This window comes from Bubalus kerabau, chromosome 9 (assembly GCF_029407905.1).
Source record: "Bubalus kerabau isolate K-KA32 ecotype Philippines breed swamp buffalo chromosome 9, PCC_UOA_SB_1v2, whole genome shotgun sequence".
Taxonomy (NCBI): Eukaryota; Metazoa; Chordata; class Mammalia; order Artiodactyla; family Bovidae; genus Bubalus; species Bubalus kerabau.
Window position 1 is genome coordinate 21,807,665 of NC_073632.1, and position 72,089 is coordinate 21,879,753.

General features: G+C 38.2%; 1 pseudogene; it reads left to right on the plus strand.

Moving 5' to 3' along the window:
* The first annotated feature begins 41,139 nt into the window (after nucleotides 1-41,139).
* LOC129619547 (SREBP regulating gene protein-like) lies at nucleotides 41,140-55,721 on the plus strand (annotated as a pseudogene).
* Nucleotides 55,722-72,089: the final 16,368 nt, after the last annotated feature.

Sequence of the window (72,089 nt, forward strand, 5' to 3'; positions counted from 1 at the left end):
AAAGTTTTTTTCTTGAGTTGGGGCTATATCGCTATAATCTTCCTTTTTAGTAACCCTTTTGCTGAATCACACAGATTTTGGTATGTCCTATTTTCATTTGTCTTCAGGTAAGTTTTGATTCCTCTTTTGATTTCCTCACTTTACTAATAGTTGTTCATTAGCATATTGTTCGGTCTCTATGAATTTGTGATTTAGCAGCTTTCTTCAAGTAGCTTTATTTCTAGTTGCACACCATTGCGATAAGAAAAGATGCTTGATATGATTTAAATCTTCTAAAATTTATTGGAACTTGTTTTTTTTCCCCTCCCAGCAGATGAGATGGTCTATCCTTGAGAAAGTTCCATGCGCACTTGAGAAGAATTAGTATTCTGTTGCATTTGAATGGAATATTCTGTACAAATCTATCAAATTGTCCTGTTAAAATATTTTATTTAAGGCTACTGTTTCCTTGTTGACTTTCTGTCTGAATGATCTCTCTGTAAATGAGATATTAAATTCCCCTACTATTATTATGTTGTTTCAAATTTCTCCTATTGGGCCTGCCAATAATTTTTTACATATTTTGGTTTTCCAATATTTAGTTCAGTCATTCAGTCATGTCCTACTCTTTGTGACCCCATGGACGGAAGCATGCCAGGCTTCCCTGTCCATCACCAGCTCCTGGAGCCTATTTTTTTTTGCCTTTTCTTATCGTTCCTGGGGTTCTCAAGGCAAGAATAGTAAAGCAGTTTGCCATTCCCTTCTCCAGTGGACCACATTTTGTCAGAACTCTCCACCATGACCCGCCTGTCTTGGGTGGCCCTACAGGGCATGGCTCATAGTTGCATTGAGTTGGACAAGGCTGTGATCCATGTGATCAATTTGGTTAGTTTTCTGTGATTGAGGTTTTCATTCTATCTTCCCTCTGATGGGTAAGGATAAGAGGCTTGTGGAAGCTTCCTGATGGGAGAGACTGACTGTGGGGGAATCTGGATCTTGTTCTGATGTATATTAATAAGAACTGCTTTGAAGAGATTTCCCCTTTATCATCATATACTGTCTATCTTTGTCTCTTATTACCTTTTTGGCTTGAAATCTATTTTGTCCGACATAAGCATGTGTTTGTGTTGTTGCTTAGTCACTAAGTTTTCTCCGACTCTTCTGTGACCCCATGGACTATAGCCCACCAGGCTCCTCTGTCCATGGCACTTTCCAGGAAAGAACACTGGAGCGCCATTTTCTTCTAAAGGGGGTCTTCCCAACCCAGGTTTGAACCCAAATCTCCTGCATTGGCTACACACTTTATTTTAGCTGCTGTCTGCTTGGACTATCATCTTCCCTCCCTTCACTTTGAGCCTGTCTGTCTTTAGAGTGGAGTGAGTGTCCCGTAGTCTGCATACAGTCAGGTCTTGATTTTTAAACCATCCAGACACTTTGTGTCTTTTGATTAGTGAATCAAATTTATTTAAATTTAAGGTGATTATTGATAAATGAAGATGAGTATCGCTATTTTATCTTTTCTTTTCTGGTTGCTCTATATCTCCATTGCTTCTTTTTCCCTGTGTTTCTGTCTACCATTTGTCTTGGGGGGGGGGGGTTCTATGATGTTTTTCTCAGTTTCCTCTTTTTCTGTTTCATGTCTTTGCTTTAGATTTACGTTTTGTGATTACTATGAGGTTTGAAAAAATGTCTCATAGATAAAAGCATCCTTTTTCTGCTGATTGTACCTTATCTTTGTTGACCTATATGGATTCTGTCCTTTTTCACTTTCCTTTTTGTGTGTCTATTGTCTCAAATGATTCATTTTTTAATGTTTGAGGTCATTGCCACTTTAACTACCTTTTTCTGTTTTTTTCTTTAACCTTTATTTTATAATAGAATGTTTTAAAACCTATTCTAATATGGAGTTGCAATTTTCATAATCTATTTATTACCATAAAGTTTTGTGTACTTTTGCCTTTTTGTGTTTGGTAGAAGAGCACCTTTCAGCATTTTTTGTAAAGCAAGTCTAGTGGTAATGAATGCTCTCATGCTTTGATGGTATGGGAAAGTCTTTCTGTCTCTTTCATATCTGAATGACCTTATAACTTTGTTGGATAGAGTGTTCTTGAGTGATACCTTTTCTCTCAGTATTTTGAGAATATCTTCCCACTCTCTCTTGGTCTATAGAATTTCACCTGAGAAATCTGCTGACGGCTTAATGGGAGTGCTTTTGTAGGTTAACATCCTTTTTCTCTCTGGCTGCCTCTAAAATTCTTTGTCATTGACTTTTTAAAAAATTTATTTGTTCTTAATTTTTTTGTTCTTTATTTGAAGGATAATTGACTTTTTAAATTAAATGTAATTGTCTTTTTAAAGAGAATTTTTTCTTCTTTTCAATGAGTGTTTTACAATATTACTTCTTTTATATGTTTTGGTTTTTTTGGCCATGGTGTATGTGAGATCTTAGCGCTCAACCAGGGGTTGAACCCAAAGCCTGTGCATTAAGGCAAAGTCTTAACTGCTGGACTGCCAGGAAAGTCCTTGTCATTGACTTTTATATATAACTTTAATATAATCTGTCTTATACGGAAAAGGTCTTTTGACATGGAGGTAATTAGGTCTGTCCTTGGTTTCATGAGCTTGTATATCCAGTTCCTTCTTAAAGTATGGGAAGCTCTCAGCTATTATTAATTTAAATAAACTCTTTTGTCTCTTCTTCTCATTTCCTCTGGGATACCCATTACTCAAATGTTACCCTTCCTAAAAGAGTTGAATAGCTCTTATAAAATTTCTTCAATTTTTAATGTCTTAGTTCTCTTTCCTCTTCTTATTGTATTGTTTCTATTTTTGTGTCTTTGATCTTGCTAATTCTCCCTTTTACGAGTTCTACTCTCTTTCTAATGCTTTCTAATGCTGTATTTGTCTAATTTATTGAGTTCTTTGATGGCAAAGTTCTTGTTTAGTTGTTTTTTAGAGTTTCATACTCTTTGGTAAAGTATTCCTTCTGTGTCCTAATTTTAGTTATGAACTTATTGAACTACCTTTTTGACATTTCTTGTAGCTCATTGAGTTTCTTTAAGACAAATGGTTTGAATTCTCTATCAGTTAGATTTAAATATTCTGTGACTTTAAATTTGGTTTCTAGAGACATTTTCTTTTCATGATACGATGTTATAAGGTTCTTTATAGTTATTGATAAGTTATTTCACTGCTGGCACATTTGGTGTAGTGGACACCTTTCTACTGGATTCTAAAGAGTTAATGGATTAAAAATTAGAGATTTTGCCTTCATTTTCCCCTCAATTCAGTTCACTCAGTAGTGTCTGACTCTTTGCGACCCCATGAATCGCAGCACGCCAGGCCTCCCTGACCATCACCAACTCCCGGAGTTCACCCAAACTCATGTCCATCGAGTCGGTGATGCCATCCAGCCATCTCATCCTCTGTTGTCCCCTCCTCCTCCTGCCCCCAATCCCTCCCAGCATCAGAGTCTTTTCCAATGAGTCAACTCTTTGCATGAGGTGGCCAAAGTACTGGAGTTTCAGCTTTAGCATCAGTCCTTCCAATGAACACCCAGGACTGATCTCCTTTAGAATGGACCGGTTGGATCTCCTTGCAGTCCAAGGACTCTCAAGAGTCTTCTCCAACACCACAGTTCAAAAGCACCAATACTTCAGTGCTCAGCTTTCTTCACAGTCCAACTCTCATATCCATACATGACTACTGGAAAAGCCATAGATTGACTAGATGGACCTTTGTTGGCAAAGTAATGTCTCTGCTTTTGAATATGCTATCTAGGTTGGTCATAACCTTCCTTCCAAGGAGTAAGTGTCTTTTAATTTCATTGTTGCAATCACCATCTGTAGTGATTTTGGAGCCCCCCAAAATAAAATCTGACACTGTTTCCACTGTTTCTCCATCTATTTCCCATGAAGTGATGGGACCAGATGCCATGATCTTCGTTTTCTGAATGTTGAGCTTTAAGCCAACTTTTTCACTCTCCTCTTTCACTTTCATCAAGAGGCTTTTTAGTTCCTCTTCACTTTCTGCCATAAGGGTGGTGTCATCTGCATATCTGAGGTTATTGATATTTCTCCTGGCAATCTTGATTCCAGCTTGTGCTTCTTCCAGCCCAGCGTTTCTCATGATGTACTCTGCATATAAGTTAAATAAGCAGGGTGACAATATACAGCCTTGACGTACTCCTTTTCCTATTTGGAACCAGTCTGTTGTTCCATGTCCAGTTCCAACTGTTGCTTCCTGACTTGCATATAGGTTTCTCAAGAGGCAGGTCAGGTGGTCTGGTATTCTCATCTCTTTCAGAATTTTCCACAGTTTACTGTGATCCACACAGTCAAGGGCTTTGGCATAGTCAATAAAGCAGAAATCGATGTTTTTCTGGAACTCTCTTGCTTTTTCCATGATCCAGCAGATGTTGGCAATTTGATCTCTGGTTCCTCTACCTTTTCTAAAACCAAGCATTGAACATCTAGGAGTTCACGGTTCATGTATGGCTGAAGCCTGGCTTGGAGAATTTTGAGCATTACTTTACTAGCGTGTGAGACGAGTGCAATTATGCAGTATTTGAGCATTCTTTGGCAATGCCTTTCTTTGGGATTGGAATGAAAACTGACCTTTTCCAGTCCTGTGGCCACTGCTGAGTTTTCCAATTTGCTGACATATTGAGTGCAGCACTTTCACAGCATTATCTTTCAGGATTTGAAATAGTTCAACTGGAATTCCATCACTTCCACTAGCTTTAGTTTGTAGTGACGCTTTCTAAGGCCCACTTGACTTCACATTCCAGGAGGTCTGGCTCTAGGTGAGTGATCACACCATTGTGATTATCTGGGTCGTGAAGATCTTTTTTGTACAGTTCTTCTGTGTACTCTTGCCACCTTTTCTTAATATCTTCTACTTCTGTTAGGTCCATGCCATTTCTGTCCTTTATCGAGCCCATCTTTGCATGAAATGTTCTCTTGGCATCTTTAATTTTCTTGAAGAGATCTCTAGTCTTTCCCATTCTGTTGTTTTCCTCCATTTCTTTGCATTGATAGATGAGGAAGGCTTTCTTATCTCTCTTTGCTGCTCTTTGGAACTCTGCATTCAGATGCTTATATCTTTCCTTTTCTCCTTTGCTTTTCACCTCTCTTCTTTTCACAGCTATTTGTAAGGCCTCCCCAGACAGCCCTTTTGCTTTTTTACATTTCTTTTCCATGGGATGGTCTTGATCCCTGTCTCCTGTACAATGTCACAAACCTCTATCCATAGTTCATCAGGCACTCTATAAGATCTAGTCCCTTAAATCTATTTCTCACTTCCACTGTATAATCATAAGGGATTTGATTTAAGTCATACCTGAATGGTCTAGTGGTTTTCCCAACATTCTTCAACTTAAGTCTGAATTTGGCAATAAGGAGTTTATGATCTGAACCACAGTCAGCTCCTGGTCTTGTTTTTGCTGACTGTATAGAGCTTCTCCATCTTTGGCTGCAAAGAATATAATCAATCTGATTTCGAAGTTGACCATCTGGTGATGTCCATGTGTAGAGTCTTCTCTTGTGTTGTTGGAAGAGGGTGTTTGCTATGACCAGTGTGTTCTCTTTGCAAAACTCTATTAGCCTTTGTCCTGCTTCATTCTGTACTCCAAGGCCAAATTTGCCTGTTACTCCAGGTGTTTCTTGACTTCCTACTTTTGCATGCCAGTCCCCTATAATGAAAAGGACATCTTTTTTGCGTGTTAGTTCTAAAATGTCTTGTAGGTGTTCATAGAACCGTTCAGCTTCTTCAGCATTACTTGTTGGGGCATAGGCTTGCTTTACTGTTATATTGAAAGGTTTGCCTTGGAAATGAACAGAGATCATTCTGTCGTTTTTGAGATTGCATCCAAGTACTGCATTTCAGACTCTTTTGTTGACCATGATGGCCACTCCATTTCTTCTAAGGGATTCCTGCCCACAGGAGTAGATATAATGGTCATCTGAGTTAAATTCACCCATTCCAGTCCATTTTAGTTCTCTGATTATTAGAATGTCGACGTTCACTCTTGCCATCTCCTGTTTGACCACTTCCAATTTGCCTTGATTCATAGACCTGACATTCCAAATTCCTATGCAATATTGCTCTTTATAGCATCGGACCTTGCTTTTATCACCAGTCACATCCACAACTGGGTATTGTTTTTGCTTTGGCTCCATCCCTTCATTCTTTCTGGAGCTATTTCTCCACTGATCTCCAGTAGCATATTGGGCACCTACCGACCTGGGGAGTTCCTCTTTCAGTAACCTATCATTTTGCCTTTTCATCCTGTTCATGGGGTTCTCAAGGCAAGAATACTGAAGTGGTTTGCCATTCCCTTCTCCAGTGGACCACATTCTGTCATTTTCCCCTGCTGCTGCTGCTAAGTCGCTTCAGTCGTGTCCGACTCTGTGTGACCCCATAGACGGCAGCCCACCGGGCTCCCCCGTCCCTGGGATTCCCCAGGCAAGAACACTGGGTGGGTTGCCATTTCCTTCTCCAATGCATGAAAATGAAAAGTGAAAGTGAAGTCGCTCAGTCGTGTCTGACTCTTCGCGATCCCATGGACTGCAGCCTACCAGGCTCCTCCATCCTTGCGATTCTCCAGGCAACAATACCGGAGTGGGGTGCCATCGCCTTCTCCGTCATCTTCCCCTAGGTGGCGATATATCACAAGTTTTTGATTTCTCTTGCTGAAGCTGCTTTTTGCTGCTTAGTTGCTCAGTCGCGGCCGACTCTGAGACCCCATGGACTGTAGCCTGCCAGGCTCGTCTGTCCATGGGGATTCTTCAGGCCCGAATACTGGAGTGGGTTGCCATTTCCTTCTCCAGGAGATCTTCCTGACCCCTTACCTAAGCTGCTTCTGTTTTTATTTGAGAGTCTGCACTTCCCATTGTCCATGGCCTCTGTCAAAGCTCTTGCCCTGTGGTTTCTTGTGCCTCAGCGGTCACCAGTGCCTTACTACTGCCAGTGTTGCTTGATCACGACCTGGGGCTCTGGAATGGTGAGTTTTCCCTCTGCACACAGGATCCCCTGAATCTCAAGCTCCACCCCTGGAGGGAAGAAGTGGGTGACAGGGAAGCTGGAGTTGTCCCAGCTCCTCTACAGTGCCCTATGTTACAAGGTTTTCAAATTCCACCACTGAGAGCGGGGTAGGGGCAGGGATCCCAAAGCCATGGGGACCTCACTGGCTGAAAAGATGTGGTCTCAGCCCCAACTGCTGCTGCTGTTCAGTTACCATGGGTGGTGCTGTGGCTAGGAGGCTGCAGTCGTATGTGCTGATCCTCTGCAATTGTCAGGTTCTCTGGGGCTGTGGGCTCAGCTGCCATATCTGGAGGCCAGAATCAAAAGAACTTTCTCTACTATTCACCTGGTTCTACCTTCTTTAATGTCCACCCACCTCTACCTCTACAGATTTATGGAATTCTCTGACACCCTGGTATGTTGGGCAGAAGCACCGTTGATGTTTTGCTGGTTGTAGTTTAAAGGGGAGAGAGAAAGAAAGTACCTCACTTTGCCATGCTACTGACATCACTCTCTCAGAGACTTCTGTGTCTGCCTACCTTCTCTTGTTCTGTTTATCTTTCTGCTGCTGCTAAGTCGCTTTAGTCGTGTCCAACTCTGTGCGACCCCATAGACGGCAGCCCACCAGGCTCCTTCGTCCCTGGGATTCTTCAGGCAAGAACGCTGGAGTGGGTTGCCATTTCCTTCTCTAATGCATGAAAGTGAAAGTGAAGTCGCTCAGTCGTGCCCAACTCTTAGCGACCCCATGGACTGCAGCCTATCAGGCTCCTCCATCCATTTGATTTTCCAGGCAAAAGTACTGGAGTGGGGTGCCATTGCCTTCTCCATTTTATCTTTCTACTGTACCCTTATCTTGGTCTTTTTCTCTTTGTTGCACCAACAGTTCATTCTTCCCTTTTTCTTGTATGATTTACCTGTTTGATATTTCACCCAGCCCTCCCTGCTCTTAACTTATGTTGACTCTCTGATTTCTTTCTCTAAACCAAGCGGGAAACTAGAGTGCCAGTCTTGGTTTGGGAGTGTGAACTGGGAACTCCTAATAACTCCTTTTGGATTTCTGAGATGGTCATGCAGCCAGAGTCAGGAGATAAAGACAGGATGCTGCTAAAAAGCACAGAGTCCATGTAGACAGGCTGTGGGAAGTAGGAAGACAGTACTCTAAGGAACTTCCTGATCACACAGACCTACAGAGCAACTTTTTTGAGCATTGTTCCCTAAGACTGCTCTTAGGGTTTAAAAGAATACCTTTAGATTAAACACTACCAACCATCATTCAACTCTTCCCTAACCTCTCTAAATTTGCCTCTTCCGCCATCTTGCTCACAAATAGCTAACCCTTTGGAATGCAAATTGAAGAAGCAATTTTGCTGTAAGTAATAACACATAAACTACTTGCTTTTTTAGGGCTTCCCTGGTGACCCAGATAGTAAAGAATCTGCCTGCAATGCAGGAGACCTGGATTCAATTCCTAGGTTGGGAAGATCCCCTGGAGAAGGGAATGGCAATCCACTCCAGTATTCTTGCCTGGAGAATTCCATGGACAGAGGAGCCTGGTGAGCTACAGTCCATAGGGTCGTAAAGAGTTAAACATGACTGAACGACTAACACACACACACACACACACACACACACATACACACACACACACACTTGTCTTTTTAGGTTCATTTTCCCCCTAAAAAGGAACCTATTAGGTATGTTTTACTTGAAACTGGACTTCCCTGGTGGCTCAGACTGTAAAGCATCTGCCTACAATGCAGGAGACCTGGGTTCAGTCTCTGGGTCAGGAAGATCCCCTAGAGAAGGAAATGGCAACCCACTCCAGTATTTTTGCCTGGAGAATCCCATGGACGGAGGAACTTGGTAGGCTACAGTCCATGGGGTCCCAAAGAGTCGGACATGACCGAGCAACTTCATTTCACTTCACTTCACTTGAAACAGTACACCTATGAATATATAATTTTGTATCTAATTTGCAAGCAGACACATTGGGTTATATATTTCTTGTAAAGTTATACTAGATCGGTGAGCTTCTGGGTCATCAGTAGTTATATTTTGTTATTAGTTCTCAAAACTTTCCTTGGACTATGCCCTATCTAAATAAGGCAAATAATTCACCAGCTACCTATCTCACATGATTTTTATTTACTAGAAGAAAAGAACAAAGAATTAAGACAATAAAAATAAAACAAGAAAAATTATTAAAAAGAGAAATCTAACAGTAATTCTATGAATATTTAGTAGCAATTGATAATCACCAATAGAAGAAAACACTGAAAATTTACTGATAAGAAAAGGCTCATCCTCTGACATTATGGAAAATCCTAGTACCTGAGACTTTGGGTGCCAAGTATGAGTTGTATTCTTACATGATGCAGGGTGTCAGAATCCTTCATAGACTTCAAAGGTGATGCCCCAATAAGGTCATGCTTTAGTTTCTGTTTATAGATAGCCACTGAAAGTGAAGTGAAAGTTGTTCGGCCATGTTCAACTCTTTGCAACCCCATGGACCATAGCCTGCCAGGCTCCTCTGTCCATGGATTTCTCCAGGCAAGAATATTAGGTGGGTAGCTTTTCCCTTCTCCAAGAGATCTTCCCAACCGAGGTATAGAACCCAGGTCTCCCATATTGCAGGCAGATTCTTTACCAGTTGAGCCACCAGGGAAGCAATACAATTTATTTAGTTGGTTACTAATAAGTAGCCCTTAGGCCTTTAGTTCTTAGGATAGTAACCAGCACATTGTATGTAGCCAGTAAATAGTTCTGAAAGAAATAAAAGAGAATGTGAATACATTAAAATGAACAACTATGGAATTTTGAGTCTTTTCTGGTAAGAATCAGACAAAAGATTTGGGCTGTATGTGGATTTTATTTTCAGGCAAATTTTAACTAAATCAGGGGAAAATACTAAATTATGTTATTTAAAATATGCCCCAGATTAGGTTCTCTGGGAAGTGGGCTCAGAGATGGACTTTAGTATGCAGGATTTTATTAAGGAATAGCCGGGGGATCAACTTGTGATAGAAAGGGAAGAAAGTTAGGATTAGAAAGAAGGAGAAGTCAAGCTGTGAGACCAGTTGACTATTTGCATAGTGTTAAATACCATCTTATGCTGACAGCTTCCAAGATTTTAACTCACCAGCCTAGAACTCTCCTATATATAATCAGATCAGATCAGATCAGATCAGTCGCTCAGTCGTGTCCGACTCTTTGTGACCCCATGAATCACAGCACGCCAGGCCTCCCTGTCCATCACCAACTCCCGGAGTTCACTGAGACTCATGTCCATCGAGTCAGTGATGCCATCCAGCCATCTCATCCTCTGTCGTCCCCTTCTCCTCTTGCCCCCAATCCCTTCCAGCATCAGAGTCTTTTCCAATGAGTCAGCTCTTCGCATGAGGTGGCCAAAGTACTGGACTTTCAGCTTTAGCATCATTCCTTCCAAAGAAATCACAGGGCTGATCTCCTTCAGAATGGACAGGTTGGATCTCCTTGCAGTCCAAGGGACTCTCAAGAGTCTTCTCCAACACCACATTTCAAAAGCATCAATTCTTCAGCGCTCAGCCTTCTTCACAGTCCAACTCTCACATCCATACATGACCACAGGAAAAACCATAGCCTTGACTAGACGAACCTTTGTTGGCAAAGTAATGTCTCTGCTTTTTAATATGCTATCTATGTTGGTCATAACCTTCCTTCCAAGGAGTAAGCGTCTTTTAATTTCATGGCTGCAGTCACCATCCTCAGTGATTTTGGATCCCAGAAAAATAAAGTCTGACACTGTTTCCACTGTTTTCCCATCTATTTCCCATGAAGTGATGGGACCAGATGCCATGATCTTCGTTTTCTAAATGTTGAGCTTTAAGCCAACTTTTTCACTCTCCACTTTCACCTTCATCAAGAGACTTTTTAGTTCCTCTTCACTTTCTGCCATAAGGGTGGTGTCATCTGCATATCTGAGGTTATTGATATTTCTCTCGGCAATCTTGATTCCAGATTGTGTTTCTTCCAGCCCAGTGTTTCTCATGATGTACTCTGCATATAAGTTAAATAAGCAGGGTGACAATATACAGCCTTGACGTACTCCTTTTCCTATTTGAAACCAGTCTGTTGTTCCATGTCCAGTTCTAACTGTTGCTTCCTGACCTGCATACAAATTTCTCAAGAGGCAGATCAGGTGTTCTGGTATTCCCATCTCTTTCAGAATTTTCCACAGTTTATTGTGATCCACACAGTCAAGGGCTTTGGCATAGTCAATAAAGCGGAAATAGACATTTTTCTGGAACTCTCTTGCTTTCTCCATGATCCAGTGGATGTATCATACTGCCTATTTAATATATCTACTTGAATGCCCAATGATGTTCTCAAACTCATGATTTCCAAAACCAAATGGTATTCTTTTTACTCTCCCAACATACTTCACCAGAAACCTCTCTCGTTTCATTTCAATAATTTCATTTATTAGCATTACATCCTTCTAGTTCAGGTAAATACTGTGGAGTTGTATTTGAGTGTAGGGTAAGTACATTCAATATGCCAGGAAGTTTCCACTGAATTTTACACCAAGATATATCCAGAATTTGTTGACCTCCAAGGTGAGAACTACTATCATCTCCTGCCTGGATCACTGCAAAAACCTTTTTACCGTGTCTTCTTGATTTTACTATGGCCCCCTTAGAATCTATTCTCAATAAGGCAGCCAGAGTGATTGCTTAAAATACGGAATCTAGAAAAATGGTACTGAAGAATTTATTTACAGGGCAACAGTGTAGAAATAGACATAGAGAATAGACTTATGGACATGGGGAGAGGGGAGGAGAGGGTGAGATGTATGGAAAGAGTAACCTGGAAACTTACATTATCATGTATAAAATAGATAGCCAATGGAAATTTGCTGTATGGCTCAGGAAACTCAAAGGAGCTCTGTATCAACCTAGAGGGGTGGGAGGGGGAGGGAGATGGGAAGGAGTTTCAAGAGGGAGGGGATATATGTATACCAATGGCTGATTCATGTTGATGTTTGACAGAAAACAACAAAATTCTGTAAAGCAATTATCCTTCAATAAAATCAAATTAATTCAAAAAAAGAGAAAAAATATAACTTAATTTTTGCCATTTCTTCTATATAAAATTCTGCAAAACTTATCTTTTTTTTTTAACTAGAGATTATACTGATTTCTCTGTAGATTCTATAAGCTTACTTTACTTGAGAGTTTTTTTCCTCCCCTCATTGTAAAAGCTTTTACTTCGGGGTAAAAGAATCTTTTTTATTGTAAACTATAAGATATAGCAATATATTAAAAATAATATTATTAGAGATTTCTGAGTATAAGTCAGATGCAAAAAAATTAAATTAATATCATAGAGTCTAATGATTACACATAAAACCAAAGCAAGCTGTTCACCTATTCTTCAGCTTGTTTTCCCAACTGCTTCCCAACTGTGTGTGCTGCGTGCTCAGTTGTGTCCAACTCTCTGTGACCCCATGGACTGTAGCCTGCCGGTTTCCTCTGTCCATGGAATTTCCTGGCAAGAATACTGGAGCAGGTTGCCATTTCCTTTTCCAGGGATGTTCCTGACCTAGGGATCACACCTGTGTCTCTTGTGTCTCTGTATTAGCCGGCAGGTTCTTTACCACTGTGCCACCTGGGAAACCACCAGGCTTGAGTATCAGCCACCTAGAAATAGTGGTTCTGCTTCACAGTGAATAATGGTCTTAACCAGTAACTTCAGTGGATCGAGGGGCAGATGGATAGGAACAATCATATTGTTTTCTAGGATCAGACACTGGGTAGAATATCTTAAAGAAAGACCAAAGTCAAAACAGGGCATTTCACTTCCTTCCTCAGCTGACTTTACAGAGCAATATGACATTCCTGGGTAGAGAAGATCCCCTGGAGAAGGAAATGGCAACCCATTCCAATATGCTTGCTGGGATAATCCCAAGGACAGAGGAGCCTGGCAGGCTGCAGTCCATAGAGTTGGACGTGACATAGCGGTTGAACAACAACATCATGACTTATTCACATGACTGTATTACATTCTGAAATCTTTTAAAACCATAACAATAAACTCCCAAACTTACATGTCAAAAGCATAAAGAATAAATCTGGAAGTGAAAATTTAAAGGGTGTGACTTGTATGTTAAAATACAATAACAAAGCTCAACACCACTTCTTCTTGTAGAACCTTTTTCAAAGAGATTCCTGTTTAAAGGAAATGTCTTGCACATAAGGTTAGGGTTCATCAAGATTAGGGAATTTTTTTGCACATAAAAACTACTGTGAAGGGAACAACATAGTTTTGAGTGTCAGGAGATCTAGGCCCCATAACTAGCCAGCCCTGGCTTACTAATCAGGTGTGTGTCCTGGAGATACTCACATCCATCTCCGGGCCGACTTTGCTTAAGAATTTCCTTCTAAGTGTATTATTTTGGGGATTCTAAGTTATTTATAAAACAATTTTTCTAAACTGTATATAAGACTTATAAGCTATTAATAGAGAACTTCTTAAAGACTGATTTTTTTAAGTCTAAACACCAAAATATTTCTTTAAAATAAACATGTGTGTGCATGCTAAGTCGCTTCAGTCGTGTCCAACTCTGCGACCCTTTGGAACGCAGCCCACCAGGCTCCTCTGTCCATGGGATTCTCCAGGCAAGAATACTAAAGGGAGTTGCCATGCACTCCTCCAGGGGATCTTCCCAACGCAGGGATTGAACCCGTGTCTCTTAGGTCCCCTGCACTGGCAGGCAGGTACTTTACCACTAGTGCCACCTGGGAAGCCCAAAGTAACCACATGTGCATACAACAGAAAAAAAGTCACTTGATGTAAATATGTCAAATTAGCTTTCAGTACTAACCAATTGGAGGAAAGCATGGAAATTATTCTTGGGAAAGATGGAAAAAGTTAACTCATTTACTGGAACTGAGAAAAAGTACTTGATAATGTTTATTTTCAGATAAACAGTTGAATAGTTGGTTAAGAATTCATATGGTATTAGAAACTTCACAGGGTATTTGCCAAATTATTAACATTTTTCCAACTTTCAGTCTTTTATACTCCCATTTTCTGCTATAATTTCTAAATCTAGTGCTATGAAATTTTATTTTGTAGAAGACTAGGTAAAGCATAGTATACTATGATTCTGAGAACAGATGTAGTCCTGAATATATAGAGAACACTATCTGTTGCTACTAAGAGAATTACCAAAGTATAATATCCATTTGCCTTTGTTACATATTTTTATTTTTTAATTGTTATTTTCTTATGGAATCAATTAGTGATTGTTAACAAATGTTAACATCCTAAATATGTTTATGGTAGAAAGTAAGAACCCCATATATACTCAGCTTCTGGAGAAATCTAGGAAATTAGCAGTCTTCTGTACCTGCCACCTCGAATTTTGCTCTATGACTATATTAACTCACACAGTATGTTATGTGATCATTTTTGTTGGGCCATGGAAACAGGTGACAGATAATAATTGTTCTGGGTTGCTGAACAGTCTGAATAGTCCTTGAAATTGAGTGCATATGATAGAGACAAAAACCAGGTAATTAGAGTTTATGTTTAAAATACTTAAATGTTGCTGCTGCTGCTGCTGCTAAGTTGCTTCAGTCATGTCCGACTCTGTGTGACCCCATAGACGGCAGCCCGCCAGGCTCCGCCATCCCTGGGATTCTCCAGGCAAGAACACCAGAGTGGGTTGCCATTTCCTTCTCCAATGCTGGAAAGTGAAAAGTGAAGTCGCTCAGTCGTCTCCGACTCTAGCGACCCCATGGACTGCAGCCTACCAGGCTCCACCATCCATGGGATTTTCCAGGCAAGAGTACTGGAGTGGGGTGCCATTAAATAATAGCTAACATTTACTGAGCATTTACATTTTATTATGTGCAGATATTGTGCTAAGTACTGTATATAACTAATCTCTTTTAATCTTTACTACCTCTAGAAGGGAAAGGTGCTAATAATATATCCTCTTTTACTTTACAAAGCTGTCCTTTGCACACTATGCATTTCACTACTGAGGAGAAGGATATACCAGTTCATGTAGCCAGAAGACGGGGGCAGGAACTACCTGCCCTCCTGTCAGTCTCACACTCTAGAGTTCAGTGCTTCTTTGCTTCCAGCTCTAGTTCCCTTTGGCAATTCACAAAGTTCACCAGGCTTGCACATTTCATTTTCTGAGTAGACCTTAAATGTCCTTGGTTGAATCACCAAAGCCTAAGATCTCTCTCCAACCAAGTTTGCATGCCTAAAGCTCAGATGTTTCCCGCTATTCCAAACAAAACAAGTTGCTCAGTAATTTGATGCCATCCTTGGCCTCCAAGCCTTTCTGTACTCATGTTATCCTTTATCCCAGTCCTCCCCCTTCCTCCTATCTCCACCTACCACAAACCTATTGACTCTGCTAGGACAGCCTAATTACTAAGTCACTTACTAGGCATTCTTTAGCCATTTTGATGAAAATGAACTCTTTTTCCAATTCCTACGGCATTTGACTTTAATCCTCTTATGGTAGTTATTAAAAGCTTTAGGATAGTATTCTTATTTTACAATAATTTGTTCATTCCCTATTTATAGTACTTATGTTCATGCCCTATTTATAGTCTAGGTTCAAGTTTTTAGAGATAGCATCTCAAAAATCACCTGCTGGTCTACCAAGACTATCTTACTTGCAGGCTTTGATAAAAAAAAAACTTGTTGAATTTCACTTCCTGCCCATAGAAGACTTTAGGGTCAGTAAGTCTGAAGTAAAGAGGAATAATCTTGAATTAGATCTTATTTTGTGACACATGAAGAAAACTGAATGGAGGGGGAGATGAAGATTGAACTTCTGTAAGGAAATTATTCTTCTAGAGCTCTGTGTCTGTGAGCTAAACTATATTGGCCTGAGACAATCAATAAGGAGAAAATTTGAGAGATTTTGTATAGGCATTAGTAACATGAGTAAAAATAGGAACAAACATAAGATGGCATGATTCCCCCATGTTGTATTCATGGAAATAATACATGAATTATTATTAGTAGTATAATATTATAATTGATAATAATACATGAATTATTATTAGTGTCTGCCTACAGACAGACACTAGGGAAGGTTTGTGCAGAGAGGCCAGGAGTGATGCCCAACCATTCTGAGTTATAGGCATGAGTGACTATAAAGAGCAGGTGATCAAAAAACTGCTCTAGAAAAAAAGTGCCCTATATGGTGCAAGATGCCGTCTGAGTTGAAAGGTCTGGGATCGTCTTATATCAGTTCAGATCAAGAGTTTAAGTTGTTTCTAAATGCAGGATCTGAATGCTTTAAACCGTAGTATATTAGAATTGAAAGACATTTCAGCAGTCTTTTAAAGCCTAGGCCAACAGCTTTGATTCACTGACCAGGCCAGAGAGCAGCTTCAGCAGAGCTCAAGCCAGTTCAGTTGACAAATGAGAGTTCTATGACAACTGAAATTCTAGAAATTGAACATGTAAAGATGGTAAAAACTCTATCCTTTCACTTGGTATGAGACAGGCATGTTAACAGATGAGTTAAAAGAAAAATAGAGTTATGATGAAAGCAGGAAAAAAAAAATGCTTGTTGTGGGATTAAAGAATTAAACTCTGGCTCTAGCTTTGGGATAAAAGGAGCTGATGCTCAGGAAAGATCCCTTAGTGAGGCAAGAGGGAAGGGAGAGGGCTCAACCACTAAAAGATCGACACAGTTGTTAAGAAGAAGAGGACATGACAAAAGCTGGTTAGCACCTACTAGCTCAAAATGGCAGAATATTCGACTTCCAGTAGACCTTTAGCCTCAGCATACACTATAATACATTAGCATCTAAATGACACACTCACCAGGGCTATCACAGTTATGAAGTTGACTATAAATAGCCAAAAAGTGGGCAATGACCGAATTCCTGAAAACCTCTACTGCTTTTCCAAAAGTTAGAGTATTTTTCCACTGAGTCATGTCCAACCCTTTGCCCCGTTCCCCCTAACCCCCTGCCATGAACTACAGCATGCCAGTCTTCCTTGTCCTTGATCATCTGGTTAAAAATTACCCAGCCCATAAAAACTAACCACTCCCACATCTCCAGCCAGTCCCATTTTTCTAGAAGACCCCAGGGCCTGGGTCCTCTCAGTGTCTGAGAGAGCCCACGCTGTCTGTGGAGTGTGTATCTCTCTAAATAAATTTTCTTTCATTTTACTGTGGCTCATTCTTGAATTCCTTCCTGCAGGAAGCCAAGGACCTTCACTTGCCGGCTGATCCCAGGGACTCACGGGACACCTGGGACGTGACCATCCTCTCACACCTCATTTTTCCTACATTAGGAGATCTGGCACCTGTATTGGACCCTAAAGTATTAACAATAAGCACAGAAGCTGAGGAAGGAAGGACAGACAGGGGGATATTGTAGGCAATCTTGTGTAAGTGCAGTATGAAATGCAAAGTAAAGAGGGTGGACAGTGGGCCTGAGTAGCAGCAAGAGCTGTGGCTGGCCAATCTGCTATGCTGACATGCCTGGATGATGCTCTGTGGTGACAGGGAAGCCTTGAAGGGCTTTAATCTTGCAGATTTATATTTCAGGTATATTGCTTTGGGGGAAATAAATAGAAAGTACCCCATGCTTGAAGTTTTCCTTCAGTCTGGGGCAGTGTCCTCTGCAGCCGTTTCCTTTTTCTTTGGCTCTAGTCCATGAAAGGTGCCCAGCATGAAGGGGGTGTTGGATGCAATCTGACAGAGTGCTACTCACCGGCCTTGAAGTGGTGCAGTGTTTTTGTTAGTTGCTTTGATTTGTCTTTGTGCCAGTGGAAATTCTTTCATATCACCAAACTTTCTTTCTCTCTTCCCTCCTTTTTTCTTTCCTTTTTTTTTCCTGAGTTGCATTTATTTCTTACTGGCACAATGACACAGAGGCAGATAGATGAAGGAGTAAGTACTGTTTCTTAATCAACTATCTCTGGACAAGAGTGGAGCTATGACATCAGTGTTTGGAATGAAAAGTCTCCTTAATCAGGAAAACAGAGTGACCTTTTCTGTTTTTATGATGGTAATGTCTGAGAGGCATCATGTTTCTTTTGCAAAGCCCTAATTTCTAGCTTCTTTTTCAAAAGTGAAGTCTGCTTTTTTCTTTTTTGGTTTTGAAACTTAAAAAAATATCATCAGAACATTGTTAGTGTTTCATGAATGTGTGTGTGTGTTAGAGATAGGGGATTTCCTTTTAACAACACCAACATATTGTTGGGTTGAACATTGAGTACTATACATGTGGGAAGAAATTATGATATTAATGTGATTTCCTGAAAGTGACTAATACATATGACAGAAAGCAAACTTTAAAGTAACTATATCATTTTACATCTATCATCTTGAGATACTCATACATTCAGGATGTGGGTTATAAATTATAGTCTTCTTACAGGTAAACAAGTAGAATGAGGAAGTGGAATCTTTATCTCCATAATATGAGAAGAGAAATAAAATAAAAAAATAATGTGTTCAGTCTCTTCTGAAGAACTTATTCGTTTAAGAACACTGGACCTATTTTCTATCCAGTAGGGAGCACTGAAACCCCATGATGATGCTCTCATAAGATTGACACCTCTGAATTACCGGTACGTGACTGTTGATTACTGGACCATCTCATTTGGATCCCAGCTGAGTAAGGGCCATTTAGAACAGTGGCCTGATGTACTTTCCTAAATGTCACATCCTTCTCATACTTAATATTAAGTAAAACTTAATAACTTAATATTAATAAGTTCTTAATATTAAGTAAAACTTTTATGTATCAATGTATATGGATGTTTATTTGGACACAAATGAAGACATGTCAAACTCGTGGTCAATCACCATTCTTTAAAGATCTGTAGGTACATAAACCATTATGGCCGGAGAAGGCAATGGCACCCCACTCCAGTACTCTTGCCTGGAAAATCCCATGGATGGAGGAGCCTGGTAGACTGCTGTCCATGGGGTTGCTAAGAGTCGGACATGACTGAGCGACTTCTTTCACTTTTCACTTTCATGCGTTGGAGAAGGAAATGGCAACCCACTCCAGTGTTCTTGCCTGGAGAATCCCAGGGATTGGGGGAGCCTGGTGGGCTGCCGTTTATGGGGTCGCACAGAGTCAGACACGACTGAAGCGACTTAGCAGCAGCAGCAAACCATTATGGCATTGGAAGAAGTTGTAGATATGGGAAAACTCACAGTATGAAGGTAGGGTAAACTTAGGATTCCTGAAAGGATGCCCTAAGTGCCACTAGTCAGGCAGGCCTCATAATTACCAGTAGCTAATATGTGACATGCTGATGGCCATGTTAGTGAAATACAGGGATTTTCACTGGTAGGTAAACTAAGGAAAAATTAAGAATTACCAAGAGGAGGTGCTGTGAAGGGATATGTATGTGGGGTTCGCCAGACTCCATCTTTGTTACCTTTCGTTTGTTCTTTCAGTGTTTCCAGTGGGGATTAAGATATGGATGGATACTATCTAGCCAAAAAGAAAGAAAGTACATCTATGTGTTACCAACTTTTTTCTTAGTTATTTGTGGTTTTGATTGTTCTTGTAAAAAACCTTTGAGGGCAGACATTTTCTGCTTTTCAGACGTGTGTTCTCAGAAAAGAGTTCTGCAGGAGGCCTTTTGAAAATGCACACACTGTACTAGTCCCTGCTTAGCCTCATCAGCAGAAACCAATCTGCAACTGAGTAAGTGTGACTGGAAATAAAGAATTAGCTGTATTAGGAGAGTGTCAGAATAAAGACTTTCAGAAAAAAAGACTGTTTTCTGGACACTGAAAAATATGTTAATCCTTTCTTTTTATAAAAATAATGTACACCAAGAGTAGATTCAAAAAGTATGCTAAAATATTGTCTATGTTTATGCATCAATGACACCATTTATTCATATCAATAAGGCATAGAACTTAACATGTTTTTTTTCCAGTAGTGATGTTGTCACAAGGGGCTACGTTCTTTGACTTGGCTGTCCTTACAACCACAGTCATACACTTTAATTGGTAGACAAGAGTTAGGTATGTAATTTGTGGCCATGGAGCAAACTGGAACTAACTACCCAACATGTGGTGAGCTTGAATGTCAGCCTGATCAGCTCTGCACTTGCCAGCTGAGCTAGCGTATTACAGCAACCATTGTTAAAAAGGATTTAATCACCTCTAGGCAATGGCACCCCACTCCAGTACTTTTGCCTAGAAAATCCCATGGACGGAGGAGCCTGGTAGGCTGCAGTCCATGGGGTCGCACAGAGTCGGACACGACTGAGTGACTTCACTTTCACTTTTCACTTTCATGCATTGGAGAAGGAAATGGCAACCCACTCCAGTGTTCTTGCCTGGAGAATCCCAGGGACAGAGGAGTCTGGTGGGCTGCCGTCTATGGGGTCGCACAGAGTTGGACATGACTGAAGCGATACAGCAGCAGTAGCAGTAACAACTTCTTGTACCTTATTTCACAATGTACACATTTATTGAAGTTCAAGTTTTCATTACTAAGGAATTAACAATTTTGAATTAGGCTATAGTGTTTTCGTCAAAATATCAGTAGTCCTGAACAAATGAAATAAAAACTACTTTTTGAGTAAGCTTGCAGATATCTTTTTCCATCTATTATGAAATTTACTAAAAATTTCATTTGGATGATCAGCATGTCAGGAAGATCCCCTGATGTAGGAAATGTTAACCTACTCCAGTATTTTTGCCTGGAAAATTCCACAAAGAGAGAAGCTTGGCAGGCTGTAGTCCATGGGGCTGCAAAGAGTCGGACACGACTAAGCATGCATGCATACTAGATGTATTAATTAAAAATAATTACTTCTAAAATTATAATTCAGTCTTAGTCTAAGTTGATTAGTAAGCATATTAGTTTCATTTTAGAAACAATAAAATATATACACTGTCATGTCTGTTTGTATTTATACTCGAAAGAGAGCTTCAAATAGCAACAAGAACTAGGACTTTAAGTTAGGAGATCTGGTTCTAATCCTGTAATCTAAATCCTGTAATCTAATTCTGTGCTCTTAAACACTGTCCTTTCCTCTCCATGAATAAGAAATCATGGTCAGTATGCGTAGAAATAGGGCACATTGGATCTTAAGTATCGGTGGTGACAAGGGGTGGCTTTGGTGACCTTTAGCTCTTTGTCATCTGCATCATTTCCATCAGTCCTTCAACCTACTATTTGATTTAGGTAATGAATATTTTCCCCTGGCTTTGTTTAAAGTGCTATACACATGAAGCCTCAAAATAAGTCCCATAACCCCTCATTCCAATCAGATTACTCCACTAAGCCATTTATACAGAGTCATAAGTCTGAGGATAAAGCTGATATTAGAGTTCAAGAGGAAAGGCTATAAAAAAAAAAAAAAAAAAAAGAGGCAAGGCTATAGTCCAAACCTCAGATGGAGGTTAGAGTCAAGCTCCGGGGCCACCGTCCCATCTCAGAAGAAGAGGAATCATCAGTCTTGATGTGAAATGACATGGATCTAGGTCAGGTGGGGCTCTGGGACAGAGATAAGGACTAAAGCCAAAAGACATTTCAAGGAGAGAGACAGGGTGGCTCTGGTGCATATGAGAACATGTGGCACAGTAAGAGAAAAGCAGGAAGGTGATTGCATGTATTATAGTGTGTGAAGGGGGCTGTTTTTTGGAGGAGAAAAATGAATCCAGCCGTAGACATGTTGAGGCCTGGGTGGTCTCATTGTATCTTAGACAGAATGTTCTTTAGATATCTCCTGACATGGGTTGAAGTGCAGGTCAGAGATTAAGCTGGAGACATAGATTTAAGTGTAGATGAAATATAACACTTCTCATCTTATATTTTCTCTACTAGCATTCTTATAATTCTCTATGCTCCTTTAACAGAAATGGGGGTTGGGATTTTGCAATTACCTTCAGTTCAGTCTATTACAGTGTTTCACAGTTGACAATGTTTCCTGTAACATAGATCCCCTACACTTGAAAGTACATAAGCCCACAGATGATTCTAGGAAATGTGTTTCCATCACTTTAGAGCACGCTGTGCTATCCATTATGCCCTCAGAAGTTAGTGCAAAGGTTTATGGCATGTCTGGCTGGTACTGGAAATTTGATGGAAATAAAATCTTAAAAAAAAGCTAAGCAAATCTCTTTTACATGTTATATAGGCAGAGCAACCAGATTAAAAAAAAGGATTTTTAGAATTTTCCAACAGCAATTTTTGCCACCATCCAGATGTGATTATATTTAATCTTTTCTGGGAGTTTATGTTTTGCATTTAAATGGTTTGAACATCTTGTTTACTCTTTCCAGCAACTATATGAGGAGCTGTACTATGTTGCAAGCAGTGTTCTAGGAGCTAAGGATATAGTGGAGAATAGGACAGATAATACTCTGATTTCATACTAATGAGGTATACAGGCAAAATATATGTGAACGAATAAATGGAAGGTGACTTTAGATAGAGTTAAGGCTGTGAAGGGGGTTTCCCAGGTGGCTTAGTGGTATAGAGTCCACCTGCCAATTCAGGAGACACGGGTTCAATTCCTGGGTTGGGAAGATCCCCTGGAAAAGGAAATGACAACCCACTCCAGTATTCTTGCCTGGAAGATCCCATGGACAGAGGAGTCTGATGGGCTACAGTCCGTGGAGCCACAAAGAGTTGCTGCTGCTGTTAAGTCGCTTCAGTCGTGTCCGACTCTGTGTGACCCCATAGACGGCAGCCCACCAGGCTCCCCCGTCCCTGGGATTCTCCAGGCAAGAACACCAGAGTGGGTCACAAAGAGTTGGACATGACTTAACAACTAAGAAGCAGCAGCAGCAGAAGGCTATGATAAGTATGAGGTGGGATATTACAGTTGAGGATTAGAAGGATGTTGGGTTTCAGTTGGATAGGTAATCAATGAGAAGGTATTTTTTCAATCAGAGCTGAAAGATAACAATGTTAACAATATGAGGACATGGAGTCAACATTCCAAGGAGAGTGAAGAGCAAGTAAAAAGACTGTGAAGCATGGACAAAGTCTGCCATTCATGGGACTTAAGGAAGGACAATGTGGCTAAGTGACATGAGGAGAGAGGCAGGAGATATGCCTGGGGAGGTAGTTGGAGACAGGTCAAGTGGGGTCTTGTAGGCCACAGGAGATTATTTGGACTTATTCCTTGTGCAAGGGAGGATTTATACAAAAGAGTGAGATGGTCTAATTAATCATACACTTTGTAGTGATACTGCTGTTTTTATGCATGTGTACATCTATATTTCTATTTTAATAAAAAGTTAAGCAGTTTCTAGGTTCTAGAATTTTTCTGTTAGAGTATCCCGACAATAAAGTAGAATGTACATATTCTAGTGTGTTGAAAGTTATGCATGAAATGTGATGGATCCAAAGTCCTCATAGCCCGTATTCACTCATACTTGACTGTAGGGTTCATTGACCCAGCAAGGCTGCGTGGGAGACAGTACAACTTTTCCAGGCAGATTAGTATCATAAAGGCAGAGACAGGTCAAGGTAAACATGTTTTCATTGTATTGCATTGTTGACCAATCTCTCTCAAACATCCAAAGCCATAAAATGGGTGTTTTGAAAACTATAATCTGAACCTGAATATGAATTAAAATGTTTTGTAAAGCTGGCTCTTACAATGTGTAGCACTTAAATGTTGGGAAAACATTATTCAGTATTTTAAATTGATTTCTTTTCATTTAGATGAACTGTAATATGATTTTCACAAAAGGCCTGACAGTATCTTCCCCTTGAAAAACAACAAAAAACACACTATCCTTAGCAAAACATTTTTTTTTTTTCCTTTTGTACTGGGCTAGGGTTGACATCTTACAATTTGGGAAATTATGCTTTCTCTTTGAAAACAAAGTGCTGAGATTGTAATCTCTTTTTTAAAATAGTGAGAGGATTTTACATGTTCATGACCATGATGAGGATGAGTGGGTTGTATAAGGGTGTACAATGGGGCTCATGGATCTTAAAGAGTCTGCTTGGTGGCCTCCTTGAGAAGAAAGAGCCTTTGTTGGGGCTACTGTCTGACCTTTTTCAGAAACAAGATCCTGGGAGTTTTATTTATGGAGAGTTCTTTACTTAGATTCTCAAGAACCTAGAGGTGAAAGGATGAAGGGAAGAAAATGACTCTTCATTAAGCTATTTCCCATAATAAGCTTGGAACTGACCTTAATGGAATCCTAAAGGTAGTACAGTCAGAGTGGTCAGACGAGGTTTATACCACGAATAAAGTCTCCTAGATTTTGTATGCTCAGCTAATGGCTTTGCTTCATACATATATTTGTGTTGTTTATGTACATGTATACACATTTGATTCATTATTCCCCAGTGGTTATATACTCTGAAATTGCTGTGGACATGGAATTAGTGAATCTTGAACCATTGCTCCAAGGGAAAATATGGGATTAGGTTCACATGAACTTTTGGTTACTTTTTGTCAACTGACCAATACTTGACTTTTTTTAAGTGTGTTTTTTCTGTTTAGACACCTTTTAAAATATGTTATTGGTTCATTTACACTGAATGATATTACAACATATGCTTTGAATAAAGTTTGCTGACACGTATTTTTCTCAAAAGGTACATACATGGCAGTCTTTCTGTTCTGGCAGAAGGGTCAGGTGTATGGATTTTGCCATTACAAATAAATCTTAGAGAGGAGGAGATGAATTTGCAATATGGAATTCTTGAATAATAAGGATTATGTGTGTGTGTGTGTGTGTATATATATATATATATATAGCTTTTGCTATTGTTTTTTAATTTTCCATTAGTGCTGTGTAGGGAAAAGATTTTTTTTTGACACTTTCTCTGCAACATTTTCCAAGAGTAATACTGATAATGACTGTTTAAATATATTGTCTGAGGGAAACTTTTCATCTTGGAAACTGACATTTCCTTTTTTCCAATTGAAGTGAAAGTGTCAATTGATCATGGAAAGAAGCCAGAAAGTGTCAGTTTCTATCAGCAAACAGACAAAGCATGCTAGTGTCTTTTTTCTCATAACCCGAGAGAGAAGTTCAGAAGTGTCTTAGGTAGATTTTTCTAGCAGAAAATGTTTCTCAGTTGTTTAGTCGCTAAGTTGTGTCTGAGTCTGCGACCCCATGGGCTACAGCATGCCAGGCTCCCCTGTCTTTCACTATCTTATCAGAGTTGCTCAAAGTCATGTCCATTGAGTCAGTGATGCCATCCAATCACCTTATCAGTGTCTTTTCCAATGAGTCAGCACTTCACATCAGGTTGCCAAAGTATTGGAGCTTCAGTATCAGTCTTTCTGATGGAATACTCATTGTTTATTTCCTTTAGGATTGACTGGTTTGATCTTGCTGTCCATGGGACTCTCAAGAGTCTTCCCCAACACCACAGTTTGAAAGAATCAATTCTTCAGAATTTATGAAAATGGGAGCATATTAATTCCCACACATAACTATTGAGAATAGAAAGCAACTGGAGACAACCTGCTTTTTAGCTTGGTGGTTATTTTTTCCTCTTGAAATACAAATATGATTTCATCCTCTATAAATCAATAAAAGCTTGAGTTGGTCATATTTTCTAAGCTTTGTAAAAAAGAAATTGCATCATAATAACAGTCTTCAGATAAATAAGAACAGCACATTCGCTAATGTCAGCATTTAAACCACAAATTGAATGTCAAGAACTTAAATTGTTGCTTTCATTTCATTGTAAAGTTATGAAAAAAGTCAGAATGAGCCAAACCAAAAAAAAAAAAAAAAAAACCTTTGAAAACTATGTATTCAATTGTTTTTATCAGGATAGTACATGGAAAAATTCTTAGGAAGAAATAAGTTAATGGAAACATGTAATCTTGACTTATACATTTGCAAATTAAAACCAACAGAGAGCATAATAGCCAAACATTTCATTTTAGTTAGAAATGACCATCACTTTGTATGTCTATTTGAATACAAAGCTTGTACCCGAAGCCTACTTCCCTGGTGGCTCAGACGATAAAGCATCTGTCTACAATGTGGGAGACCCATGTTCGATCCCTGGGTTGGGAAGTTCCCTGGAGAAGGAAATGGCAATCCACTCCAGTACTCTTGCCTAGAAAATCCCACGGATGGAGGAGCCTGGTGTCCATGGGGTCGCAAAGAGTTAGACACGACTGAGCGACTTCACTTTCACCCGAAGCCTAGTGTGTGGGAAAGACCACTGAGTGACTTTCAGTTCAGTTCAGTCGCTCAGTTGTGCCTTGATTCTTTGCTACACCATGGACTGCAGCACACCAAGCCTCCCTGTCCATCACCAACTCCTGGAGCTTCCTCAAACTCATATCCATCAAGTCAGTGATGCCATCCAACTATCTCATCCTCTATCATCCTCTCCTCCTCCCACCTTCTATCTTTCCCAGCATCAGGGTCTTTTCCAATGAGTCAGTTCTTCACTTCAAGTGGCCAAAGTATTGGAGTTTCAGCTTCAGCATCAGTCCATCCAGTGAATATTCAGGACTGATTTCCTTTAGGATGGGTTGGATGGATCTCCTTGCAGTCCAAGGGACTCTCAAGAGTCTTCTCTAATACCACAGTTCAAAAGTATCAATTCTTTGGCGTTTAGCTTTCTTTATAGTCCAACTCTCGCATCCATAAGTGACCACTGGAAAAATCATAGCTTTGACTAGATGGACTTTTGTTGGCAAAGTAATGGATATGCTCTTTAATATGCTGTCTAGGTTGGTCACAGCTTTTCTTCCAAGGAGCAAGTGTCTTTGAATTTCATGGCTGCAGTCACCATTGGCAGTGATTTTGGAGCCCCAAAAATAAAGTCTCTCTGTTTCCATTGCTTCCCGATCTATTTGCCATGAGTGATGGGACCTGATGCCATGATCTTAGTTTTCTGAATGTTGAGTTTTAAGCCAACTTTTTGACTCTCCTGTTTCACTTTCATCAAGAGGCTCTTCAGTTCTTCTTCACTTTCTGCCATAAGGGTGGTGTCATCTGCATATCTGAGGTTATTGATATTTCTCCCAGCAATCTTGATTTCAGCTTGTCCTTCATCCAGCCCAGTGTTTCTCATGATACTCTGATTTCTCTTCAGACTGACTTTAGAAGAGGAGAATTCCCAGGCCCAACTCTGCTACTAATTAGAGGTATGCACTTGGATTGAATATTTAGCACCTCAGGTTTTGGTTCCTTAGCAGTAAAATGTGGAGTTTGGACTATAAAATCTCCATTATCTCTCTTGGTTCTAAAATTTGGGGGGAGCTCTAGTAAGAAACACCTATAGTAGACATTTATTTGAATTTCAGAATATTGCTTAAAAATTGAATGTGAATAAAATGTAGTAACATAGTAATTCTAAAAAACACTGTATCAATCATATAATTTATCATAAAGCCAGAGAATTTTGTAGAAAGATGCTACAATAATTTAAAATACATAAGCTTTTGAGATATTTATTAACAAAAAAAATTATTATAGTTGTGGTCTGATTAAAATAGTTCTTCTTAAAAAGTATTAAAAAACAAAATTATTTTTTAAAGTAATATTTTATACAATAAGCAGTATAAAATAATTATTCATATTGCTCATTTTAATTTTAAAGATTGCATAAGTAGTTAATCAGGAACTTTAATCAGGTTTTTAAAAAATCCATATCTATCTCAACACTATGTCACTGGGATTTTCCCAATGAATGTAATTTTTTTTACATCATAGGTTCATTATCTTTTATTCATGAAATTGCTCAAAGTTATATTTGTGGTTAATAAATATGAAAAGCTTTTTTACTTTAGATATTTCTCTGTATAATCTTAATTGAGAAAATATTTTCTCTACAAATACCAAGTTACCTGGAAAGTTCAGTGCATATCTTGCTAAATATAGGGACATTTTCATTTCCAATTTTATATTGAAGCATGTAAATATATCAATCAAAATACAGATATTGTTTTCATTTTAAACTTTTATTTAGTTATCTCAGCAATTGTTTTTATAAAAAAATTAAAGTAAATGTCAAAAATCAAAGTAAATGTCAGATGCTGCAAAATCATAAGCATTCACTTGTATCCAGTGAAATATGGGGACTATATAAAAAGATTTCTCCAAAGAGAAATTATAAAATTTCAAAATTAAATGTTGTGCACTTTTAAATTGTCATCATTTGATGGACTCAATTACTCTTGTGCTTTTATAGGAATAAATATTGATGTCTTCTCAGTTGCAAGCTCGATTTACAATAAAAGCAGTTCACTAAAATCATTAAACACTTTCTTGGTACTCTATTTGTTGAATAATTTAACTAGAAAATTCCGGATAATTTCTACAGAGTAGAAATATAAAGAACTCATTTATAAAATGTTTTTTTATGAATTGCAGGATATATTGCCACACAGAATAATCCTTTAAAATTCCAAACATTAAAAAAATCTGATGATAAGTAACAGAAAGTAAAAAGTGCTTTTTGGCATGCTAAAGAAACTTTTTTGTATTCAACAACTGTTTTGTAACAAAATTTTGAGGTATATTTGCTCTGTAAAAATATATAAAAATGTTAATTTTGACTACAGTTTCCATTTAAATTGACAGAATCATGTTCGAACAAAATTGTAAATTGTATATACACAGCAATCAACTCTAGGTATATTCTTGATGCTTGTGTTTTTTAGTAAAAAATAGCCTTCGTACCATTTTGCTCTGCTCCAAAAAAACTAATACTTGTATTATTACTGCAAAAAAGCATAATTTTATCTTCTTTGTAAACTTTTAAAATGAATGTATAAGAATATTTATAATAGTCAGATATTTTACCTTCAACAGAATGAATTTCCAAGCTCATTGATTTTTCTCTGTGATGATGATTTTTAAAAAATTTCTTTAAGATTTTTCTGTCTGTGAAGATTTTTCCTCTGCTAATGAAGCTGAGGTATTAAGAATAGTTGCTTAATTTTTCTTTCTTTTTTTTTTTTTAAAAATCACTTGAAATACAAAATGCACAAACTTATTTAGAATAATATTCCACTTGATCTGAATGAAAAAGTCATGCTTCTAGAGAAACACATAAACACATCTATACAACTATGCATATTAAATTATCTTTTGACAGAGTTATATTTAAAAGAATGATATTCAGAAAAAGATATCCATGCTTTATCAGTGTATTTGTATCTTTTATTTTGCTAGAGTAATATTTATATGACCTTCATGGTGAATAGACTGTCAACAAACTTTATGTATGTTACACATTTACCATAAAACTTCTTGATAAATAAGAACTCTATATTGAATCTATCATTTAATAGGCATTTTGTTTTGCTGACTTCGTTGTTGTTGAAAAGTTTATTAAAAATTAAAAAGTGTTGCAAACAAAAAAAAGTAATTGCTTCATCCAGTAAATGACAAACAGCACAAAGAAGCACAAATGACAAAGAAGCATTCAGGTTATCATATCTCTTGTGGTAGGGTGCTGCTGCTGCTGCTGCTAAGTCGCTTCAGTCGTGTCCGACTCTGTGCGACCCCATAGACGGCAGCCCACCAGGCCCTGCCGTCCCTGGGATTCTCCAGGCAAGAACACTGGAGTGGGTTGCCATTTCCTTCTCCAATGCATGAAAGTGAAAAGTGAAAGTGAAGTCGCTCAGTCGTGTCCGACTCTTCGCGACCCCATGGACTATAGCCTACCAGCCTGCTCCATCCATGGGATTTTCCAGGCAAGAGTACTGGAGTGGGGTGCCATGGCCTTCTCCGCTTGTGGTAGGACTTACTCTCTATTTCTTTTTTTTTTTTTTTAATTTATTTATTTTAATTGGAGGCTAATTACTTTATGATATTGTAGTGGGTTTTGCCATACATTGACATGAATCAGCCATGGGTGTACATGTGTTCCCCATCCTGAACTCCCCTCCCACCTCCCACCCCATCTCATCCCTCAGGGTCATCACAGTATACTGACTCTGAGCACCCTGTCTCATGCATCAGATTGGACTGATAATCTATTTCACATATGATAATATACATGTTTCCATGCTATTCTCTCAAATCACCCCATCCTCACCTTCTCCCACAGAGTCCAAAAGTCCCTTCTATACATCTGTGTCTCTTTTGCTGTCTCACATATAGAGTCATCATTACCATCTTTCTAAATTCCATATATGTGTGCTAATATACTATATTGGTGTTTTTCTTTCTGACTTACTTCACTCTGTATAATAGGCTCCAGTTTCATCCACCTCATTAGAACTGATTCAAATGTATTCTTTTTAATGGCTGAGTAATATTCCATTGTGTATATGTACCACCGCTTTCTTATCCATTCATTTGCCAATGGACATCTAGGTTGCTTCCATGTCCTGGCTATTGTAAACAGTGCTGTGATGAACATTAGGGTACACGTGTCTCTTTCAGTTCTGATTTCCTCAGTGTGTACGGCCAGCAGTGGGATTGCTGGGTCGTAGGGCAGTTCTATTTCCAGTTCCATATTGTTCTCTATACTGGCTGTACTAGTTTGCATTGCCACCAGCATTGTAAGAGGGTTCCCTTTTCTCTGCACCCTCTGTGGCATTTATTGATTGTAACCCTCTATGTCTTACGTATCTTTCATAAATGCATCCTCCAGTTACGCTATAGGTTTCCCACTGGCCTCACCTACTGGTGACTTGAGTAACTGATGCAGCTTGAAAGCTGTGGCACAATTCATGGCCCTCATGGCTGGAAGGCCAAGTTCAGTTTTCCTCCAGTCATTACCTAAGATGAGCGGTGAGTGGTCCCTAGCTCTAGCATTTAACCAGTTAAGCACCTGCAAGGTGTCCTGGCAATAAAGGTGTCAATTCCTCACATAAAGAAACAGTTGAGAAAAGAAAGATGTTAGATTCTGGTAGTCTGAAAAGTCCCTGCATACTTCATGTGCGTCTCACATACTAATCAGTAAGAGAGACTGTGGCAGAAGTTAGACCTACCAAATGGAGTAGAATCAAACCAATGAAAGCTTATTTTAATAATCAAATCTTGTTAAAATTTAAAATCTGGGGCAAATTTTTAATCAGATAGGAGTTGGAAGATAGCCATAAATCAGAAAAACTGGCATGTTTGGTTATCCTGAAAATTACTGAGCTTATAGGAACTTGACCTTATTGGAAATTTTGACAACTAGGACAATTCTTTTTTTTGAAGTTTTATCTTACATAAATATGTTTTATGTTTTTAAAACATTTTATTATACCTATTTATATATTTAAGTTTTATTTTATCTATAAATGTAGTGGATTTATAATATTGTTTTAGTTCAAGTGTACAGAAAGGTGATTCAATTATATGTATACATATGTCTGGCTTTCTAGATGGTGCTAGTGGTAAAAAATCCACTTGCCGATGCAGGAGGCTCAAGAGACGTGGGTTCAGTCCCTGGTTCTGGAAGATCCCTTGGAGTAGGTAAATGGCAACCCACTCCAGTATTCTTGCCTGGAAAATTCCATGAGCAGAGGAGCCTGGCGGGCCACAGTCCAAGGGCCACGGAGAGTCGGACACAGCTAAGTGACTAAGCAGCAGCACACACGTATCTATTCTTTTTCAGACTGTTTTCCCATTTAGGTTATTACAGAATATGAAGTAGACGTCCCTGCGCTAGGTCCTTCCCAATGCTAGTTCCTTGTCTATTGTATATACGGCAATTCTTAAAAGTAATTCTTTAACTTTTTTTTTTTTTTTTTAAGATTTAGTGACCTGTTCTGTAGCAAGCATTATGAGCTTGGACTTAGCAACCGTACTATCCTTGAGCATAGTCATAGGCAGAAAAAATAAAACAGATCACAGAGTTGTGTTCGTTTAAGACTGATGTAAGAATATATTTGTAGGAAATTAGTGGTTGCTTATGCCTATCAGGTTTTAAGTAAATATTATTTACTTTTAAAACTTTCTATCTTGCTGGTTAGTTTTCTTAAATTGCTAGCAATTGCTTTTTATCCATATCACTTTAGAGGGATATTTAGATATTTTAAATATATTTATATCTTACATGTAACACACTAGACTTAACACAACAGGAAAGACCAACATTAACCATGGACCTTACCTTCAAGAACCTTACATTTTGGAAGGAAAGTGAAAACATCTGTTTTATATCTATGCATGAGCACATACACACTGAAGAGCCAGCCTCATTCTCATTTTATCACTGCTTATGTCATCATTCTTGCCATCAGCTTTTTCCTTTATGGCCCACTTGACATTTTGTTCTCTCCACACTTCACTTCCTCATTCCAGTGGTGTTTTATATTCCTCACCTTAGCACCCTACTCCCATGACCTTTTCTGTATATCTGCATCAATAATGACTATATACACTCCAAACTCTGTGTCAGGATCTGCGTCCCTGCTATCCATCTGGCTTAGTTAAATAGTACTGTTAGTGAGTCCAAGCTCATACTGCTGCACAACAGACTGTTACATCTAAAAACAAGTTGTTGAGGCAAAAATAGTGACTTTATTTGAAAACCCAGCAGACTGAGAAAATGGTTAACTACTGTCTCAAATAACCATCTTACCTGAGTTAGAATTCAGACTCTTTTTATACTAAAACAAGGAGGAGCTGTGACTTGTTGTAAACTTCTTGTAGGAATCCCTTATTCTTGCAGCTGTCCACGTAGGTCTAGTCAAAATGGTCCCATTAACCTCCAAAAACACTACTGCTATTTCCTGTTTTGCAACTTTTTAATCTCTGTGTGAATGGAAAGGTATTTTACTTTTTAATGGTCAGAACCTTGAGAATGGGCTGTCATGTATATTTCAGGCTGTAGTCAACATTCTTTTAGGAAGGTGCAGGGCCAGCATGACTAAGGACAGGCAACAGAGCACCAGGGTTAGAGCTAGAGGAGTAGATCAGATACGGAATCAGATTTTTTTCTTTTCTGTTCCAGTACTCCTACACCCACAATTCTCCAACCCCTCTATGAACGTCACCTCTTCGAATCTCCAATGTACTTTACGCATCCTCTTTATAGTTCAATTTCCTCCTAACAGTAAAATCCTATAGTGGCTCTATGGTCCACTACTAGAATCACTTTCTTGTAAACAGTCTTTCTCCTGTCTCACTTTATTATATTAACCAGGAAAGAACGCAGCCTTGGATATAGCTCCCTAGGGAAAAAAAATAAAAAAACAACAAGCCTCTTCTTAATGTCCTCATATTAAATTGATGATCACAAATTCCAGATGGTCTCTAGCTTTGGCTAGGAGTTGTTCTGCATTCTTCTACTACGTCTGCATCCCTACATTCTAAGCTATTCCATACCTTCTCTTCTTCATGATACTCCCAACTATGACATATGACATCAGAACAGACAGCACTGATAAGCTGTAAGCTCGCTGACATGACCCTCTTCACCTTACCACCACATCTGCAGACAGTCTTCATTTGTTCCAAGATTCTTTGCTTCACCTCTTATTAAGAAGAGTCTGTGATCTTACCAAGGACAAACACCCTACTCTTGTCCACGAAAGAACTTTTACTCCTATAATAATTGTGTCTTGCTCTTTTTATCAACTTCAGTTTCCTCTACATTGGATAAGGTTTCTCATGGTATATGAAAAAGCCTTAATATCTTTTTTTTTAAAGAAAAAACACACATTTAAAATACTTCTCTTATACCATATCTCTATATTTCATAGAAAAGCTTCTCAAAAAGATTGACTACTGTTTTATTTTTCATTTCTTCCCTCTCCATTCTTTCCTTATTCTATTTCAATCAAGCTTTCTTCACCAATCCACAAAATAACCCCTTTCAAGGTAACTAATAGCTTCAACCTATCCTGGCAAGTCCACTGGTATTGCTGTGTCCTTCCCTCACTTGATTGTTCAGTGACCTTTGACCAGAATGGAACCATCTCTCCTTCTTGAAACAGTCCTTTCTTGACTTGACAACATCAGAGTCTCCTGGGTTCCTTTCTACTCCACCAATGACCCCTCTTTTCTAAGGCAAACCATTCAATATCACAGTAATCCAAGTCTATGCCCCAACCAGTAATCCTGAGGAAGCTGAAGTTGAATGGTTCTATGAAGACCTACAAGACCTTTTAGAACTAACACCCAAAAAAGATGTCCTTTTCATTATAGGGGACCGGAATGCAAAAGTAGGAAGTCAAGAAACACCTGGAGTAACAGGCAAATTTGGCCTTGGAATACAGAATGAAGCAGGGCAAAGACTACTAGAGTTTTGCCAAGAAAATGCACTGGTCATAACAAACACCCTCTTCCAACAACACAAGAGAAGACTCTATACATGGACATCACCAGATGGTCAACACCGAAATCAGATTGATTATATTCTTTGCAGCCAAAGATGGAGAAGCTCAATACAGTCAGCAAAAACAAGACCAGGAGCTGACTGTGGCTCAGATCATGAACTCTTTATTGCCAAATTCAGACTTCAGTTGAAGAAAGTAGGGAAAACCACTAGACCATTCAGGTATGACCTAAATCAAATCCCTTATGATTATACAGTGGAAGTGAGAAATAGATTTAAGGGCCTAGATCTGATAGACAGAGTGCCTGATGAACTATGGAATGAGGTTCATTACATTGTACAGGAGACAGGGATCAAAACCATCCCCATGGAAAAGAAATGCAAAAAAGGCAAAATGTCTGTCTGGGGAGACCTTACAAATACCTGTGAAAAGAAGAGAAGCAAAAAGCAAAGGAGAAAAGGAAAGATATAAGTATCTGAATGCAGAGTTCCAAAGAATAGCAAGAAGAGATAAGAAAGCCTTCTTCAGCGATCAATGCAAAGAAATAGAGGAAAACAACAAAATGGGAAAGACTAGAGATCTCTTCAAGAAAATTAGAGATACCAAGGGAATATTTCATGCAAAGATGGGCTCAATAAAGGACAGAAATGGTATGGACTTAACAGAAGCAGAAGATATTAAGAAGAGATAGCAAGAATACACAGAAGAACTGTACAAAAAAGATCTTCACGACCCAGATAATCATGATGGTGTGAATCCTGACCTAGAGCCAGACCTCCTGGAATGTGAAGTCAAGTGGGCCTTAGAAAGCATCACTACTACGAACAAAGCTAGTGGAGGTGATGGAATTCCAGTTGAGCTATTTCAAATCCTGAAAGATGATGCTGTGAAAGTGCTGCACTCAATATGCCAGCAAATTTGGACAACTCAGCAGTGGCCACAGGACTGGAAAAGGTCAGTTTTCATTCCAATCCCAAAGAAAGGCAATGCCAAAGAATGCTCAAACTACTGCACAATTGCACTCATCTCACATGCTAGTAAAGTAATGCTCAAAATTCTCCAAGCCAGGCTTCAGCAATATGTGAACCATGAACTTCCTGATGTTCAAGCTGGTTTTAGAAAAGGCAGAGGAACCAGAGATCAAATTGCCAACATCTGCTGGATCACCGAAAAAGCAAGAGAGTTCCAGAAAAACATCTATTTCTGCTTTATTGACTATGCCAAAGCCTTTGACTGTGTGGATCACAATAAACTGTGGAAAATTCTGAAAGAGCTGGGAATACCAGACCACCTGATCTGCCTCTTGAGAAATTTGTATGCAGGTCAAGAAGCAACAGTTAGAACTGGACATGGACCAACAGACTGGTTCCAAATAGGAAAAGGAGTACGTCAAGGCTGTATATTGTCACCCTGCTTATTTAACTTCTATGCAGAGTACATCATGAGAAACGCTGGACTGGAAGAAACACAAGCTGGAATCAAGATTGCCAGGAGAAATATTAATAACCTTAGATATGCAGATGACACCACCCTTATGGCAGAAAGTGAAGAGGAACTAAAAAGCCTCTTGATGAGAGTGAAAGAGGAGAGTGAAACAGTTGGCTTAAAGCTCAACATTCAGAAAATGAAGATCATGGCATCTGGTCCCATCACTTCATGGCAAATGGATGGGGAAACAGTGGAAACAGTGTCAGACTTTATTTTTCTGGGCTCCAAAATCACTGAGGATGGTGACTGCAGCCATGAAATTAAAAGATGCTTACTTCTTGGAAGGAAAGTTATGACCAACCTAGATAGCATGTTCAAAAGCAGAGACATTACTTTGCCAACAAAGTTTCGTCTAGTCAAGGCTATGGTTTTTCCAGTAGTCATGTATGGATGTGAAAGTTGGACTGTGAAGAGGGCTGAGCACCAAAGAATTGATGCTTTTGAAATGTGGTGTTGGAGAAGACTCTTGAGAGTCCCTTGGACTGCAAGGAGATCCAACCAGTCCATTCTGAAGATCAGCCCTGGGATTTCTTTGGAAGGAATGATGCTAAAGCTGAAACTCCAGTACTTTGGCCACCTCATGCGAAGAGTTGACTCATTGGAAAAGACTCTGATGCTGGGAGGGATTGGGAGCAGGAGGAGAAGGGGGCGACAGAGGATGAGATGGCTGGATGGCATCACTGACTCGATGGACGTGAGTCTGGGTGAACTCTGGGAGTTGGTGATGCACAGGGAGGCCTGGCGTGCTGTGATTCATGGGGTCGCAAAGAGTCGTACACGACTGAGCGACTGAAATGAACTGAACTGAATGACCCCTCTTCATTCTCCTTATCCTCCTTCATTCTCTTGGTCAACCCTCAAATACCAAAGTTCCCTTTCAGCTCAACTCTGAGTCTTCTTTCTTTCTTTGTCTCAGAGATAGTTTTGGCCTTGCATCAGAATTACCTGGAACATTTGTCAAAACTGAGAGTGCTGGTCCCACTCTTGAATTTCCGATTTAGTAGGTCTTGAGGTAGGGCCTAGGAATTTACATTTATAGCAGATTTCTAGGTGATGACTTATACTGCGGATCCAGGGACCACTCTTTGAGAACCTCTGGTTTGGTGACTTTACATCAAATATTTTAGAATCAGTCTGGCTTTCAATTATACTCCTACCTTTTATTATTTGTGCTGCTGCTGCTGCTGCTAAGTCGCTTCAGTTATGTCCGACTCTGTGCGACCCCATAGACGGCAGCCCACCAGCTCCCCAGAATCCCCCTGGGATTCTCCAGGCAAGAACACTGGAGTGGGTTATTATCTGTGCAACACTGGGCAAATTATTTAATTATTTGTGTTCCTTGGTCTGCTTGTTTGTAAAATAAAGACATTGAGGTTGCTAGCTCAGGTGTTGAGAGAATTAAATGGAACAATATCTTGACTACAATGCTTTTTTGAAAACCTGTCTTCCTGATTATTTATACTCTTACCTCTCTAAAACCTATTTTCTGAAAAGTTACAGAGATGTATTTTTAAAGATGTATATAAGGTAAGAATAATACTCCCTCCTCAGTCTTGCATTCCGGGGAACCTTGAGTAAAATGTCTGGCCCCATTCCAGATCACAGGCTCCTTGATTCATCATGCACCTACCATATCGATCTTTTTTTCAGCTCTAGGAAATGTTCCAGTTACCCTTTATGGCATAACAAACTTCTCCAAAATTCAGTGGCTTAAAACAACAACTATCTTATCATTTTTCACATGTGAGTCAGGAATTCCAATAGTGCTTTGCTGGGTGATGCTTCTGTTTTTCATGGTGTTTTCAAATGGCTTCAGGAGGTTAAAAAAAAAAAAAAAAAGATTCTGTCCTGTGGCTGGGGCCATGAAAGAGTAGTCAGGAAGGCTGCACTCAGTTGGACTCCTCTCCATCTGCTCCTGCTTCTTGTCGTGTACTCTTCCTGTGTTCTCTCCGGGAGAATTTCTAGACCTACATGTCTGCTAAGGGCTCTGAGAGATCAGGTGGAAGCTGCCAGTTCTCTGAGAGACTAGTCTGGAACACTGGTAACACTCTTTTGGTCAAAGCAGCTGGAAACCTACCTAAATTCAAGGGGAGGGAAAATAGATGCTTCGTTGCAATGGAAAAATGTCTAAAAATTTACTACCTTTAATTGACTGTGGGAGTACTCTGAGATTATTCTCCTTAAATGCCTTTCATACCGGTTCCTTCTTCCAGGAATTCTTCTTCCAAATCTTTCCATGACTGACTCCTTCAAATCTCAGCTCAGCCTCTTCATTCCAGAAAAGCTTTTCTGACTGACTTATCTAAATTTCTCACTATCATTATGTACTCTATCAACTGTTTATTTTCTTCTGAAATTGCAGTATTTATGATCTGCTGTCTCCCATTGTAATGTCAACTCCACAAGAGAAGAAACCCTTTCTTGTCATCACTATGGTTCTAGAACCCACGATACTTGACACATATAATTGTCTCAGTAAATATTTTCTGAAAGAATGAAGTAATGATGAATATATAATTCATTCATAGATGTATGAAGAAAATTTATACTTACCAGAAAACTAGTTTTAGCATTAGTATTTGCACTGGAATTTTCTAAGTGTAAGGTGTTTATGTGTAGAAAAGACAGTTTTTTCCCTCTAAATTGGTTCCTTTTTATGACAGATAAAACTGACCTATCAGGTGGGAAGATGGTACTTTTGCAATTCCATAATGTGCTGTGTATGCGGTGCTTACTTGCTGTCATGTCCAACTCTTTGCAACCCCATAGACTGTAGCTTTCCAGGCTCCTCTGGCCATGGTGATTCTCCAGGCAAGAATACTGGAGTGGGTTGCCATGCCCTCTTCCAGGGAATCTTCCCAACCCAGGGATCAAACCCAGGTCTCCTGTGTTGCAGGTTCTGAGCCACCAGGGAAACCTAAGAATACTGGATTGGATAGCCCCTTCTCCAGGGGATCTTCCCAACCCAGGAATTGAGCCAGGGTCTCCTGCATTGCAGGTGGATTCTTTACCAGCTGAACTTAATGATACCATTTTTTAAATTACATTTTTGAGGTTCATTCACTTGAATAACACTTTTACCTAGAATGTCTTTTGCTTATCCAAGGGATCTTCAAGGAAATTAGATTTCTACCTACTTACCAAAAACAATGTCATAAATTTCAACAAGTAAAAATGAACATTAAGAGCTACCTATACCTACTAGACTTTCAGTTTTTTTTTCTGTGTTAAAAAAAAAAAACAGTAATTTCAAAGAAACTCAGTCTCTCAGTATAATAAATAGTTCTTAAAAAGCAGTAGGAATTAAATGAAAGAGATTGGAAAATGGCTTCGTGTTTTTTCAATATAAACAAGCAGCTGATTTCTGAGAAAATAAATTTAGATTTTTTAGAACCAAAAGTGTTTGGAAAACATTTTAAGTTACTTAGTCCAACATGCATCTGATTTCAACTTTTATCTACTATATCCAACATTTTCTAGATTGTCTAAACAACCAAGTAATAATTTTGAGAGTAAATTTATAAAAAGTAATATTATTTTAAGTTCAAGACCAAACATTGGTAAACAGAGAGATAAATCATTTTTTACTTTGTTATACAGCCAAAGTCATGGCAAAACACTAACCTTTTGTAAGCTTGTTAAAGAAATAGATTCAAGGTTTTTTTTTAATGGCTCCTCTAGTGGATTTTTCCTTCCCTTCTATAATTTTTCGTCCATTATAAGTGCTTATAATACTTGCTTTACAAATGGGACTCTGATTTACACCCAGTCAAGACTCAGTACATATTCATTTCACTGAATAATTATAAAAATGCCTACAAAACTTAAATGTATTTATAGCAATATATATATATATTGCAATATATACATATATATATATTGCAGTATATACATATATATATATATGCTGCTGTTAAGTCGCTTCAGTTGTGTCTGACTGTGTGACCCTATAGACGGCAGCCCACCAGGCTCCCCCATCCCTGGGATTCTCCAGGCAAGAACACTGGAGTGGGTTGCCATTTCCTTCTCCAATGCATGAAAGTGAAAAGTGAAAGTGAAGTCGCTCAGTCGTGTCCGACTCTGTGCGACCCCATGGACTGCAGCCTAGCAGGCTCCTCCGTCCATGGGATTTTCCAGGCAAGAGTACTGGAGTAGGGTGCCATCGCCTTCTCTCTCTCTCTCTCTCTCTCTCTATATATATATATATATATATACACACACACACACACACACATGGTTTCCCTTGTGGTTCAGGAGGTAAATAATCTGCCTGCAAAGTGGGAGACTTGGGTTTGATCCCTGGGTTGGGAAGACACTCTGGAGAAGGAAATGGCAGTCTACTCCAGTATTCTTGCCTGGGAAATCCCATGGACAGAGGAGTCTGGTGGGCTACAGTGCATGGGGTTGCAGAGTCAGACACCACTGAGTGACTAACACTTTGATTTTGAGATGTGTGTTTGTATATATATATATATATATATATATATGTGTGTGTGTGTGTGTGTGTGTGTGTGTGTGTGTATGCTTGTGCAAATACTAGCCAATGTAGCATTAAAACATGTCTATTTCCATTATTTCCCCCAAATTTTTCCAGTTTTTATTCAGCAAAGGATAATAAAGTAAAATGGTATGAAAGCACAAAATACAGAAACAAATGTAGAATAAAGGAAGAGAAAGCTAAATGGAGTAAAAGAAAGTGGGCTTCAGTAGTAAAATATACATGGCAGATTATTCGGTTCCCTCTAAGATTCACTGTTCTATTTGTGTTCATGGTTTCCTATAATGCAACTGAAGCAACCGAAGCAAGTATTTTTGAAATATTTTTCTGCCTGGTGCACTCATGTCATGATTTCTTTGTATGTATGTGTGTTTCAGTGTGTGTGTTTAATTTACTTCTAATTGGGGGATAAGTGCTTTACAATGTTGTGTTGGTTTCTGCTGTACAACAGTGTGAATCAGCCATAAGTGTGTATATATATATATGCCCCCTTCCTCTTGAACCTGCTGCCCACCCCCGACCCCATCCCAGCCCTCTAGGTTGTCATTGAACATCGCGGGTTGAGCTCCTTGTGTTACAGGGCAACTTTCCATTAAGTCTCTGTTTTACATTTGGTAATGTAGTGTACACGTTTCAGTGCTGCTCTCTCCATTTCTGTGTGCTGGTCTTAACTACTGCAGGGTTTTAAGGCCCCAGGAAGAGAATGGCACTGCAGTCGTGGACACATCACATTCAGTTTGGTTCCTTAATGATAAATGGACTAGCCAGTTTATGCTAAGTAGTGTATACAGTTGTCTAGGAAAAGCAAGAGAATTATAATGACTTTTATCTCAAAAAGTTGGCAGTCTAGTGAGAAAGTAAAAATTTTTATAGGTCAGAGATAAAGTGTGTTGACATATAAGTAATTAACTTGGAATTTAGATCTAATTACAAATTACAGGTGTGCATTTTTTTAAAAAAAGAACATGTATAATACCTACTCCACTATGTTAGACCTTCCTGTCGCCACTAAATCTTCTACTGCTTTGAGTGATTATCAGGTAAAGAAGGTCTTTGGTGCTTAGAATTTATCTCAGATTGTGTTCAAATATGAACACATTTTAATAAAACACAAACTTTTCTTGTTCACATGTGTATTTTTTCAAAGCACGTTAGTGGATTCTTGAAATTACATACCTGGATTGTAACATAGGTACATTTACATCAATATATTTAGAGCTTGAATTAACCCCTGTCTCTAACTTTGTGAGACAACTGAACATTCAATATTTAATTAATTTTCTTCTGACTCATTTCACTTTTCTCTTGATCTCCTCAGTCTATGTTTGTTCCTCTTCTGTTTTCCCCTTTTAACCTCCTCTATAATTTTTCTTTTTTTTTTAGTAAGTTACCTTGATGTCTAGCCATAGGTTTAACATTAAATCTTCATTTTTGTTGAGTTCTCAAGATGGATTTGAAACACGACATAAAATACTTCAGAAAAATAAGAGCTCATTAATGTTCAATCAAGTAAATGCTAGACATGTAAATAGGCAATAGCTTCTTCTGGCTTAATAAAACAACCTGGAGTTTTTGTTTTAAGTAAAATTAGGATTACATCCCCATAAAATGCTGTGCTAGTTGGCTGAGTAAAATATAGTATAATTTAAAGCATTCCTCATTTTAGATCTCTATTGGCAAAATGCTTTTGCAATTAGAAAGAAGTAAACGGATTCCTTCTTCTATCATTAATTTTGCAAACTTACTGAAACTAAGAACGGTCACTTAGTGAAACTGTAAGGTTAACATGAAAGGCTTTACTGCAATGATGCATATTCTGGGAAAGAAGAAAGGATACTAATATTTTTGAACACATAATATGAGCCATCCCTGAGCTAGGAAATTTCTGCTGTATTCATAACATTATTTTTTTTTTTACAACATCATTGTAATCAGAAACCCATATTTCATGTGAAGAGATGTGCAATAACTTGACTAAGCCTGAAATATGTCAAGCTTCAGTCTGCCTTATACAAAAGCCATATCTCTTTACATAAAACAAGTCACCTCCAATTTACTTCATAAATAATAAATCATTTTATTATTCTTTTTTATTATTCATGTGCTTGATAATTTTCACACTTATTATTAGTAAAGGTAATGCCAAAAATTCTGACAATTTCCATAAAAAAATGAATGACTGATACAATTTTAATGCAAATGTAATAATGTTCTTGAGTTATTTTTATAATGTTCAGAAATTAAGACAAGATTTATAATTAAAAATATTGAAAAAATCTGTGCAAAAATGAAAATAAATTACAGAGCAAAAATTATCAATATATATGTAACAACATCCTATATACAGACAAACTGAAATTATTTTCTAATCTGAATGAAAATATTTCTCTCAGTACCCAAAACTAAATTATCATGCCTATGTCAGATCAGATCAGATCAGATCAGTCGCTCAGTCGTGTCCGACTCTTTGTGACCCCATGAATCGAAGCACGCCAGGCCTCCCTGTCCATCATCAACTCCCGGAGTTCACTGAGACTCACGTCCATCGAGTCTGTGATGCTATCCAGCCATCTCATCCTCTGTCGTGCCTATGTAGCACTTACTAAATTGAGAATTCAGTACAAGAATATTTAAGCAAATGATAGGATTCTGTAGTGGCTACTGAGGCTAGTTTATTTGTATAAGAGGTTCTTTGAGTCAAAGCTGGATTTTTTTTTCTAAGTGCTAGACCAGCCAAGTTTTAGACAAGTTTTTCTGTCCTTGAGTTAATTGATATGATGTAATTGATTTCTTAGCCAGAAACCAAGATTATTTCCAAGGCAGGAGAAAGAATCATCATCTCTTTCAAGCTAATTTATAAATCAGGGCTATAACTTTCTCAGCTGGACTGAGAGCTTTGAGTTTTTATAGTAGGTTTGTAATTACCTTCACAAGCAAATCTAAAATACAGCTTACTTATTTCAGTTTTCATCTCTAAAATGGGCCTATTTCTCTAAGCAATGTCCTCTGGTCTTTAAAACAATTGAATTGCTGAGGGAGTCATTTGGGATAAATGGTTAGAGATGAAAAATAGGAAGATAAGTAGGTGGGCAGAGAGAGAAAAACAGAGTGAGAGAGAGAGAGAGAAGTAATAGGTGAGTTTCTAGAGGAATTTATCCTCAAAAATAGGAATTTCTCTATCAAAACAGGTATTTGCATATTTCACTTGCTGCTGCTGCTACTGCTAAGTCGCTTCAGTTGTGTCCGATTCTGTGTGACCCCATAGACGGCAGTCCACCAGGCTCCCCCATTCCTGGGATTCTCCAGGCAAGAACACTGGAATGGGTTGCCATTTCCTTCTCCAATGTATGAAAGTGAAAAGTGAAAGTGAAGTCGCTCAGTCGTGTCCGACTCTTCACGACCCCATGGACTGCAGCCTAGCAGGCTCCTCCGTCCATGGGATTTTCCAGGCAAGAGTACTGGAGTGGGGTGCCATTTCACTTAAATGCTGTATTTTCATGAAATTAAAAGATTTTGCTATTTTCAGAAGCTACCACCAGAACACTTAACTAGTTAGTTAAGCTGGCTTAAGATTCATGACAAATGTTTATGGGGAGAGGAGGCAGGTAATATAATAGTCAATTTGGGGAATAATCCAGCATATTATTCAGCAGCCTGCCATTCTCTAACTCAGCTTCACAGACAAGTCCAAGGCAGTCCTTTGTTCTTTTTGATAGGCTGAATCTTCATGGTGAAAACTCCATAAATCCAGACTCAACAAGAAGGGTGCAACCAGGGCTCTGAAGGGCACTCTGTAAGCACAAAGGCATGAAGTGTTTGAAACATCAGAACCAGAAATTGCTTGAATCTAATTTTCAGGTGTACAAGAGGCCAATGTAACATGAGCGCGACAAGAAATGGAAAAAGTGAGATGTACTGCAGATTTTGGATGGACTTTTAGCATGTGATGGATGAATGGAGAAGGGCAGCCAAGGAGCTGTTAAGGGAGGACTCAAGCCCAAGCCAGAATCTTGGCAGCCAAAGAGTGAAAACATCAGCAGATTCTGAAAAGATTAAGCAGATCACAATGAAAAGATAACTCTGGTGATAAGATTGCCCCGATAACTGGTGATAAACTGGAGGACTCAGATTCTGACTGTCTACCTAAACAGCAAGGAGACTATCAGCAAATTGCTTGCTATTACTCTTTGTTTGCTTTCATTGTTGTGATTTTGTAATTAATGGAGACTTGATAATTACTCTGCTAAGGATCATTTTTCTTGGCTCCCCTGTTTACGAAATTAAAATGAACTCCTTAGCATGTGATTATAAGTCCTCCATGATCTGGCTGACTCTGACCTGCCTTCCCAGTTGTTGATCTAACTACCACCCCATCCATTCTCCGTGACCCTCTGCAATGCTGACCTGGTCACTGCTCACTGTCCTTGTCCACCTCTAGGCACTTCCTTCTCAGAGCATTTCTTTTATTTTCTTATGCCTTCTTCTGCTTTTTTTCTTCTAAATTCTAATTACCATTTGAAACCTCTGGCCTGAAATCTTCCTTGATTCTTCCCCAAAGAAATGATCCTACATCCTTTGCTCAATTGTGAGAATTTGGTTTCTGATTATAGCACCTTAGAGACTATCCCAACTTATTTCCTTCTGACAGACTTCCTGCAGCTGTCAGTCTCTATCAGTGGGCTGTGTTTTGCTTAAGTCACAACTTGCCTTGTTTATCTCTCCATCTTCAAGTGCATGTAAACATGCCTGCCTGATTTTTGCTTCAGTTTATGTGGAAGACATTTGGTTTAGGAGATGACAACTTAAATTAAAAGAACAAGAAGCCATGGTTACTATTATGGCTTTGATTTGTCATGCTGTAATTGCAGCATGGGGCAGAATAATAAATACACATGGTAATATCAGTGTTTCCAAACCCTAAGAAATGAGACCAGGGTGGATGTACATCTGTGCAATTGAAAAAATTAAGCTAATCATTTTACTGACATTTTATACAATAAAAATGGTTGTTTAAAGCATAAAATGAGCTGAGCAAAATATATTTACAGAATATTATTCCTAGGCCGGTTTCTACCCTGATGATATGAATTTAGGTAAGCTATCCTTATTGAGATTTACTTTCTTCTGTTATGGAATAAGCAATAGTGGTGATCTCCAAGCTACAGCTCAGCTTTATAACTGCATGATTCTGTTATACTCCACACTAATAGATGTGACAGCTTATGACTTATTTTCATCTTCTTGGTTTGCATATCATATAAACACTTGTGTCTATCATCCTGATTAGAGGGGTTTGGTTAAGAAGAGTAATAAGCTGGGCATGTGGAGAATGACTGCCAGGCCCACCTAATAGTCCTGAGGAGAAAAAGGGTCACCTCTGAGTATTCAAGGCATTAAAAGAGACATTTAGGGTATCCAAGCCTGATGAGGGAAAGTACTCTCGCCTGGCACTAGGCCTGTTCTTAGTTCAGGCAACTGGAACAAAATCTAATAAACTGAGTGGACTAAACAACAAGGCATATATTTCTTGCAGTTATGGAAACTGGAAGTCCAAGATCAAGGTGCTGGTAGATTTAATTCCTGGTGAAATTCTCTTTCTGGCTTACCAAGTAGCCCCTTCCTACACTGTCCTTTTTGGTAGAGATAGAGGTTAGAGAGAGGGGAAGAAAGAGAGAGAGAGAGATCTGGTTTACCTTCCTCTTCCTGTAAGGGCACTAATCACATCATTGGGGCCCTACCTTCATGTCTTTATTTAACCTAATTATCTCCCAAAGTCCAGATTTCCAAATGTCATCACATTTAGGGGTTAGGGCTTCATGCATTCTGGGGGGACACAAGCATTCAGTGCATAATATTATACAATCTCTTTCTTTGGATGAATCAGAGTCCCTGGGCCAGGGGATTGTAATTGAGACCAAGAAAAACCAGGTCACTAAAGATGTTTGGTGAGAAGCCAAGAGTCCAGGGTGAAGCTGCTGCACCTTTCCTGCAGTAAGGCAACCTGCAGCAGATTCTCTAACAGGGTGAACCCCATACAGTGTTGAGACTGGTCGCTTTACAGCAATGACCGGTGAGTCAATGACCAGTCTGACTTCACTGCATTCACCTTCCCCACTGAGCCAGAGACTCAGAAATGAAGAGGCTCAATTCTCCCACAAATGTGCATCACCAGTGAGCAAAGCAAAAGGAAAATCAGTGGTATTTTCAAGCAGCTTTGTAATCAACACATTTGATTTTTCTCCTGCCCTATTAATCATCTATGCAGGTAGCACGTAGGGCAAAGGATTGATGTTGTTCAGTGCTTAGTCATGTCTGACTCTGAGACTCCATGGACTGCAGCATACTATACTTCCCTGTCTTTCACTATCTCCCACAGTTTGCTCAAACTCATGTCCATTGAGTCTGTGATACCATCCAACCATCTCATCCTCTGTTGTCCCCTTCTTCTCCTGTCCTCAATCTTTCCCAGCATCAGGGTCTTTTCCAATGAGTCGGCTCTTCACGTCAGGTGGCCAAAGTATTGGAGTTTCAGCTTCAGCATCAGGCCTTCCAATGAATATTCAGGGTTGATTTCCTTTAGGATTAGCTAGTTTGATCTCTTTGCTGTCCAAGGGACTCTCAAGAGTCTGCTCCAGTACCACAATTAGAAAACATCAATTCTTTGGCACTCAGCCTTCTTTATGGTCCAACTCTCATAGGGCAATAGGGATGATTTTATGGTTGCTTTCAGCTCTAATTTTTTATATCTTTAAATGCAAATATAATTTAATAGAAGTGAAGAAGAGTAAAAATGGAGCAGTTGTGCCTTTTGCAGCTTAATTAAATTTACTGGAGCTGTGAACTTTGTCTTTACAGGTGGGACAGGGTAATGAAAGAGATGAGTTAAAGTAAGGTTGAATATAAGAAAGTTGCCTTGTACATGCTGAGTCACTTCAGTCGTGTCCGACTCTGTGCGACCCCATGGACGGCAGCCCACCAGGATGCCCCGTCCCTGGGATTCTCCAGGCAAGAACACTGGAGTGGGTTGCCATTTCCTTCTCCAATGCATGAAAATGAAAAGTGAAAGTGAAGTCGCTCAGTCGTGTCCGATCCTCAGTGACCCCATGTACTGCAGCCTTCCAGGCTCCTCCATGGGATTTTCCAGGCAAGAGTACTGGAGTGGGGTGCCATTGCCTTCTCCGGCCTTGTACATACCACGCTCTAAAACCTGATAGTTCTTTACTTCTATATTAAGCAAAATGTACTTATTCAGAACATGAGTTTTAAAAAGTTTTAAAAAAATAAATTTATTATCTATGCCCTTGAAACGTAAAAGGACCTCACTTTGGAGGAAAAAATAACAAGTAATATCCTGCGCTTATAGTGTGTACGTTTCTAAAACTAAAAACAAAACAAAACAAAAAAACCCTAATTTCAATAAATTAAAGACTTAAAATTTCACTCCTTTCCATAACAGTGCAGTGTCATATTTTTATTCTTGGTCTGGTCCCACATCTGACTTGATTTGCGAGTTACCATTTGTTAAAGACTTCAGATGTCCTGGACACCCAGAAGTTGTTTCCGCGTTCTACAGCCAGCATGTGAAATGTTATTTAAAGCCCACAGTTTGCTTTTAAATATTACCCCATAGTCTCAGTTCTACAGAGGTCAAATTTCAACCCAACTCCTTGGACTTCCAGGCCTGGAAACTTTTTAGCAAGCTCTGTTTCTGTTTCCATCTTCTGAAAAAGTTGTCTTTGCAGACAGAGGTTTGGCGTCTACATACTTCCCTCATATATTACATATGATTTACAGAACCTAGAGAAACCCAAAAGCCTCATGGATGGAAAATGTGAAATGTATAAGAATGCATTCATATGTTTAGTATTTCTTCATTAATTAAATTAAAATTTAGAAATTAAAACTAAAAATCAGACGTTATAAGAGGGAGGGAACATACATATACCTATTGCTAAATCATGTTGAAATATGGCAGAAACCAGTAAAATATTGTAAATTATCCTCAATTAAAAATAAATTTAAATTTAAAAAGAGGTTAGAACATGACACATTTATTTATTTATACTGTAATATTATGTTGTACATATTTAATTGCACAATAAGGTAATTTGACCTTACATTATGAAATGATCACCATGTGAAAGCTGGTAACCATCTGTCTCCATACAAAGTTATTACAACGTTATCAACCATATTCCTTAAGCTCTGTGTTACATCCCCATGGGTTGTTTATTCTATAACTAAAGATTTGTACTTTTTAATCTTCTCCACCTATTTCACCAGTCTCCCCACCTCACTCCCCTCTGCCAACTACCCATTTGTTTTCTCTTTCTATGAGTCTATTTTTCTGTTGTTTTGTTTTGCTTTCTAGATTCCACATATAAGTGAGATCTTATGGCATTTGTATTTCTGATTTATTTCACTTGGCATAAAATCCTTTAGATTCATCCATTTGTCTTAAATGACAGAATATTATGTTTTATGGATGAGAAATATTCCATTATATATTTCCAAGAAATAAGATTTTTCTTTATCCATTCATTGTTGATGGACACTCAATTTGTTTCCATATCTTGGCTATTGTATATGATGCTGTAATGAACATTAGAGTGCATATATCTTTTCAAATTTTTGTTTTCTTCAGGTGAACTTATACAACTCAACATCAAAAAAATCAAACAAGCCAGTTGAAAAATGGGCTGAAAAATTGAAAAGACATTTTTCCAATGAAGACATATAAATGGCCAACAGGCACATGGAAAGATGCTCAACATCACTAATCATCAGGAAAATGAAAAAGGAAACCACAATGATATATCACCATACACCTAGTCAGAATAGTTATTATTATAAAAGCTATAGAATAATTATATTATACTTATAAAAATTATATGATTATAAAACATGTAAAATTATTTATATTTATAACTATTATATAATAGTTATAAAATAACTATTATAAAATTGCTATTATTACAAAATAAGAAAAGACAAGTGTGGGCAAAGATGTGAGGAAGAGGAACCCTCATGCACTGTTGGTTGGGTTGTAAATGTGTGCAGCTACTATGGAAAATAGGAAGAAGATTGCCGAGGTCCAGCCCCGGCTGATCCAGGGTATTCGAAGGAGAGACGGCTAGGCGACCTATTCAAATGTTAATTAGAGATAATAAAGAGTAATAGAATGAGGATAGCTCAGTAGGAAAATTCAGTGGAGAAAAGAAGCTGAGTGGCTTGGTTTACGCGGAAAATCAATATAACCCGTGACACCAGGTTAGCTCTGACCACGGAGGCCGCAGACGCCTTCTCGAATAGCGGAAGGTGCCCCACCTTAGTCACCTTCTCGAGTGGGTCTTAGAAGCCCAGGCAAATAAATGGTCGCAGAGGACATCCGGGCTCCAGATGGACACTCAGCTGGAAGTTAAAGGGAAGAATGACATGGGGAGACCAAGCGTTGGTGAGCAAGGCCCATAGCTTTATTTTCAACAGGGGCTTTTATACCCTAAGTTACACATAGAGGACAATAGGGGATGCAAAGTCAGCAGTCTTTGATGCTTATCAAAAACCAGGGTTTCTTTCCTGCAGATTTATCGTATACAAATGGTTTAGGTGATTTACATCATCTTCTGGCCAGAGGCCTATTAACATTTTATGACTCTTGACAAGGACTTATCAACAAAGACTTATTTTCTCTAAGAGTAATTATTTTAAGGTTTGGCGCCATCTTCCGAAGATAAGATTACGTTCCTATAGGGTGGATGTGTAATGGGTTTACAAAGGAAAGAATTTACTACCTTAAGGGTCTAAAGTTACTAACACCAAGGCCACTACTTATTTTTTCTACATACCAACTATATTAATTAATGCACATTCAAGGATACAATTCAGGGGATGTGAAAACTTGGCAACAAACATTGGCTCATCAATGAAATCTTTTACTAGTTTTATTCTGACAGTTTCTAATTCTCTGAGAGGCTCTAAGCTATTTGAATATCTTAAGCTTCCCGTGCCTCTGGAGGCTGGGAGACTGTAAACAATCGTATGCATAGCTGTAGGTGTCCAGGTAAACTTGTCAGGCGAGTTAGAGAGCCATCTGAGGGGTTTGGATTTAAACACTCCTAATTGCCCAGGAACTTTATTAATTGGAGCTGTAAGTTAACTCTTTGACAGAGAGAGTGAGATGGTGGTGGGGGACAGCCCCCAGTAAAGTCAGAGGTGAGAGCACAAAGCAATAAAGTAGGCAGACTCTGGTTTTTGGGGGGTAGATGCTCGAGAATATCCGGGGGCACTCCCGAGGCTCGATCCCACCTTTGCGTATGCCGAGCCTCCTTCCTCATGACCTTTGTCAGGAGTGGAATGTCTCTCGCCGGCTCCCGGCAGAAGATTCTTCAAAAAATTAAAGGTAAAATTGTCATATGATCCAGCAATTTCAGAACACAATGTATTTAAATGGTTAGTGAATTCATTGTGGAGTTATAGAATTAATCTTGAAACCTCTGTTACAGTGTAGGTCAAAGCATGTTTTCTGAATGATCAGATTTTTTTTTTCTGTTCATCTCAAGTCTCCTCTAAATTTGATATAGTCCTATATCTTTGCCACATTATGTCAAAACTTAATTTATTATTGCTGTTTCAGCTCTCTAGTGGTGAACTTCTGGATACAAAACACCCAGAGTCTAGATCTACTCATGGATGAACAGACAACTCAGTGTCTGACAGATTCTGTTCAGCGTGTTGCATATCATGGCTTGGTAACTTGAGAGTAAGTGCTGAAAAGCTAATTGTGTTTATGATTGGAAATGAAAGTAGAGTAGTAGTGTCAATTATTTCAGATGTTATATCCTTTTCTTTTAAAGTGCATAATTTTATTTGCTGTCTTCATCAAGGTTTATGAAGGTTTTTTTTTTTTAACATAGGGATGATTGATGATAAAACATTATTGGAATGATCTTGAAGCGTCTTTAAACTCTAATATAATATATTAGAAGATAAGAGCCTTGCCTTGTATATACTACACTCTAAAACCTCACAGTACTTTGTTGCTGTTGTTTAGTAGCTCAGTTGTGTCTGACTCTTTGCAACCCCATGAACTGCAGCATGCCAGGCTTCCCTGTCCTTCACTATCTCCCTGAGCTTGCTCAAACTCATGCCCAGTGAGTCAGTAATGCCATCCAACCATCTCATCCTCTGTACCCACTTCTCCTCCTATCCTCAATCTTTCCCAGCATCAGAGTCTTTTCCAATGAGTCAGCTCTTTGCATCAGGTGACCCAATTATTGGAGCTTCAACTTCAGCATTCAACCCCAATGAATATTCAGGGTTGATTTCCTTTGGGATTGACTGGTTTGATCTCCTTGCAGTCCAAGGGATTCTCGAGTGTCTTCTCCAGCACTTTATTCATATACTAAGCAAAATATACTTATTTGGAACATGATTTCTGATTTCCTTCTATTATTCCTTCTATTTTCTGTATGTAAGATATATTATCTAGGTTTTATATAATATCTAGTTCTTAGCATTTTTAATAAAAAACATATTTAAAGCCATGCATTTGCTTTTGGGAAAATCTTTGATCATGTATTCCTTTATATAAATTGTTTTCTAACAATTATTTTCTAAATATCCTATAATTGCAGGACAATTTCCTACTTCTTCCAAAACTCTTTGCATAAGATTTTCTTTTGAAAATTTAGTTTCCATGGAATTCCAGCTGAGTTATTTAAAAATCCCAAAATATGATGATTTTAAAGTGCTGCACTCAATATATCAGCAAATTTGGAAAACTTAGCAGTGGCCACAGGCAGCACTGGAAAAGGGTAGCTTTCATTTTAATCCCAAAGAAAGACAATACCAAAGAAAGTTCAAACTACCATACAAATGTGCTCATTTCACATGCCAGCAAGGTAATCCTTCAAGCTAGGGTTGAGGCAGTACGTGAACCAAGAAGTTCCAAGCTGGATTTGGAAAAGGCAGAAAAACCAGAGATCAAATTGTGAACATCTGCTGGATCACAGTAAAAGCAAGGGAATTCCAGAAAAACTTCTTTATTTACTTGCTAAAACCTTTGACTGTATGGATCACAACAAACTACGGAAAATTCTTACAGAGATGGGAACAGTGGACCACCTTACTTGTCTCCAGAGAAACTTGTATGCAGGTCAAGAAGCAAGAGTTAGAACCTTACATAGAACCACATATTGGTTCAAAATTGGGAAAGAAGTACGTCAAGGCTGTATATTGTCAACATGCTTATTTAACTTCTATGCAGAGTATATAATGTGAAATGCTGGGCTGGATGACTCACAAGCTGGAATCAAGATTGCCAGGAGAAATATCAGCAACCTCAGATATGCAGATGATAGCACTCTAATTACAGAAAGCAAAGAGGAACTAAAGAGCCTCTGAATCAGGGTGAAAGACGAGAGTAAAAAAGTTGACTTAAAACTCAACATTCAAAAAACTAAGATCATGGCATCCAGTCCCATTACTTTATGCCAAACAGATAGGGGAAAAGTGGCAACAGTGACAGGTTTTATTTTCTAGGTCTCCAAAATCACTCTGGACTGAGACTGCAGCCAGGACATTAAAAGACTCTCCTTGGAAGGAAAGCTATAAGAAACATAGAGAGCATATTAAAAAACAGAGACCTCACTTTTCTGACAAACGTCCCTGTGGTCAAAGCCATAGGTTTTGCAGTAGTCATATATGAATGTAAGAGTTGGACCATAAAGAAGGCTAAGTGCCAAAGAATTGATGCTTCTGAACTGTGATGTTGGAGGAGACTCTTGTGAGTCCCTTAGACTGCAAGGAGATCTAACCAGTCAATCCTGAAGGATGTCAACCCTGAATAGTCATTGGAAGGACTGACACAGAAGCTCCAATACTTCAGCCACCTGATGTGAAGAGCCAACTCATTAGAAAAGACCCTGATACTTGGAAAGATTAAGGGCAGGAAGAAAAGGGGACAACAGAGGATGAGATGGTTGGATGGCATCACTGGACATGAGTTTGGGCAAACTCAGGGAGATAGTGAAGGACAGGGAAGTCTGGTGAGCTGCAGTTTATGGGACTGCAAAGAGCAGGACATGACTTAGCAACTGAACAACAGTTTCCTTATAGTTAGTTTTTCATACTCTAATTTATTTTCACCAACTTTGTGTACTTGTGCTTTGTTTTCACTATTATTTCTTGTGTTTCTTAATCTTTTATTTTTTTGTTCAGTTTTAATGCTAAATTATCCATCAAGTTTGACCACTGTTGTAGCTATAGATTTTATAAAAATAATATAAAATACTATACATATATAAAAAATTTAAATATCTCATTCAATCTTTTACTTTGACTCTTTCCAAACAACTTATTTTAGATTGTCTGTTTTACAAAACACATGGTTAGATTTTATTTTATTTTTTAATGGAGAGGCCAGCCTACAAGTCCTAAGAGTCACAAGTCTTTTGTGAGAAGAATGAAAATGCTTGTATGTATTTTGGTAACAGATTTATCGATTTTTACTGAAATCAACTTACTCATAATTTTTATACTCCTTTCACGTTCTCTGTGTTTTGTGTCTTTTATCTTATGAGCTAGTTTTTTTCTTTCTCTTTGAAAGTTTTCCAATAGTAATGTAAAATAAATTAACATTTCATTTTTATTCTTTGCTACCCTTAAGTATTTGAAAAAAGTGTTGTACTAATCTTTCAATTATTCTGATTCTTATTTCATTTATAATTTGAGAATGTTATCACTTGCATTTCTCATCTTTGTGTTAGTATAATCTCACATCTCAAATGAAGTTGTTAATTAAATTACTGGGTTTTGCAATTTATGTCTTCTCACAATTTTTAAAAACATTTGAATAATTTTATAATTATATTCACAGAAATTATTTATTTTAAATTTCATAATTAAGCAGTTTTAATATTCAGTACATATTTAATAAGCATTTTCAACTTCAGCCTACTTGTAGAATATTTCCTTAATCTTTAATATCTGAGAATGCTTATCTTTTTTTCTTCAAATATAAGAAAAAACAATTTCTGGATTAAAAAATACTGGCTTATAAACATTTTTGCTCAAAACTACTTATTCATCTATTAGTTTCAATTTTTTATAGAATAACAAGTAAATAAGAAGCATTAATTAAAAATTTAATTGTGCTGTGCTTAAGTTGCTTCATGTCTGACTCTTTGTGACCCTGTGGATTGTAGCCCACCAGGCTCCTCTGTCCATGGGATTCTCCAGGCAAGAATATTGGAGTGGGTTGCCATGATTTCCTCCAGGAATCTTCCCACCCTAACACTGAACCCAAATCCCCACATTACAGGAAGATTCTTTACTATCTGAGCCACCAGGGAATTTACTAAATTTAAAATTTTGAAATTAATTTTTCCTGCTTGGATGCCTATATTTATTTTCCTTGAAATAATAATAAAATAATTAGGTTAAGAATGGGGAGTTGTATAGAGCACAAGACCTTTACACTGTGAAAAGGAATCAAATTATGCTTATCCAAGTTGTGGAATATTTTACTAAATAAAGTCAAAAAGGAGGAAGATGTATATTTAAGCAAAATTGTGTTCGTCAGATGACCTTAATTACAGGCCTGAAAATGCACTGAATGATCCAAGAGAAGTGATTCCTGGAAAGAACAATGAAGAAAAACATCTGAGTTTTCTTCCTTAATTTATTTATGTACTCCGGAGTAAAACAGGTATGGGATCCCATGTACTATGTTGTGTGCCAGGTACTGGTTATATATTCTTCTACTCAGAAAGCTGATAGCATAATAGAAGGAGACACACCTTTAAACAAGTGTGAAAAAAGTCAAAGTATTGTCAGTGTGATTAAAAAAAAAAAAAAGCCTAGCAAAGAGCTGGCTGGGCTGAGGGCCGCCGGGCCTGCCACACTCCACGCCGGGAAGTTGAACCTGGTAGCAAGGTGAATGGTGGCGCCGGCTCCCGCGGAAGAGGTGGGTGCTCATCCTGGTCTTCGGGCTCTCGCTGGTCTACTTCCTCACCAGCACCTTCAAGCAGGAGGAGAGGGCAGTGAGAGATCTGAATCTCCTCCAAGTCCAAGACCACGATCAACCCCGCCTCCCGTGGAAAGTGCAGTTTAACTCAGGCCACAGCAGTCAGCCCAGCAACCAGTGCCTGAACTCCATTCAAGGGAAACACCTCCTTCCAGATGAACGGGTCTCCGACTTTCAGCTTAGGTTTGGGAGAGGAAAGATTTGCTGGTGAATGGCTGCTGAACCTCAACGTCCCTGGCACGAAGCAGTACTGCTGTGACGGCTGCTCGTCCAGTGGCCGCTGTAGTGCCCAGGAGTACTGTGTCTCCTGCGGCCTGGAACCCGACAAGCAACTCCTCCTGGAGCGCTTGCTTAGCCGTGCAGCCGTGGCATTCCAGAACCTCTTCATGGCAGTCGAAGATCTCTTTGAAATGTGTTTGGCTAAACGCAGGGCATAATCCCAGAGCATGCAGCGTGGATCCTATAGGATCCCATAGCAAAGACTGCTATGGAGAGAGCCCTCCGGAGCTCTTCCCCGCGTGATGTTGTGGCGGGACACTCGGCCCGCTGGGAGGATGAGCTGCTGAAGAACTTGCAGCCTGAAGCCTTTCTCTGGTCTTTGACGGAAGACTTGATCACGACCATTTCTTGAGTTGTGCTCTGTGGCCTCACTCGCTCCCAGGCTGACCCGATGGACTTGCTCTGTGAAACAGCTGGAAAGACAAAATGACGGGTGACCTGGCGGAGGCGTTGGCTCTCTGGGCACCTCAGGCCTGTGGCTGTTTAGGGACCTGTGGGCCCTCATGTGTGTTCTCTCCAGGCCCTTCAGTGTAAAGTTATTTATTGGACTTCTTTGGCGTGGTGGGAAAATTCTGTTTCCTGTAGGAAAATGTTTTGCCATGATAGTTGAATATATTCAAGGAGATTGTTATTTATTTATTTATTTTTTTAAAGGAAAGACCAAAGGAAAGAACTCAGTCCATTCTGATCTAGCAGGTCATAGGTCTCAAGGAAACTAGTGACTGCCTGAGCTTCCTCTCCCATCCCATATGAGAAATGTTTCTCCTGATGATGACCATAGTTTCAAAAGTGAAACCAGGTATTTTGTGCTCCTCGGATTTAATCAATATGATTCCATGGTAGACGGAATGGGTGACACAATCAGGGAAAACATGTTTTTGGATTTTTCTCTTTGTTGTTGTTGAATCCAACTTTCAAAAGGCAGAAAGGACAAAGGAAGGACAAAGGACTCATGATCCATTTTACTGTTGTTCAGTCACTCAGTTGTGTCCAACTCTTTGTGACCCCATGGACTGCAGCACACCAGGCTTCCCTGTCCTTCACCATCTCCCTGAGTTTGCTTGAACTCATGTCCATAGAGTGGATGACGCTATCCAAAACCATCTCAGCCACTGTCACCCACTTCTCTTTCTGCCCTCAGTCTTTCCCAGCATCAGGGTCTTTTCCAATGAGTCAGCTCTTCACATCAAGTGGCCAAAATATTGGATCTTCAGCTTCAGCATCAGCATCAGTCCTTCCAATGAATATTTAGGGTTGATTTTCTTTAGGATTGACTGGTTTGATCTCTTTGCAGTCCAAAGGACTCTCAAGAGTCTGCTCCAGCACCACAGTTCAAAAGCATCAATTCTTCAGTGCTCACCCTTCTTGATGGTCCAAATCTCAGCTTAGCACATGACTACTGGAAAACTCATTGCTTTGACTATATGGATTTTATTGGCAAAGTGATGTCTCTGCTTTTAAATACACTGTCTATGTTTGTCATAGGTTTTCCTCCAAGGAGCAAGCATCTTTTGTGCCTGAGGTCACCATCTGCAGTGATTTTGGTGCCCAAGAAGACAAATTCTGTCACTGTTTCATTTTTACCCTATCTATTTGCCACAAATGATAAGACCAGATGCCATGATCTTAGTTTTTTGAATGTTGAGTTTTAAGCCAGCTTTTTCATTCTCCTTTTCACCTTCATCTAGAGGCGCTTTAGTTCCTCTTCACTTTCTGCCACTGGGGTGGTGTCATCTGCATATCTGAGGTTATTGATTTTTTCCATATGAAACCACAAAATAATTTAATGATGTTTGTTTTGTACTTTTTGCTTTATTTTTATTGTAAAAAAAACTGCCAATTTTAAGAGAACATTCATTGGAATTAGTGAGAGGAGAAAATATCTCAATGAAGTGTTTATTATTATTAATTATTAGTGAAAAAAAACTCTGTGTCTGACTCTGTGCAACCCTATGGACTGTAGCCCACCAGGCTTCTCTGTCCATGGGATTCTTCAGGCAAGAATACTGGAATAGGTTTTCATTTCCTCCTCCAGGGAATCTTCCTGACCCCTGGATTGAACCCGTGTTTCTTACTCCTCCTGCATTGGCAGGTAGGTTCTTTACTACTGACACCACCTGGGAAGTAAGGGGAAAAAAGCTCAATGTTAATTGGATGAGCTCCCATAAATCAAAAAGGTGGGAGCATTGATTGATTCTTTCCCCAAACATAGTCAATAGTATACAAATTACAGTATAATCATTTAAAATTTGAAATTATTCATTTTGTTTTCATCAACATTATGCCCAGTTAGGACTTCCTGTGTGACGCTTGTGGTAGAAAATCCACCTGCCAATGCAGGAGACGTAAGAGATGTGGGTTCGATCCCTGGGTCAGGAAGATCCCCTGGAGTAGTAAATGGCACCCCACTCCAATAATATTGCCTGAAGAATCCCATGGACAGAGGAGACCGGAGCGCTACAGTCTATGGGTCACAAAGTGTCAGACACCATTAATTGACCAAGCACATGCCCAGTTAACTGACCCAGAAGTTAATAAGCATCTATCTCTGCTGTAATCTCTCTGTTCCAACCCTTTCTCAAACCAGGTCAGTGATTTGTCAATTCCGTATCATTAGAGGTCTTCCGTTTTGGATCTCCATTCCCAAGTCCTGAGAAGCATCAGAGCCTGCTCCCCGACCCAATTCCAAAAAAAAAAAAAAAAAAAGAAGTTTCTAAGTTAACAGATCGGTTTTGGTAAGGGTATTAAAGAAACCCTCCCATTTATGAGGTTGAAATATACATGCCCTAACAATTGAGAACCACTGACATTTAGAACAGAATCAAATTCCTTCAAGGAAAAAAGAAGCATGGTGATATGATGTAGTTTTATGATTGTTTTTGGCATTTGATTATGCCTTTGACAGTTACTACCACGAGGCTATAATTAAAGTAGTACTTCTTTTGTACCTAGAGACTGTCAAGGTATATTAAATTATATAAAATATGGTGGGGCATTTTGTTGTTGTTTTCTTCAGGGGGCTTATATCTGTCAAGGAATAAACACACAAAAATACTTTAATTCTATTCTATTCTAGGTTAAGAGAGTAGAATGTATGAAGTTCCACTGTTAAACAGCTGTTAATTTAGTTCAAGGGGTAAAGATGATGTTGGATTAATGCTACAGAAACAGAAGGAGGCATTTCAGTTCAATTCAGTTCAGTCACTCAGTCATGTCTGACTCTTTGCCACCCCATGGACTGCATTACGCAAGGCTTCCCTGTCCATCACCAACTCCCGGAGCTTGCTCAAACCCATGTCCATTGAGTCGGTGATGCCATCCAACCATCTCATCCTCTGTTGCACCCCTCTCTTCCCCTCTTCAGTCTTTCCTAGCATCAGAGTCTTTTCAGATGAGTCAGTTCTTCTCATCAGGTGGCCAAAGAATTGGAGTTTCACATTCAGCATCAATCCTTCCAATGAATATTCAGGACTGATTTCCTTTAAGGTGGACTGGTTGGATCTCCTTGCAATCCAAGGGAATCTCAAGAGTCCTCTCCAACACCACAGTTCAGAAGCATCAGTTCTTTGGCACTCAGCTTTCTCTATAATCCAACTCTCACATCCATACATGACACCTGGAAAACCCATAGCCTTGACTAAATGAACCTTTGTTGGCAAAGTAATGTCTCTGCTTTTTAATATGTTGTTTCAGTTAGTCATTACTTTTCTTCCAAGAAGCTCAGTCGTGTCCGACTCTTTGCTACCTCATGGACTGTAGCCTACCAGGCTTCTCCGTCCATGGGATTCTCCAGGCAAGAATACTGGAGTGGGTTACCATTTCCTTCTCCAGGGGATCTTCCCGACCCAGGGATCGAACCCAGGTTTCCCACATTGGAGGCAGACGCTTTAACCTCTGAGCCACCAGGGAAGCCCCTCCAAGAAGCAAGTGTCTTTTAATTTCATGGCTGCAGTCACCATCTGCAGTGATTTTGGAGCCCCCTCAAAAATAAAGTCTGTCACTGTTTCCATTGTTTCCCCATCTAATGGCCATGAAGTGATGGGATCAGATGCCATGATCTTAGTTTTCTGAATGTTGAGTTTTAAGCCTAGTTTTTCACTCTCCTCTTTCATCAAGAGGCTTTTTAGTTCTTCTTCGCTTACTACTGTAAGTGTGGTGTCATCTGCATATCTGAGGTTATTGATATTTCTCCTGTCAATCTTGATTCCAGCTTGTGCTTCATCCCAGAATTTCTCATGATGCACTCTGCATATAAGTTAAATAAGCAAGGTGACAATATACAGCCTTGATGTCCTCCTTTCCCAATTTGGAACCAGTCTGTTGTTCCATGTCCAGTTCTGACTGTTGCAGCTTGACCTGCATACAGATTTCTCAGGAGGTAGGTCAGGTGGTCTGATATTCCAATCTCTTTAAGAATTTACCACAGTTTGTTGTGATCCATATAGTCAAAAGTTTTGTCATAGTCAATAAAACAGAAGTAGATGATTTTTGGAACTCACTTTTTTGATGATCCAACAGATACTGGCATTTTGGGGTCATTTTAGTAGGACTTTATTAGTTAGAATTCTCTGTGTATAGAAAGGAGGAATTTGGAAGAGGATGGATGCTGACATAGATGAAGAAAGCAATGCAGGTGTTTGCTCGATCTGTTTTACAGAGGGGAGAAATTGAGGCTTGGACTAATCAGATGGCTTACTAAAGATCACATTTGCTATCAGTTCAGTCACTCAGTCGTGTCCAACTATTTGTGACTCCATGAATTGCAGCACGCCAGGCCTCCCTGTCCATCACCAACTCCCAGAGTTCACTCAAACTCATGTCCATTGTGTTGGTGATGCCATCCAGCCATCTCATCCTCTGTCGTCCCCTTCTCCTCCTGCCCCCAATCCCTCCCAGCATCAGGGTCTTTACCAATGAGTCAACTCTTAGCATGAGGTGGCCAAAGTATTGGAGTTTCAGCTTTAACTTCAGTCCTTCCAAAGTACACCCAGGACTGATCTCCTTTAGGATGGACTGGTTGGATCTCCTTGCAGTCCAAGGGACTCTCAAGAATCTTCAACACTACAGTTCAGAAGCATCAATTCTTTGGCACTCAGCTTTCTTTATAGTCCAACTCTCATATCCATACATGACCACTGGTAAAACCATAGCCTTGACTAGATGGACCTTTGTTGGCAAAGTAATGTCTCTGCTTTTGAATATAATATCTAGGTTGGTCATAACTTTCCTTCCAAGGAGTAAGCGTCTTTTAATTTCATGGCTGCAATCACCATCTGCAGTGATTTTGGAGCCCAGAAAAAGAAAGTCTGACACTGTTTCCACTGTTTCCCCATCTCTTTCCCATGAAGTGATGGGATCAGATGCCATGATCTTAGTTTTCTGAATGTTGAGCTTTAAGCCAACTTTTTCACTCTCCTCTTTCACTTTCCTCAAGAGGCTTTTTAGTTCCTCTTCACTTTCTGCCATAAGGGTGGTGTCATCTGCATATCCGAGGTTGTTGATATTTCTCCCGGCAATCTTGATTACAGCTTATGCTTCTTCCAGTCTAGCGTTTCCCATGATGTACTCTGCATATAAGTTAAATAAGCAGGGTGACAATATACAGACTTGATGTACTCCTTTTCCTATTTGGAACCAGTCTGTTGTTCCATGTCCAGGCCAATATTCTCCTCATCCTTTTTTAAAGAAAAATTTATTGCTTTTGTGGTCTTTTCACTGAACTATGTCACCTAAGGACCGGGAACTGTGCAAGTGTCAAGAATCTTTTCTCTACTTGTTAAATTTTCTAGCCTTTTAAAAAATGTACTTTAAGGAAATACAGAGAGATAAATGGCACTTTATAGGGATATACTGGTCTTATTAAGATGTTCAGTTTAAACAACAATTCAATAATTAATTAATACCATTGTTATTTTGAGAAAATAAAAGCCTATTTTGGGAAACAACTTCCAATGAGAATCTGTAGCTTACTTTATGTTATTTAAAATTGTGCCTACAATAGAAAATATACAGTGTACCTAAAAAACTTCATGTAAATAAATATGAATTCCCTTTTCTGTATCACTTTTTATTCAGTGCAATAATATCATTATGTCACTGTATCAACTGTATGAAAAGATAGTGTAGGCCTGATTTTAGTGCCATATTCTACAATGAATTTATTGACAAGAAATAATACTTTGAATTTACATTTTGTCTTTTAAAAATTTGCTCAGTGTATTTTTGGAGTAGATTCCTTCTTTGAAGAAACAGATCCATATACTTGCATTGAGAAAAAGGATTATGCAATAGAAATGACTACTATTACAGAATACAAACTAACACAGAATTAGTTGTGAAATATTTGAAACGAAGTTTATGCACTTTGGAGAAGTATATTGCAAAGAGTGAGTTTTGTAGCTGATCTTTTGATGGTATTTGGGTTTAAATCCCAGATTCATCACTCTCTATGTGAACCTGGATGGCCATTTAAAATTTCTAAGCCTATCTCCCCATTCTTAATAAGAATAACATATGGTTATTTTGAATACTTAAATTCTTGCTTGGCATATAGTTGAAAGTAAAAGTAAAGGTTAATCACTCAGTTTTGTCTGACTTTGTAACCCCATGGACTATAGCCCACCAGTCTCCTCTGTCCATAGGATTTTCCAGGCAAGAATACTGGAGTAGTAGATCCCCTTCTCTAGGGGATCTTCCTGACCCAGGGATTGAGCCTGGTTCTCCTGCATTGCAGGCAGATTTTTTACTCTCTGAGCCACCAGGAAGCCATTAGGCATAAGAAAGATTAACTATATAAAGCCCTATTTCTCTTTCTTGTTTTGACTTCTAGAATAGGTTCTGATGTCAGTTTCTGTTATAGCTCATGGTTTATGAAGGGAAAGGTACAATAACAACTCCTTTTCTGTGACCATCAAGTTGGTATTCACAATCAGCTGGCAAAACTATCTCTGTGTTGGTTTGCACCATTGGAAGTATTGCTAATGCACCAGTTTTAAAGATCTGTCTGCTCTGGGCGCCAGAGCTACAACTGTTAAGTTTTAGTCAAGTTCAAACATATATTTTTAAGCAATGTCTGAATGAGAGAATTATTACATGTCTTTATAAATACAACAGAAGATATTCATTAGAAATGGCTAAGAGAGAAGGGCCCATATTGCATGGTATCACTTATATGTGGAACCTAAACAGCTGAACTAGTAGATATAAGGGACTGGCATGGTGGTTACCAGGGACTGGAAGGTGGGCGGTGGGGGGAAGGTAATTATTGGTCAAAGTACAAACTTCCAGCTATAAGTTCTAGGGATCTAATTATAGTATAGTGATTATAATTATGTATTATGTTCTTGAAAGTTGCTAAGACAGTAGATCTTTAATATTCTCACCACAAAAAAATGGTAGTTATATGATATGATGTAAATATTAACAAATGCTATAGTGGTAATCATTTTGCAATATATATGTGTATTAAATCAACATGTTGTACAACTCACAGTAAAAGTGAGGAAAAGTTACTCAGTCATGTCCAACTCTCTGTAACTTCATGGACTGTAGCACATGAGGCTTCTCTGTCCATAGAATTCTCCAGGCAAGAATACTGGAGTGGGTAGCCATTCCTTGCTCCAGGGGATCTTCTTGACCCAGGAATTGAACCTAGGTGCCCCCCACTGCAGGCAGATTCTTTACCAGCTGAGCCACCAGGGAAGTCCAAAACTCTCAGTATTGTATGTCAATTATATCTCAATAAAGGGGGGAAAAAAAAAAAAGAAAAGAAATGGCTGATCCACTTTATAGATGGAAAACTATATATTAATTACCATAGTATTCTAAGCATAATTACAAATAGCAAAACACATTCTAAAGACCTACTAGTGGGTTTTAATATGAATTTATAGTTCGCCCTCTCTAGAATTTGGTAAGACCTCTGTTTATATATAAAGGGTTTTTTTGTTTGTTTGTTTTTTCTTTTATATGTTTTTTACTTCTGGGAATGACTGAGACTTTGCTGTTTCTTACTCTTCTTAGTTTGAGTGATCTGCTCTGTGTCTCACACTATTTTTCCTCTTCCCTGGACTATGCGATGGTCACTCTCTTAAGCTCATTTACTCACTATATTCATATGAAGTTGCTAATATGTATCAAGCACTATTCTATAATGCAATGCACTATAATGCAATGAAAAATGAATGACAAAACCCCTGGACTTATAGGAATTTCTAGAATGGGAGATAGAAAACAATATCCACTCATCAATTTTTCAGGCAGTGCTAGGCACTACATAGAGAAGAAAGTACTATACAGAGTTGGGTAGAGAGAGTGAGGTTGCTGTGGTTTAGTGGAATATTTGAGATCTCTGTGAGGGGATGCTTCCTTGACTATAGACCTGCTAAAAGGTCTTATGTTAAAAGAAAATTACAGACAACTTTTATTCTCTATCTGCAATTGCCTTGCATTTAAGAGCCCTAATCAAATAGCAGACCAAAAATTACTTTTAAAATGTATTGAAGAAAATTACAGACAACTTTTATTCTCTATCTGCAATCGCCTTGCATTTAAGAGCCCTAATCAAATAGCAGACCAAAAATTGCTTTTAAAATGTATTGTATAAAGCTTGATATGAGGTGCTTACTACTGGACATGGCTTCACCATGTATATACTCCTCCTCCATTTTCTGTCTCTTCCTCATCCTCATTCTACATTTCTTTCTCTTATTCCCCTCTCTATTTTCCCTTCCCTTTCTTTTCTTTTCCCTTTTCTTGTATTTCTCTGGCTCCTGTAGCTTGGCATTCATTGATTATCCATTTCATGTCCCCTGTTTATAGGATTCATCAACAGTAAAGGAAGAATTCTGAAGGTGTGATGGAAAAGACTCAAATATTCAAGAAGTGATCAATATAGAAATAAATAAAATTCACATGATTATCTAATTATAAAACTTTTAATTGGTTATTGTTTTGATACATTTTAAATTCAATTTGAATGAAATTTTAGTTTTGAAATCATAGGAACTATCTAAGGAAAAGAAAAATGCAGTATAGGTAAATTTCTGCACAGATTCTAGTATTTTTAAAGGTTATTTACAGTAATTCTAGACATGTGCTTTCTTACAACATGAATAAAATAAATTGATCATTTCTACCCACTATGACTATTTAACAAATACAGCAAAGAAAACAGTTTTTATATTAGAAAAGCTGTATTTTTTCTATACTGACTCTGTCAAACCTGGTCCCAACTGTGTTTATTTGGAGAAGAAAATAAATACATGAAATACGAAAAGTTCAGTAGCTAATTTAATATTATCCAAGGTAGGGAAATGCTACCCACTCCAGTGTTCTTGCCTGGAGAATCCCAGGGACTGGGGAGCCTTATGGGCTGCCGTCTATGGGGTCGCACAGAGTCAGATATGACTGAAGCGACTTAGCAGCAGCAGCAGCAGGGAAATCCTAATGTTTATTGTGTATCTGACATACACACAATAATATTTCTGTAATATTTAGTTATTAAAACAAACCTAAGAGGTTATCCATGTTGGTACTTTACAAATGAGCAGTTTCAGAGGGTAACTTTCCCAAAGTTAGTTATATATCAGCCCCCTAAAAAGTTGGGATTTTTAAGGTCTTTCAAGACTGTAAAGAGCATGCTCTATTCCTTATAATATGTATTCTCCCTAGAAAAGCAAGCAAATGTGGATAAGATGCTTGGAGGAGACAGAAGTAGACATGAAATATTGAATCAGCCAACTGCTATTTTTCCTAGAATTGACTCCAGATGTAGATAAAGATTCAAACTTTCCATCCAAGTAGTATTTTTAATTTAGATGGTGAAAGTTCAGGCAAAATCCAATCAGTATATTGATTTCCATTTTCTACAAATGAAGACAAAGGCATTTCTGATTTTTTACACTCCATTCTTGATCTACTAAAGTCATCAAGAACATAATATTGAAATTTACTGTGGACTATTCCATTTTCATAACAATACCAATTCTTTAGCCTAATATTTAAATGCCAGATTAGTCCATAGTAATGAAATTGTTGATGGATATAAGAAATTGCTTAATGCATCTTACTTAAATTACTTTTACTTTCTATTATAATGTAAGTTAATAAAACAAAAAAGATGGCACATTTAATCCTTTTGTAAAACTCAGTGTTCATTGCACAGATATGCACTGTTTCATTCTTAAGATATGTATGTTATTACAGTCTTTTTATTGAGAATCTTACTTGATTCTCAATCACTAAAGATTTAAAATATAAAAATTTTATGACACTTAATTGTTGCTCTGTAGGGAGAGAGCCAATTAGCCAAGTTGGCATGTTCAGGCTCTCTTGCTCCACATTTTGTAGATAATGACTATGTAACAGCTGAGATCATTCATAGCACTGCACATGTGCGACACGAGATTTATGCAGCAGCTGAGATCACTATAGCACTGTGCCAGCGCGTCAGGAGGTACTCACTTCGTCAGGGGGTACTTGGTGTGATAAGTCTCTATAAGTTTCACCTGGAAAAGCTCCGAAGCGTTGTGTGTGGTTATGTTGTATTATACTACAGATGCTCTGTCTGCAGTTCCAATGGCTCTTTGAGTCTCCTTCCAGTCTCTTAGCTTGTTCCTTGGCTACCCTGGGTTCAGCCAACAGTGTGGACAGTGAGATACAGCGATTCAATCGGTGTCACGAACAAAATCATCAATACATCCTCTAACCGTGTTATCATTTAAAATGAAAGTTAAGTCTTATAATAATAGTAATCATATTTCAAAAAAATTATTTGGCTCTTATTTATGTTTTGTTTTTTTTTTTTTAGATTCTGAGAAGCAATCAGATATAAGATGTACCACTCAGATAATAAGAGGATAAGTTCACCAAACACTTTTAAGGCAAATCCCAACTTCAGATATGCTAAAATGTTAAAAAAGTATATTGTTAAAAATGTAGGAAAATGCCATTTTTCTGCAGGAGGATATTTAATAACGGGGTTAAATCGAATTGACCAAACTTCTGAATATTAACTCTCATTTTTAACAGATATCTGATAGTCTCAGAATTAGCAAAAATCCCAAATGAAGGATGTGTTAATAATTATCCTCTTTTACTATCTCACTCTACCAAGCAAGAAACATGAAAATCCTTTTCACAACCCCTTTATAATCTTATTTTATTCTTGATGAATAATACACAGAAGATAAATATAATGCTTATCCTTCTGCTGTCTACCTCCAAAGATTAAGTATACCTTCAGGGAAGAATATTTTATATGACAAGGTATTTTTTTTCTTAACTGTGATTTTCATACATTTTTAATGAATATAATATTACCTTGAATATAACAAACTTAGTGAAAGTAGGACTCTATATTAATAACTCCACTGCCTGTTCTGAATGCTGTTCTGGCAATCAGTAGGTATTTAATAAATATTTCATGAAATAATGAATTAAAAGCAACTGATTGTTCTCTTTTGTGATGATTCATACTCATTAATATTTTTAATGAAGGCATAAAAGGAAAGTTAGAAAGAGAGCAGAAACAAGTGTAAATAGTAATAGTAATCTATAGTTTACATGTCTCGATTCTGCCAATGAGTTATTCTGGGACATTACAATTGCCTGCATTGCTATGTTTTTTTCTCTTTATATTGCAGGTATTGATGTTATTTAATTTTTTGTCTTGTTTTTCAGATGTTTTGGAAATAGTTTCTCCTTACCCCATCCCTTTGGACTTGGAATAATAATGCAATTTTGTCAGCAAGGATAGTGTTCTGAGTGTTGATAGTATTTGTATCTGACTTCAGGAAGAAAGTACATTAGAATGGGGCTTCTACAAGTCCCTTCCCTCCAAACCAGATACAAAGTGGTTCCGCAGGGTGAATTTAAGAGCAAGTTCATTGTCCTTTAAAAGAGGGTCAGTGCACAAGTTCTGAAGGTGCTTCACATGCAGCCTCTGAGATTCTCAGTGTGAAAGAAAGGGAAATGATAGTGTACAATACATTTTTCTCCAGGCGGAATTTTTACACGAAGGATTACAAAGAATTGTCTGACTCACTTCACATTCCTGAAAATCTGCAGGAATCTGCAGGAATCTGGGACCTTTTATTCCATTCATAGGAGAATCTTTCTGTCAACACCTGCTGTTCTTCAAACACTAAACTAAGTAGAAGAATTAGCCATAGCCCCTGCCTGTGAGAAGCACTAAAGAAGTTTCTAAACAACCATACTCTATAATGGAAAGTGATAAATATCACAAAAGAGGTACAAGCAAAATAGTATGAGCCTTACCAGAAGGAAGGAAGAGCTTTTTATTGGATGATTATGAGGTAAGTGGGCAGCATGGTGCTGGATTAGAAATATAAGATAAAAGTGGATATGCAAAAATTAAGAGGAAAAGAATTTCAGGACAATTGTATAGCTTGAGAAAAAACACCAAGTCTTTCATTTGGTATAAAACCCTATTCCATTACATTTTCTATTCTCCCACAGGAAAATGCTTTCATGGGCCTCTATTCCTAAAACAATTTTATTGCAGTTATCTGTTTGGAAGATAGAAAAAAGGGGTGAGGACCATTGTTTGACTTTTTTTGGTACTATTAACTCAGGCTTGATTTAGAAAGAATGAAATATGACTTGACTAAGAACTTGTTTGGTATATTTCAAACTTTCAGAATCATCTAAGTAAATATTTTCAAAACTTGAAAGTCTTATGAGTATTTAACATTGTGTTCTTTGTTTTGTTCATTCTCCTCAGACAAGCCAAAAGTACTGACATTTGTATTACTAAAGTTCCTTCTTAAAGTTTATTAACAAGTTGCTTTAAATTGTTTCTCTCAATGGAGGGAGACCAAGACCAGCCATTTATAAATAACTGCGATAAAGAAATAATGGGAACATTTTCTGAATGTTATTAAATATGTTAGGAATTCAGAAGCATTTGTATTAGGCAACATACTCATTGGTTTCCCAGCATATGCAAGAGACTCAGGTTTGATCCCTGGGTCAGGAAGATCATCTGGAGGAGGAAATTTCAACCCACTCCAGTATTGTTCCCTGGAGAATCCCATGGGCAGCGAAGCCTCGTGGACTACAGTCCATAGGGTCACAGAATCAGACACAACGGAACTCAGACATGACTGAGCACGCATGCACTCACTCATTGGTTTAGAAGTAAATTTGAGGGCAAAATTGGCTTTAATGTAAAACCTCAATAATATATCTTATTAGATAAGGTTCTTTTGTCAATCTTCTAATAATTTTATTTCTAACATCCTTAGGAATGGAATTGTTAAATTTATGTTTAATAGTAGAAAGAGATGCATTTGGCAACATATAACACCTTTTCATGATAAAAAACCCTAACTAAACTGGGTATAGAAAGAACATACCTCAACATCATAAAGGCCATGTAAACAAACTCACGGCTGACAATGTATGCAATGGTGAAAGCTTGAAAGCTTTCCCTCTGTCAAGAACAAGATAAAGTGCCCACTATCATCACTCTTATTCAACATAGTCTGGGGATTCTAGGCTTCCCAAGTAGCACTTGTGGTAAAGAACAAATAAAAGGTATTCAAATAAATAAGGAAGGAATAAAATTGTCTTTAATTACAGGTGATATGATCTTATATATAGAAAATTCTTAAGACTCAACCAAAAAACCGCTGGAAGTAATTATGAATTCCTGTAAAGCTACAGGATGAAAAATCAACACACAGAAATCACTTGTGCTTTTACACATCAAAAACTAAATATATGAAAACGAATTAAAGAAAACAATTCCATTAACAATAGTATCAAAAACAATAAAACACTTGGAAATAAGTTTAACTAAAGAAGTGAAAGATTTGTACAATGAAAACTATAAGGCTTTGATGAAAAAATTGAATAAGATATAAATGTAAAAATTATCCTATATTTATGGATCAGAAAAATTCACAGAAAAAAATATTCATACTACACAAAGCCATCTATAAATTCAAAGATATAGATCTTATCAAGATTACAATGGCATTTTCCACAGAAATAGAAAAAAACCCTTAAATTTGTTTGAAGCCACAAGAGATCTCAAATAGTCACAGTGCTCCTGAGAAAGAATGATGCTGAAAGCATCACATTTCCTGATTCTAAACGTTCTACCAGCTATAGTAAACAAAGAGCTGACATATGGTACTGACATAATAAACACATAGATCAATGAGACAAAAGAGAATCCATAAAACTCCCTACATATAAGGTCATTTAATATTTTATAAGGGAGCCAAGAATACTCAATGGGAGAGGAATAGTCTCTTCATAAATGGTGTTGGGAAAACTGGGTAATTACATATAGAAAAATGGAATTGAATCCCTATCTTGTACCACATATAAAAATTAACTCAAAATATATTAAACATAAAAATAAGAGCAGAAACCATAAAATTTTCAGAAGAAAACACACAATTCAATAACAAAAAAATAATCTTAACTAAAGAGGAGAGGAACTGAATAAGTTTTCCAGATAAAACATAAAATGGTCAACAGGTTACATGAAAAGATGCTTGTCATCAATAATCATCAGGGAAAGTCAAACCAAAACCATAAAGAGATATCACTTCACACCTGTTAGAGAAGAAGACAAGAAATGACAAGTGTTAACAAGGATGTGAAAAAAAAACAAAACCCAAATAAGCCCCCAAAGACTTGTGCACTATTGGTGGGAATATAAATTATTTCAACCGTTATAGAAAACAGTATGAAAGTTTCTCAAAAAGTTTAAAATAAAATTACCATATGAAACAGCAATTCCTCTTCTAGATATGTATCCAAAAGAAATGAAAACAGGAAATCAAAAAGATACCTGCTTGATTACTGTAGCATTGTTCAGTCAAAATGTGAAAACAACATAGGTCAACCGATGAATAAATAAAGAAAACATCATATATATACACACACATACATACACATACAGTGGAATATTATACAGCCAGAACAAAGAGGGAAAGTCTGCTATTTTCAACAACTTGGATGGACCTTGAATGAATTATGCCAAGTAAGATAAGTCAGACAGAAAAAAACATGTATAATGTCAATTACATGTAGAACCTACAAAAAGACAGAGATTACAAAGACAGAGATTAGAAGAGTGGTTATCAGGATCTTGGAATAGTGGGGCAGGAATTGAGAAGGTGTGGATCAGAGGGTAGAAACTTGCAGTTAGAAAGTAAGTTCTGGAGAGCTAATGTACAGCATAGTGATTATGGTTAACAGTGATGCATTATATTCTTCAAAGTTTCCAAGGGTAGATCTTAAATATTCTCACCACTAAAAAGAAATGATAAATGTGTAATATGATAGAGGAGTCAACTAATGCTATCATGGCAATCATATTGTAATATATAAATGTATCAAATTAATGTATTATACACCTTAAATTTACACAATGTTTTATGTCAGTTATATTACAATTAAAATATTTTATATAGAAATGATTATTTCAAATGAAAAACACTGAAGATTATTGAATTCAGAATTGGAAATATTTCAGATTATTAACATAGTCTTGATGAATTCAAGTCATGATTTGATAGTGAACATTTTCAAGAGATTTTTTCCAGAAAGAATAACCAAGATATGGTTAAGAATATTCCAGATGATTATATAAAGTTTAAAATATATAAATAATGCTGTCATTATTTTCCATAGTTTGTTGTAATTAAACAAACATACTAGTTATAGATAATATTAATCTGTGCTATACATTTTCTTCTGTTAATAAATAAAAATCTAAGAGCCAGTCAGTATTTCATTTTCAATGTTATATAATGCAGGAAAAAAATTAAGAAAACTAGTCAACCCCTTAGAAATTTTCTTTGAGATTTTTTTTTATTCTTGCAACCAGTAGACATCATGAACTATGATTTCTGGCATTTTAAGGTTAACAAAAGATATGTAAAACTCTGGATATGATGATAACAATAACATTTTTATTTATTTTAATTGGAGGCTAATTACTTTACAATATTGTATTGGTTCTGCCACACATCAACATGAATCCGCCACGGGCATACAAGTGTTCCCCATCCTGAACCCCCCCTCCCACCTCCCTCCCCGTACCATCCCTCCGGGTCATTCCAGTACACCAGCCACTATGGAGAACGGTGTGGAGATTCCTAAAATATGTTTCTTTTTAAAAAAAAGTTTATATATATATATGGTCTTGCCACGTGGCATGTGGTACCTTAGTTCCCTGGCCAGGCATCAAATCTGCTCTCCCTGTATTGTAAACACACAGTTTTAACCCACTGACAGCCAAGGAAGTTTCTACACTTCAATATCTTGGCTATTGTAAATAATGAGGTAATAAGGCTATAAACACTGAAGTGTTAAGGTGCATATATCTTTTTAAACTAGCATTTTCATATTCTTCAAAAATATACTCAGTAGTGTAATTGCTGGATATGATAGTTCTATTTTAAGTTTCTGAGGAAACTATATATTCCATAGTGGCTGTACCATCTTACATTTCCACCAACAGTGAACTATGGTTCCTTTTTTCCTTCATTATTTCCGAATTTATTATTTATTAAATTGTTTTCATTTTTTAAATTTACTTATTTTTTAATTGAAGAATAGTTGTTT